The sequence below is a fragment of the Pseudochaenichthys georgianus genome, chromosome 16, assembly GCF_902827115.2.
Source record: "Pseudochaenichthys georgianus chromosome 16, fPseGeo1.2, whole genome shotgun sequence".
In the NCBI taxonomy this organism is placed as follows: domain Eukaryota; kingdom Metazoa; phylum Chordata; class Actinopteri; order Perciformes; family Channichthyidae; genus Pseudochaenichthys; species Pseudochaenichthys georgianus.
The window spans coordinates 9,958,718-10,030,806 of record NC_047518.2 but is presented as its reverse complement, the minus strand read 5'-3'; the positions used below and the strand labels follow the sequence as shown (position 1 = coordinate 10,030,806).

Genomic DNA, 72,089 nt, shown 5'->3' with positions numbered 1-72,089 from the left:
CCTTGTCCTTGACAACACTAATGGTATCCAAAGCATACACAGCGATCACGCAGTTCTTAACGAGAAAACTAGTTGCTAAAACAAAACACGGGAGTGTACCTTGTTAGCTAATGTTAGCTAGCTGACATTAATGTTACACATTACACTCGTTTAACACTCAGCGAAACCTTGTACAGCCGGTCCCGCATGCTGGCTCTTACGGAACCGACTAACTCCCCTTTTGTGTATTTGAAGCTCTCAACATGCCCAGACGTGTAATGATTTTCACCTCGTGTAATACTTTTCGCCTCATTCTGGTGTTGGTGACGTGTATTGTGCGAGACCAGAGATGTAGTTCATGGAGCGGTTTCGCACAAAAATAAGTGTTACTTCACACCTTTTTCTTGAATTATCTTTTAAATTCACAAACATCATATGTGTAATTTGTGCGTATGTGCACATTTCAAACGGGATCGAAAGATAACTTTTCTCTCGCCATTGACTCAATACATAATTTTTACGAAATAAGGTCCCATGGAGTTCCACCGGAAAGGGAGGGACTTCGGCTCTCTATTACAATTAAATCATGGTAAAATATGTTCATTTTGTTGTAGTTGGTATCTACCACACAGGAAATACGTGGCGCTGTCGGGTGCTGACCAATCACGGAGCGTAATTTCTTGACTGGCAGCAAAACAACCAATCACAGCAGTGCTTCTCCGGCTGGCTCTGTCCAATCACAAACAAGAAGTGTTCTCCCTAAAGCAGGGGTCGGCAACAGGCGGACCGCGGTCCGGACCCAGACACCGACCTATACGGACCCGGAGCTATAATCAATACATTAATAGGGGATTTTTCGGCACCTCCCGCTTTTTTAAAGCTGATTTGGGTGACTTGTGTAATTCGTGGAGAACCAAATAATTTTCGTTTTGGGGATGGGGAGTCCGTCCGTCAGTCCGACTGACGGACAACTTCTCATTTAAAAAAAGAAGAAATCTAGACCGTAAAAATAATTAAACAAGCGAGTACCTGTTTTTCCTGGCCAAGGACAGGTTCCTTGAACACAACACGAGCGTAACGTGTCTTCACGTGGTATATGTCTCGTCTGAAAGGAGTGCTGACAGAGAGCACCGGAAGGGGGGCCAGGGGGGGCCAGTGCCCCCTAACACTGACCTCTGACCCCCCTAACAATGAAAAGTTTTTTTTTTTTTTTTTTAAATGTATATTTTCTGGTACTCGGTTTGCCAAAAACCGCAGGATTTTGTTGCTGTAATGTGAGATTGTGCAGACACCCTTATGTACAGTAGAGATGTAACTGTTCATTGCCTTTATTTTTATATAAATATGGTGTTAGTGCAAACATTGCACTATAACTTAAGCTGAAGCTAACAGTAATAACTATGAGATCTATCTGAAATAAATAAGTGTACTGAAACAAATACCAATAACTGTATTGCATTGTTTTCTTATGCACAATTACTTCATACTGTCTAGTTCTCTTTTTCGTCCTGCATTTATTGTGCCCCCCTCAGAAAATAACTGGCCCCCCAGTCGCCCCCCTAGTCAATTGGTCTAGATTGGCATTATTCTCTGTATTTCCTGGTGCCCAAGAAAACAGGCGAATTCAGGCCCATTCTGGATCTCCGTGGTCTGAATCTCCAGATTGTATGCAAAACGTTCCAGATGTTGACTGTGAAACGGTTATTGGAACTGGTGCAGCCAGGCGATTGGTTTACAACCATCGACCTGATGGACGCCTACTTTCATGTCGGAATTGCTCCGAAACACTGAAGTATTTACGTTTTTCCTTCTAGGGGGTGGCCTACGAGTACAACAGGCTGCCGTTCGGCTACTCCCTGTCCCCGCGCACGTTCAGCAAGTGCGTGGAGGTGGCACTCCAGCCGCTGCGCAGCCGGCGCATGATAGTATTCTTTTACCTAGACGACCTCATAGTTATGGCCAGCTCCAGGGAACGGGCAATGTGTCATACGGCTCAATTGATCCTACATCTAACCGAGTTAGGATTTGCGATCAATTGGAAGAAGAGCGGGACAGCAGGCATACCCACTCTGCCTGTGAGAGATATAACGTAGGGTTATGTATGGTAACCCATGTTACATAAGCACAGCGGAGCCCTCTACTTATGGAGCACTGCTGCCTATGCTGCTCAGCTAAAAGAGAAAGTAAAGGGATAGCAGTGAGCGGGCGAGGCCGCCTCTTATGCAGTGGATGCGCGCGCATTCAGGTAGGCCCGCCCAGGGGGCCGGCTACGGGTATGAGTCTCAGTGAAAGAATGCATGCATAGATAGGAACGAGGGGAGTACCCAGAGTCCAGTAGAGGGCTCCGCTGTGCTTATATGACATGGGTTACCATACGTAACCCTACGTTTTGACTTGCACTTCAGGGCTACCGTATTCTCCCTCTCAAAAAACCCTTCCCGCTTTGTCTTCTCTTCACTCGCACACACACTCACAAAACCCCACACAGTCGTCTTCCCTGCACCCTTATTTTCACACACACACACACACACACACACACACACACACACACACACACACACACACACACACACACACACACACACACACACACACACACACACACACACACACACACACGCTCCCTTCTTTATTGCTGTTCTGTCTTGTTGTGTCATGTTAATCCCTTTAAGACACCCATGTGAAGCTCTGTCTAAACACCTACTATGTGTCGCTTCATGAAAAAAAAAAAAACCTTTTAAAGGGTGCAACCGCGGAATGTGCACAGAGTTCACACACTCTTATCCTCTCGACCCAATCAGCAGTGAGCGAGCTACCAGGACCCTGCAGTGTCTCATACACACACACTCACACACCACAGTGTGTGGGGCCTGCACGCTGACGTCAGTCATGGAGTCTGTTGGTTAATGGTTTAATGAGTGGAAAAGATGTCAGGCTGCTAAATATGGATGACGACTACACATGTAAGTATGACAGATACCCCAAGAGCACTAACAAGAGGTGTGGGGGGGGGGCTACACTTAAAGGGAGTGTAGGAGCATCATAGGTCACAGAAGCAGTGTGTGGCAGGATGGAGTGGAGCAAGGTGGAACCAGTGCAGGAGTCAGGAGCATTTAACTGAAAATACAAGTTTGTAACATAACTGCTACACGTTTTATGACATACACTGATATACTGTTAAAAGATCAGACAAAAACGAGAAGAAAACCAGGACAAGCTGAAACCAATAAAGGGCTGAAGCTGTGTTTCCGCCAGACCAGGGCTGAGAGGGCGTCCACTCCGAGAGCTGGGGGGGGATTTTGAATTGAGCCGTCCCTTATAGATAGTTTGAGATGTGCTGCGGCTCGCCTCGAAAGTAGACGAGAATAGCCGATTGCAGCCGGGGGAGGTCTCAAAAGGCTCGCCTGAAGTCGGACAGCTCAGAGTCGGTTTGCATTTATAAAGAATGCACAAATGTGTTTAATCGTTAATGTCAGATATGTACTAAGTACATTTGTTCCTGCTCAAGATTAGATTCAACTTTATTATCATTGCACAGATTACAGGTACTGAGACAACGAAATGCAGTTTAGCTTCTAACCAGGTGCAAAAAGCAGTAAAGTGAAAAGTAATGTACACAATCTACAGAATACCATATAGAATGAATTGAATGATGAATAAACAGTGAGGGGTATGAATACACTAGATATACACAGCAGCCTGAGAGCAGTATGAACAGTGTGTATGAATATGCTAAGACAGTGATTCTCTAATGGGGGTACGCGGACCCCTAGGGGTACTGCAGGGGGTACGTGAGATTTGATTTTTTTTTTTTAAAGTTAATTAAAAAAATACCATGCATGATTACAAAAATAATCTTAGTACAATAAGTTAAATAGAAAACACAATTTGATATCAAATATTCCTAGAACCACCAAGGGGGTCCTCATATAAACATGTCACATTTGTGTATTGTATTTTATAGTTTTGCATATTATATCATTTTGTTCATTGGTTTGTTAAACAGAAATTACTTCAGTTGAAAAACTCCTTGGAAAAAATCAGTTTATTTTTTTTCATGCATAACATGAAAATATCCTTAGTTTGTTGTAATGCATGCATGAAGGAGTTAATCAATCACACACTGAGGGAACATCACTATATTGGAATTATTGTATAGGCTTTTTCGATCAAAAATGTTCAAGGTCAGTCAGGGGGTACTTGGCTGAGAAAATGTTTCAAAGGGGGTACATTACTGAAAAAAGTTTGAGAAGCACCGTGCTAAGATATATAAAGTATGAAAACGGTAAGCAGTGCAAGTATAGTATAAAATATATAGATATTCATTTCATGATGATAAACGTTGTGGAACAATGATGAAAAATGTGAATGGAAGTGGTGAAGTAAAACTGACACAAAACAACACACCTTTGCCGAGCCAATTGGAGAGTTTCATCAGCAGCACTGGGTAAAAACCACCAATGAGCGCTCAGCTCGATATACCAGCGAGTCGTTTCCCCATCAAGCATTTAGCTTCTGCAGCCCGTGGAGAGGAACTTCTCCGCCTCGCTCTCAAGGCTGCCGGCGTCTTTGTCCCGCGAGATTTCAACGTCTCATGCAGTCGAGCCTCCAGAGCAAGTCGGACAAAATTACTAACCATCATGCAACGCACTAGCAAGATGGCGGTCGCAATTGCGCAGGTCTCGCTCATCCTAAACGAGCCTACTATCTCTTTACGTATGCACACACAATTTTGAATTGCGCCGTCCCTTATACTATCTCTTTACGTCTCCCTGCCGACAGGTACACCCCTCCTGGCATGGTCCTTGGAAGATGCTGCAGTGTTTCGTTTTTTTCCGTCACAGGAACGTGCTTTGCTGGCGGCGATAAAATAATCCCACCAGACTCCTTTGCCCCTCCAACAGAGGGATGTCCTTGTCCTTTTTCCTTTTCGTCATTGCAAGCGATAAAAACTTGCGATCTTCTTGCGCAAGTTTTTATGCGGAATTATTTATTTTTTCCGCGCTTGGCTCGAGTTCAGAGCGTTCCAAGCTGAATAAGGGGCCAACGCCATATAAACATTGATTTAAATTTCTTACAGACGCCCCCCTGGCAGAAACGCTGGGCTGAAGTGAACAACAGGTCAGGTGATTTCAGGGAGTAACCTGAGCAATAACAGTTCATGGGGAGTACGGCAAATACAAGTTGACTAGAACGCGACAAAACACACTTTATTAAGTCCGGCAACACTAACCAGGCTTAGTGTGATTCTATTTATTTTTACCCTTACATCCGTTCGCTGTTGTTACGTCCCCAGCTCGCTAGGGTAAAGGGAAGCAGCACGAAACCAGGTGTTCTTGGTAAGAGGTTGATTTTAATAATAAACTCAAAATAAAGATGATATAATCAAAAATGCAGGCTCTTAAAACCAGCTATCTGTTCACAAATAACGCTACACAAAACAAAGGCCACAGATTATCACAGTCATAGCACACTATGGGCACTTAAGGCTAAAATAGTGAGGCGTCTCGCACAAGTTCGATGCCGTCACAAATCACAGAATACACACAAAACACTTAAGCACACACCCTAACTAACCACTGTAGCAGAACTAGCACAGAGCTGACACAGAACGTAAGGAGAGCACCGACCGGGCCCGACCTGCTCCTATCCAAATCTTCGGTCACGCCTACCGGAGGAGGGACAGGAAATTGGCATCCAATGGCGTCCGGGCAACGGCACATGACAGGTTAACGAGCATGACAGCAGCAGCAGCCGTGACACCCCCCCCCCCCCCCTTAAGACACAAACTCACAGTTTTGTTAACCATGCCTACTACTAAACCTACCTAATCATTCTGAAGGACTCTAAAAGACTTGAAGGAAATCACTACACACAATACACATAACGACCAGGGTCATAACACTGTTAATTATAGCAGCTATCGGATGGAATCAATACATGGGCTACACAGGTTTCCAAAAAGCGTAAATTCATACTGAAACACATTCACTTATGGGGATGGGGGATATTTATCAGCTGCTTGTGTGACAGTATGAAAGTGAATACTTTCCAGCGGCCATGGCGTGAGTTAAAAGTAGACCAAACTCCGGTGGACGAGCGGCGGTAAATGCCGCTGAACCACATTAATAAACAATTAACCACGGCACTCTGGAGAACAAGGGTTGAGAAGTAGTTATTTAATTTAATCTGGCTTCGTTTGATTAGAAGCAACACGATCATCGACCCGACGCAGTCCCCTATTGTTGTTGTTGTGAGCGGTGTTGGGCAGACAATCTGCGATGTAAATGGTGATGTCATGCGGCAGAACCAGTCGGGCTCTGAGCGGTGGAAACACAAGTGGGGCTTAAAAGAAGAAACGTTTCAGAACCAGGTGAGCACTCGGTCAGAGCTAGAACTGGAACTGGAACTAGTTTGGTGGAAAAGGGGCATTAGAGATCTCCTGCCCCTCATCACATAACATGTGTTGGAGTACTAGCCAATAGAAGCGTCACTATGTTATGGTAGAGAATCAAGGAGTCCAATGGATCCTAGGGGCGGATGGCGTGCACTTTGGGATTTTAGCCTTTGAAGACTATTTACATGCAAAAAACCTATAAAACACACTCCAGGAAAGGGACAACCCAACAAGTACAATGGGGCCCTACATGCTAATGTGACACCAAATGAAGACAAAAACTGTGTTTGAACTGTTTATTATTTCTCTTGTGTCTCTGTGTCTGGTCATCATGTGAAGTCCTCCCCATGTCGTGTCCTCTGTCTGCTGTGGTACACTACGCTGTTTCAATAAAGGTTAGGGGGTTTTCTTTGAACCAAAACCCTTTCATTTGAGTTCTATTTTGGAGAGCCAGACGGAATAAAGGCCCTGCCACCCCCTCTCTGCTCTCTGGGTCACTGTGGCACTGCGTCACACAGAGGATGGGCATCTGACTGTGCACACACCCTGCTTCCATTTTGGGGTAATAGAGGCAATTCTTTAAACAAACATGGAAAAGAAAATAAGGTCCCATTACAGGAGGCCTTTGGTTTGTGACAAAAGAAAATGACAGGGTGGGTGGAACATGCTGCCTGCTGTCTGGGGCTGACTCCCCCTTTCTGTGGGGGAGTTAAACTGTGTGTCACCACAGAGCGGTGACTGAGCCCCTCTGAGGTCAGACAGTGGGAAGAATGATGCTCTGACACACTAACAGGATCATCACACAACACACACACATCGGGTTGAGGCCTTTATGGAGCCCTCGTCTCCTACAGAGGGTGTGTGTGTGTGTGTGTGTGTGTGTGTGTGTGTGTGTGTGTGTGTGTGTGTGTGTGTGTGTGTGTGTGTGTGTGTGTGTGTGTGTGTGTGTGTGTGTGTGTGTGTGTGTGTGTGTGTGTGTGTTATTGTAATTGTAGAACATGCTGTCGCCCTTAGCTCCCCATTACACATTTTAAATATCTATTTATATAGTATATTGCATGTCAAGCAGTGTTGGAATGTAGTGAAGTACACTTGTTCAAGGACAGAGAAATGTGAGGTTCTTTTACCATATTTCTAGTTTATGCTACTTTATACTTTTTCTTTAATACAAAAGAGGCAAATATTGTACTTCTTTTCTGCACCACCATAACAATGCAACATGTTTGTCCCCACACATGTTCTTTGCTATTTTTAAAAAGGTACTATAATCTTTTAAGAACATTTTCGGTTCTGGAGGGCAAAATTCAACCATTGTAAATGAATAGATGTGAAGGGTATTACATATTTCCATCAGTTTGCAGTGAGCACAGCAGTGTGTAACTGCTTCTAATAGAATCAATCAATCAACAACTGTATTAATCCCGCAAGGGGCAATTGGTTATGAGCAGGAGCTTGTGTCATGTACACAGGCAGGAACATACAATAAGAAAACACACCCGGGAGCACAGATGTGGATAATTCCAATTTACACTATAAATATTTCAAAGCATCACAATAATAAAGAAATAAAGAAATAATCAAGTTAAACGCCTTTCAAGAATTTAAAAGTTTAAGTGCAGAAGGGATGAATGACTTTGAAAAACGATTAGTCCTTTGAGCAGGTAGAGCATATCTTCGCCCTGATGGCAACAGACGATTCATGTGTGAGAACGTGGAGAGTTCAGAATGCTCTCGGCTTTCCGCAGAATCTGTTGTTTCAGAAGGAATTTAAGTCTCTCTGTTTCACGCCGATGATCTTGGAGCAGGTTTTAACAATGCTGTTCAGGCTGTTCCTGTCTTTCAGTGTGAGGCTATGGAACCAGCAGATAAAAGAAAAACAAATAAGGCTCTCAATGAATGCTTGGTAAAAACGACAAAGAATGAAAGGCCTGACAGAGAAAGAGTTCAGTTTGCGAAGAAGGTGCATTCTCTGTTGACCCCGCTTCACAATACACTCAGTATTCACATCAAATTTGAGGTGGTCATCGAAAATGGTGCCCAAGTATTTGTATGATGTGACAATTTCTACCTTGTCATTGTGTATGGTGCACTCCTTAGGAACATCCTTGTGACGTCTAAAGGCCCTGACACACCAAGCAGTCACCAGAGGACTCGCCGCCGCCGGCTGTTGCGTCGCCGTGTTCTCCTGCGTTTTGGCCATGTGTCGCACGGGAACACACCGCAAAGACTTCAGTGCGTGAGTGGCAATAACTCTCCTTACCAGCAGGCGGCGGTAGTGTGTATTCGTCATTCAAAAGAGGCAACAACCGGAAGACAGAGAAGAAGAACAGACCGTGATATAAACAAACAACAAATAGCGTGTGCGTTCCATTTTCACTCTCGTCCATCGAAAACATGTTTCTTGCGGCACTGGAGCTAGATTTGAGTTCTGCCCGCTCTGTATTAATGTCATGTTGACAGGTTATCATCATGTAGGCGTTGATAAAAGCTCATTCTAATGTTGTGTGTGTATAGAGGCTTCTCAATACTCAAATTTCCCCTCCTCGACTCCTCGACTCCTCGGTCCTCCGGTAGTGACCCGGAAATGAATTTCAGCGCGCCATTTTGAAGGACGTCTCATTTCTCTAAATGCACACCGAGGACCGAGGATCGAGCATCGAGGAGGCTCTCTGGAGGAGCTATAACCGAGGATACACTGATGGTTCCTCCACGGCTCCTCCGCGGATGCATTTCCGGGAACGGTGGAGGCGTGACACACGGCCGGACTTATCTCAGCCAATGACAGCTCTGCATGCATCCCCTGGATATTATTTGAGAACCTGCTCTCATCGCAACGCGATGTTTACAGAGAGAACAGGTGTGAGGCCTGTGCAGAAAGCAGAGCAGTGTGTAGAATCACTCAGTATAACAGGCCTACTCTCTTTATTTGCTTTAGTTTAGTAGATATCTACAAACAAAGAGTCGATATTTTTCTAAAACCATTTAGTGCTTCACATAATAAAATACACAACGGCTGTAGCTTGATTATGCTTTAGGAGCTGTAGGTGTGTGTGGTACAGTATGTAGGTGTGTGTTGTACAGTGTGTAGGTATGTGTGGTACAGTGTGTCGGTGTGTGTTGTACAGTGCGCAGATGCCGCGGACAGACGGGTCTCAGTTGGTTTGATGTCCTTACTTTTAATACTTGCAAATACAACTTTTGGCCTGTAATTTCAATTCCCCATTTCAGCGACCAGAGAGAGGGGGGGGGGGGTATATCCAGTCTCTGATTGTGTTACGTTATTATGAGAGTGCTCTCATACTTTAAATTGTATATATTTATATAAATATATTTGTGTGTGTGTGTCCGCATCTGTAGCCCGTTATTGTCTCATTATACCGCACTGTCAATGAGTTCAAAGTAAATATGTGGGGGAACAATGTTCAGCTGATCTAACAGAGATTATAAAATATGACAAAACACTCGACAGCTGATGCAGCTGTTGCCACGTAATAATGAACAGACGTTGCTTTAATATGACCGCTCAGAGGAGAGGAGTTCTCATTTCTTTAAACGTCTGCTGCTTCCCCTCCTCTCTCCTCGGTTCCCCTCCTCGGTCCTCCGCTCGCATCTCCTGTGGGCGGGACTAAGTCTCGAGGAGGGGAGTCGAGGAGGGGAGTCGAGGAGGGGAAATTTGAGTATTGAGAAGCCTCTTATGAAGGTGCGAAATAAAGTTTTGCATTGCCTATCCTGCTATTTGTGTTCTTTTAATCACACAGCGATAAGAAACAATAACAATGTGCCTACATAACGGTCAGTTGCAGCCCTAGCATTAGCATTGTTATAGTAACAGCTACAACATTAAAATACTTCTAGGCAGATTGAGGAGGATAATGGGAGAATGAACAGAGAAACATCCATCTGAATAATAATAACTTTATTTGTATCGCACCTTTCATACAGGGGATTGCAGTTCAAAGTGCTTTACATCAGGAATAAATAAGATATAAAATCAGTGTAAAACAAGCAGCAAGAGCAAAGCATAAAGTGGGATCAAATAATGCAGATATATTATATATATATATATATATATATACAGTTGTGAACCCTTTGGAATTACCTGGATTTCTGCATAAATTGGTCATAAAATGTGTTCTGATCTTCATCTAAGTCACAACAACAGACAAACACAGTCTGCTTAAACTAATACCACACAAACAATGATATGTTTTCATGTTTTTATTGAACACACCATGTAAACATTCACAGTGCAGGGTGGAAAAAAGTATGTGAACCCCTAGGCTAAAGACTTCTTCAAGAGCTAATTGGAGTCAGGAGTCAGCCAACCTGGAGTCCAATCAATGAGACGAGATTGGAGGTGTTGGTTAAAGCTGCCCTGCCCTATAAAAAATACACACCAGTTTTGAATTTGCTATTCTTAAGAAGCATTGCCAGATGTGAACCATGCCTCGCACAGAAGAGCTCTCAGAAGACCTACCATTAAGAATTGTTGACTTGCATAAAGCTGGAAAGGGTTACAAAAGTATCTCTGAAAGCCTTGATGTTCATCAGTCCACGGGAAGACAAGTTGTCTATAATGGAGAAAGTTCAGCACTGTTGCTACTCTCCCTAGGAGTGGCCGTCCTGTAAAGATGACTGCAAGAGCACAGCGCAGAATGCTCAATGAGGTGAAGAAGAATCCTAGAGTGTCAGCTAGAGACTTAAAGAAATCTCTGGCACATGCTAACATCTCTGTTGACGAATCTACGATACGTAAAACACTGAACAAGAATGGAGTTCATGGGAGGACACCACGGAGGAAGCCACTGCTGTCCAGAAAAAACATTGCTGCACGTTTGAAGTTTGCAAAAGAGCACCTGGATGTTCCACAGCACTACTGGCAACATATTCTGTGGACAGATGAAACCAAAGTTGAGTTGTTTGGAAGGAACACACAACGCTATGTGTGGAGAATCCAAAGGGTTCACATACTTTTTCTTGCAACTGTATATATATATTAATCCCAACAGGCCACCTTGTTTATAGTTTGATTCAGTTTTAGTAGAATATAAAATACATGAATGAATGATGAAATGAGCACAAAGTGCAGACATACTATAATTATATTGAGGTACTTGAGACTAATCCTGCAACTGTATAGTTCTGCTCCACAACAGTTCGAGAATGAAGAAACCATCACGTATGAAAGGCTACATGTGAATAGAGGGGCAGAAAAACGGCTTGCACATTTACATTTCAATCTTGAACAATGAACAGCGGTAGACAGTATCTCATTTAGTATCATCATCCTGCGCTTCGCCGGAGGCCTTCGAGTGCTGAGTGTGCTTGGCCTCTCTCCGAGCGGTGCCGGTGTGGTGCAGATGGTGGATTCTGCCAGGCAGGGCTCAGCATCAAAGTGGAAGGACTCCTCGGTGGTGCTGGTCGAGGTTTCACTGCTGGTGCCACCGGGGGTTGATTCTGCAGCCACCGGACTTCCTTACATTTTTTAAAATAAATTCACAGTTAGTTGGATTTAAACCATGGCTTCTTAAAACTGTTTACTAAGCATTCATAACAAAACAATACCCTGAAATGTGTGTGCCATTAGTTTGGGGTGTGGTCAAGTGTGAGAGGTACATTGTAGACACATTGTGATGCTCTATTCAGATGCTAAAGACATACTTCTAGAAGATTCAGAACACTACAAAATATATCACATATTTGATCATGTATTATTATAGGTTAAGATAAAAGCGTTATTGAAACCATGGTGAATTTCATAAGCTACCCAGCAGTATATCAGGTAATTTCAATTAGCTCCTCCTTTACCAGCTGCAACATCAAAGGTGGGGTAGGTAAGTTTCAGAAACCGGCTCGAGATACACTTTTTGTTATATTCCATGGAATACTCTTAACATCCCGATAGCAATGAATATCTTAAGTGCTTTGACAAAAAAATCCATAACAACATTTCATCTGTAGAAACCGTAATACTGTAAAAAGTACAACCAATCCGTTTAGCCGGATGGCCTACCTGCCTGTCAGCCTTCCATCGGGGCACAAACTTATCTCGTGTCCTCATTGGTCATGTGTGCGTTCGTGTGTGTTGGAGGAGGGGCTCTGTGAGGAAGTGGCAGATTTTCTCCGGTTGTGTATTTTCAAATTCTAGCGATCTCGAGCCGGTTTCTCAAACTTACCTACCCCACCATTAAGGTGATGAGCACATCAATAATTATAACAGAATAATATATATATTATTCTGTTATTGTTATATTTAACACTGTAACCACCAAATGAATGAAAATAATGTTTTTGTAAATGAAAGAAGCACGAAACACTTATTTGTACTCAACAAATAAAATAGTTACCGTGATGGTGAGGTTCGAAGTACTCTCCTTCCTTCTTGTGTAGGGCTCTACAAACTGCAGCCTGGTTATGATCCACTGCTGTCTGCCCGTCCTTTGTGCTGCACAACTACCCGAAGGGGCAAGTCTCCTGTACCGGGTGTACTGGGTTCGCATAGAATCCCAATTCTTCCTCAGCTCTTTCTCTGAAGCACACAAATAAACGATTTAAGCATTGTGGCTAGTTAGCATGTCCAATTCATATCTATATGCAGTGCCAAACGGCACAGCTAGCAACAGCTAGCAACAAGATAACAACAAAACACAAGGTTGAAATAACAAACTACATTTCACGTTAACGTCACTGTACGCTGGCAAACAATAAAAAGCCAACGGTATCTGCTGAAGAGCTCAATTGATGAAAAAGATATTCTTACCCGAGAAACCAAGTCGCGTTTCAATCTCTCGCCAGAGTCCGGTTTTCACTACTCGGTTCGAGTACCTTTTCTCAGTGATGTCGTACAGAGCTGGCCTCTCCTGGATCAAGGTGATGAGCAGGTCTTCGTTTCCGTCATTCCAGATCGCCATGATGAGATGAAAATGAATAGCAGTCTGTGTGTGCCTTCTTAAATCGTTTGTTTGCGTCCCTCACTTCCGTTTCACTTCTAATGCACTGATTCGCTAGCTGAACAGCCAATCAGAGTGATTGTTTGGTCCGACTGCCAGACCCGATGCATGGCCGATTCAACATGTTGAATCGGCCATGCATCGGGTCAGGCAGTCCAAATAAGGCGTGTCACGGTCGACGGTGCGGGACACACCAAATTGAGTTTGGGCGACAGGACACGCTTCGTCTTCCGACTTACGAAAACAGCCGAAATCGGCCTGGTGTGTCAGGGCCTTAAAATCAATGATCAATTCCTGGGTTTTAGAGACATTTAAATCCAGAATAAATAAAATTGGTAAGAGCACACTCGTGGCCTGATTCTGACAGGAGGGACAAGAGGGCGGTATCGTCAGAGAATTCAACCAGGTAGCTGTTGTCTTGCATGCATTTATCAGTGTACATTATAACAAGTAGGGGCGAAAGAACGCATCCTTGAGGCGAGCCCGTGGAAGTGATGACAGAGTCAGAGAGGCGTCCATTGACAGACACCTTCTGCTCTCTATTAGTTAGAAAGTTTAAAATCCATAAAACAAGTTGATCAGCAGTTTAAAATGACATGATAGGCTCTCCACCAGGAGATGCGGCTGCATTGTGTTCAATGCTGAAGAAAAGTCAGCAAACAAAAGCCTGCCGTGGGCTTGTGGCTTTTCAAGGTGTTTGTGGAGGGTGTGCAGTATAACAAGCTTTGCATCCTCTCCGCCTCTCCCTGCCTGATACGCACATTGGAGTGGATCAAGTTCACCACATATCACTGACATGACGAGGCCTTTAACCATTTTTTCAAACATTTTCATGACCAATGACGTGAAAGCCACCGCTTTGAAGTCGTTTAGGACTTTAGGATGAGGTTTCTGAGGGATGGGAATTACAGTTGAGGATTTCCACATATCAGGAATTTGGCTATTCTCAAGTGACAATTGGAATATATGCTGGAAAACACCACAGAGTTCGCTAGCACAATACTGGAGTGTACGCCCACAGATATGGTCAGGACCTGGGGCCTTCCTAATATTGACTCGTTTTAAGAGATTCCTAACATCATCCTGTTCAATGACTATGTCTGAGATAGGGGAGAGAGACTCTCTAAGGGTTGAGGTGTTTATGGAGAAATCATTTTTCTCGAATCGAGAATAAAAAATGTTAAAAGCATTGGGGAGGTCTGCCTCATTTGTTCCCTCAATGTTAATGGGATTCCTAGCCCTGTCATTGTTGTTACCCTGGGAGATGGAGGACATTGATTTGATTCCCCTCCAGGCTTCCCGAAGATCTCCACTGCTGTATTTGAGTTCCACCTTATCCCTATAAGCTATTTTAGCTTTTCTTATCTCATTTCTTAATTCTCTGTTAATTTATTTTTCGTCCTGACTGTTTCCAGTATAAAATATACGTTTCTTTCTATTTAGAACACTCTTTAGTTCCTTCGTGACCCACGGCTTATTAGGGAAGACGGTAATGTCTTTACAAGGAATGTTAGACTCCACTCAAAATGATATGTAGGATGAGATTCAGATTGTATATGTGCTACATGGTGACACGATTGAGTTTTAATTAAATATGTGTTTTGTTAAATACCTGAGGTGTTCTGTTACTCGTTTGTGTAAAACTGTAAGATTCAGCTCTGTTTTCAACATTGTGTTAAAGGTCATCTATTATTCAAAATCCACTTTTTCATATATTTTATACATAACTACTGTATGTGTCCCCTCTGAAAGTTTCAGGAAAAAGATCCTCTCTCTTTTCGTCCTGGTCCATTTATATAAAAACCTGTCTGAAAATGAGCGGATAAGATTTCAGCTTTTTGATGTCACAATGTTATCTTGGGTTGTGTAACCATTAGCCAATAACCAACCAAGGTAACACCCCCCCCCCACCTTATAATAATAATTCATTTATTTTATATAGGTGCCTTTCAAGGCTCTCAAGGTCGCCGTACACACACATAAAAAACAAGATACACAATACATAACACCAGCATAAGAGACATAAACAAGACAATGCAGTTTATAAATCAATCAAATAACCAAATCAATAAAAACAGAGGATGTGTGATGGATAAGGATCAGGGTGGATATGCGAGTGTGAAGAGATATGTTTTGAGTTTTATCACCTGAATATCCTCCGAGAGCACCATTGTGTTTTTTTTAACAAATCATCTTGCAGAGGGGCGTGGCCAGCAGCAGCTCATTAGCATTTAAAGCTACAGACACATAATCAGCACTTTTGGAACAGGGCTGAAACAGAGGGGATTATGGGATGCTACAATGATCTGTTTGGTATTTCGAGCAAAACACTTCAGAGACGTGTTTTGTATATATCTGAGAAATATTAAATATTGTTGAAAAATAGTATAATGGGGGACCTTTAAAGCAATTACTGTAATTCCAGTGCTTCAATAAAATGAACTGAAGGTCCTTTGTATCCACTCAAGGTTGTGCTGTCTTAATCAGCCTTGTGCTTTATGTAGCTTATGGTCTGAAATGAGTGTGACACCCAGGCTTTATATGTAATATAAATATAAATATATAAAATAAAAAAAGGTACGTGTATTCTCTTTGTTACATATCAAAAATACGTTATCAGATTACAGGTACATTAAAAAAAAAATGCAGTAGGTGGACACCTGATTAGCTCAACTAAAATACTGTGAATTAGACTAAAGCAGCATTTGTTAAATATACTCTTCTGTTGACTTCCGGTGAAGAGAGTGACCATCATGGCTGCTTAGCCCTTTGCTCTGCTCCGCTGAGCTACTCTGCCCCCATGCCACAGTTATAAAACTGGACCAAACTCTACTAAAATAGTCTCAAATAGTGGTATAAGACAGGATGTGGCAGGGACCGAAGAAAAATCTACCTCGAACAACAAGGAATCCGAAGAAGAACCCGACAGAGATGGAAGCTCAAGGCGGCGGACAGGCAACACGTGCCAACGACACAAAATCTGAACTTGCAAGCATCAACAGCCTCCTGAGAGGAATTGCAGCAGATGTGAGCAGTGTGAAAATGGGCCTGGAAGTACTACAGAGCACGGTGGAGAAGCTTGGAGGAAGGATGTCGGAGGCTGAAGCGAGGATTTCTAACCTAGAGGACGTTAGCAACAGCCGAGGTGCTAGCATAGATGCCACCGCAGCACACGTGAAAAAGCTCCAAGATAAAGTGACATACTTGGAAGATGCAGGGAGGCGGAATAACATTCGTATAACGGGCATACCAGAAAATGCTGAGAAACAGGACCTACATGGTTTTGTGCTTAGCATATTTACTGAAAAGCTGGACCTGGAAGTGGATATGAGATTGGAACTGGAGCGAGTACATCGCGTCGGACCGAAAAAGGATTACGGGCGCAGCCGACACATTTTGGTCCGCTTACTGAGATTCAGCGCCAGAGAAGCCGTTTTACGGGCCGCCCGCGACAAGAGGAGAGTCGAATGGCAGGGCAAGAGAATCTCCTTCTTCCAGGATCTTTCTCAGGAGGTACTTCAGCAGCGTAGGAAGTTTGATATGGTGAAGAAGCAGTTCCAAGAAACGCAAAAATACCGTACGGAAGGAGGTTGTCACTCAAAATCTCAGGATACATGGCCCCATTCATTCTTTCCTTTACACGGATCAGTCGTCCTGGTCCCTTTGCAGAAAAACAGCCCCAAAGCATGATGTTTCCACCCCCATGTTTCACAGTAGGTGTTCTTTGGATGCAACTCAGCATTCTTTCTCCTCCAAACACGTCTCGTTGAGTTTTTACCAAAAAGTTCTATTTTGGTTTCATCTGACCATATGACATCCTCCCAATCCTCTTCTGGATCATCTAAATGCTCTCTAGCAAACTTCAGACGGGCCTGGACATGTACTGGCTTAAGCAGGGGGACACGTCTGGCACTGCAGGATTTGAGTCCCTGGCGGCGTAGTGTGTTACTGATGGTAGCCTTTGTTACTTTGGTCCCAGCTCTCTGCAGGTCATTGACTCGGTCCCCCCGTGTGGTTCTGGGATCTTTGCTCACCGGTCTTGTGATCATTTGACCCCACGGGGTGAGATCTTGCGAGGAGCCCAGATCGAGGGAGATTATCAGTGGTCTTGTATGTCTTCCATTTTCTAATAATTGCTCCCACAGTTGATTTCTTCACACCAAGCTGCTTACCTAGTGCAGATGCAGTCTTCCCAGCCTGGTGCAGGTCTACCATTGTGTTTCTGGTGTCCTTTGACAGCTCTTTGGTCTTGGCCATAGTGGAGTTTGGAGTGTGACTGCTTGAGGTTGTGGACAGGTGTCTTTTATACTGATAACGAGTTCAAACAGGTGCCATTAATACAGTTAACAAGTGGAGGACAGAGGAGGCTCTTGAAGAAGAAGTTGCAGGTCTGTGAGAGCCAGAAATCTTGTTTGTTTGTAGGTGACCAAATACTTATTTTACTGAGGAATTTACCAATTAATTCATTACAAATCCTACAATGTGATTTCCTGGATTCTTTCCCCCCATTCTGTCTCTCATAGTTGAGGTGTACCTAGGATGAACATTACAGGCCTCTCATCTTTTTAAGTGGGAGAACTTGCACAATTGGTGGCTGACTGAATACTTTTTTGCCCCACTGTATAGTATAGCTCTCTCGCTTGATGCTGAGAAAGCATTTGACAGGGTAGAGTGGACGTTTCTTTTCCAGACGCTGGAGAACTTCGGCCTTGGTCCATCTTTTATTAAATGGGTAAAATTATTATATCAAAATCCTAAGGCATCTGTGGTAACAAATGGCAGGAAATCCCCCCCTTTTGAGCTTCATAGAGGAACAAGGCAGGGCTGTCCTTTATCTCCCTTAATCTTTGCGCTGGTACTTGAACCATTAGCAATTGCTATTAGGCAAAATGACAAAATAGTGGGCATAAAGGCTGGTGGAGAGGAACATAAGCTGCTCATGTATGTGGATGACATTTTGATACTGACCAGAAGCCCCGCAACAACGGTGCCTCACATCCTCAATGTGATTGACTCTTTTTCAGACGTGTCAGGATACAAAATAAACTGGTCAAAGTCTGAGGCAATGCCCCTATCGAAACTCTGACCAACCTAGTGTTAGACAGGGATGGCTATTTGCATGGCGGCCATCTGGCCTAACATATCTGGGTATCAAGCTCACTCCACAGCTGGAAGACATAATGACGGACAACCTAATCCCATTAATCGAAAAAAATAGAACCTATTTTACAAAATTGGACTAAATTGTTATCACTCTTGGGGAAAATCAATATTCTAAAGATGGTAATCGTCCCTAAAATGAACTATAAGTTATATGCTACCATTAAGCTTACCACGCAATGCATTATTTAAATATAATAAAGTTGTATACAACTTTCTATGGGATGGCAAAAGACCATATATAAATCGCACAAAACTTTATGCAGCCATAGAGGACGGTGGCCTAGGCCTTCCCCATATAAATTGGTATCATTATGCGTTCTGTTTGAAACAGCTATCAAAAAAATATATAACAGCCGGACAAGCCCCAATGTGGGTTTCTATCGAGAGAGACCTTGTAAACCCTCACCCTATCCACTTTTACTCGTAAAACGTCACTATGGCATAATTCAAATCTGAAAATAGGCAAAAAAACTATTTACTGGTCTGGTTGGTTGAAATTGGGAATTGTTTATATTGGGGATCTATTTGAAGAAGATCAATTTATGTCCTTCGAACAATTAAGGAAAAAGCATAGACTCCCAGGTAGGGACTTTCGGAAGTACTTGCAGCTGCGGAGTTGTATCCTGACACGTCTTAAACAATCACCACTTATTTCAAAAACAGAGATACAGGTCAGGCTAGAAAGAGACTGGCACTTAAAAACTAAGACGTCATGCTTTTATAACCTTATGAGGGAGTCTCATCCACCCAAATGTGCAGGCCTTAAGAGATGCTGGGAGAAGGACATAGGGGAAGAGATAACTGGTGAAACATGGGGGGAAATTATTGGGTCATGGTTTAAAGTTTCAAGGGAAATACAGACACGTCTGATTAACTATAAAGTCATCAATAGAACACATTGGACTCCGAGTAAAATGGCAAGGCTCGGACTCAGAGGCTCTGACTTGTGTTGGAGATGTGATACTACACGTGGCACTCTACTGCACATGTTGTATTCATACCCCATGATAGATATCTTATGGTCGAAGATTATTACCATCATTAATACAGTAATGACCTCCTCTCTGGCACGGGGAGCAATGCGGTATGGTACCAAAGGAAAGTGGTCTGAATGCCCATCAGATCTCATGGTGCAGAATAGCACTTATTACTGGATGTAGGATAGTGTTGCGACATTGGAAAACTAGAAAGGATATATCCTTTAAGGAATGGATGGACGAAATAGCCAAAATCTCCTCCTATAAAGATTATGCTATAAGATGATAAATAGAATGGATATCTACATGAAAATATGGGGCCCTTTTGTGGCAGTGACTTGAAGTGCTGGAGAGCTCCACCCTTTCAAATAATTGAAAACCCAAATAAAGTTATAATGTGATGTACTACGTATTTGATGTATATAATATGTTGTATTGTAGTATGTGCAGGATGGTTTACATACCACGTATCATGTACAGATATCGTGCATGCCATGGATGATGCTCTACCTCTGTGATGTTCCCTTTGTCAGTTGTGTCCGTCTTGTCAGTTATTGTCCTGTCTCTGGTGTAGTTTTCCGTGGTACTTTGATATCTTAATATGTGATCAATTTAGCAGACTGTGTTGTTATGTATGTATGTTTTTCTTTTTCTGGAAAAAAAGAAATAATAAATATACTCTTCTGTTGGCTTATACTTTTATTTAACCTGAATCCTGAGGTATGTATATTTCCTGCATTTACTGTGGTTTTCTTTTGTATACCTACTGTGGATGCTCTTAATCCAGATACTGTTTTAAACTGTCAAAAATACCATATTGTTTTTTGTAAAATGAGGACACCTTTTTGATCCTAAATATATTGGTTTATTCTTTTCTGAGGTCAACATTGTTCTGTTGTCTCACATAATAATAATTCATTAAGAAAGTAAAAAACATCTTACTGTTATTTATTTTTATTTTGTATTTATCTGCATCGCATTTCATATTGAGGTCTTCCAAAAGCAACTCAGATTCGGTTTCTGATTAGATTTCTTTCACAGGTAATTGGAATGGAATTGCAACCCTCCCACGTCACACCCCTGACCTAATGAAAGGAGTTATTTGTTTGAACATGGTTCATAATATGCTCGGTTTGGGACTGTGGGAGCTCTAGAAACTCTTTAAAGCAGCTTTGAAGAATTGAAAACCCAGGCTGGAATAAATCCTCAATCGTCACTCATTTATCCATGTCGGATAAACCCAGCAGCCTGAAGGGGCCGCTGCAGAGCTTCAGACCCCTCCATCCTATGGCTTATGCTTCTAAAATGACCCAACCCCATAAGTAGATAGACAATAAAGTGTATTTGTAGTGTTCCAACTCCACAGGTTCATGTTAGGCAGAAGCAAAGGATGCATCCACACCAACATATCAGATCGGGACATAGCGCAGAGTCAGTTCCCAGCAGAGGCAGTGCATGGGGAGGACTCTGAAAGCACAGAGGAGCCACTGTCTCATGGCAGTAAGAAACTTAGAATAATATATACGTTGGACGACGGCCCACTCTCTAAAATGAGTTTACCCAGGGCAGTTGTATAAACTTCAGAGGGCTCGCAGTGTCTCTTGGTGATGTCAATGTCCCTCTAAGAAGTCTAAATTGAATGGCTGCAATGAACGCAGGGAGATTGGAAACAATAAGCTACGTGAAATTAGATTTCCTCCACTGATCATGTTCCTCGCTTTCACCTTCAAACAGCAGCTGTTTGTGACTTGGACCAGAGGAGGAGGGGGGGAAGTGCTTGCGGTACGACATGATTTAATCAAGCTTTGAAATGTTAATAGTTCAACATTTAAATGTGATCCCTCTTCAACATAAGCAGCGCTGGGGAGGGGCATATTGTGATTGGAGGGGTTAGTGTTTATCCTGCGTCGGGGCTCCGCTCTCCGCTTCAGAGAGCTTTTCTCTGGCAATGATGATCCAAAGCAGCTCAAATAAAGGGCTGCACGGTTCAGAAACACAGAGAGTTTCTGTCACCCTAAGTACTTCAGCAGCCAAGCCCCAAAAACAGCCTAGGAAAACATGGCAGCCCCTGCAGGGCCTGAGTCAACAGGCCCCTTCCTCTGGAGCCAGCAGCTGCTTTTCCAATCACACACACACACACACACACACGCACGCACGCACGCACGCACGCACGCACGCACGCACGCACGCACGCACGCACCCACACACACACACACACACACACACACACACACACACACACACACACACACACACACACACACACACACACACACACACACACACACACACACACACACACACACACACACACACACACTATCAGCATCTGATATATAGGACACTATAAGTCTGTGAATATTATTCCTGACCTGAAACGATGCTGTTCATTTGATGAGCATCTTTAAAAAGTTGATGAAGGACAGGTACACACCACACTCGGGGGAGGCAGCTATATGAAGACAATAATAGTTTATTAGATACAATATATATAAGTTAGTGTAAGAATGGTTAATGTTCTTCATCTAATGCATCACAGTTGAGATGATGGAGAACATCAAGGGACCCTATTAGGCTTTCCTGGAGTGTGCTCTGGTTTTAGTGCATGTCAATGGTCTCCAAAGGCAAATATCCCTGTGATCCAGAGGGAGTTTCTCTCCCCTCCAGCCTGAAAAACGCCTACATTGGACATATATATTTCCTTCCGTAAACATAATGAAGTCACTATGTACTCACACTTCTAATGGCAAGCGCTCCAACACATTGTACGTGATTGGCTGAGGGGCAGGACATCTCTCAGCGATTGAATTGCAGCTGTTGCGTTCACAGGTACGGTTGATTGAAGAGCACAACACAACACAGATAAATAGGTTCATCTCAATGTCCCTCCTCGACTCCTCTCTCCTCCCCTCCTCGGGACTTGACCCGGAAATCAATCAAGGCACGCCATGTTGAAGGACGTCCCAATCTCTTAAATTCACATGGAGGAGTCGAGGAGGGAGGAGGCTTCCAGAGGAGACGAGAGCGAGGATACACGAGAGTAGACTACATGGAAGTGTTTTCACTACTCGCGCATAAGAGCTCCGCCCCCAGCTGCACAGCCTCTGCTGTTCTGACTGTTGAAGGAGGATCAGAGGCATGTTTAAAGTGCTTGATCTGAAACAAGCTCAAATACCATAATGAAATTAATCCATCAATTATTATTATTGTTATGATTATAATTATAACTTAAAGGTGGGGTAGGTAATTTTGGAGAAACCAGCTCGAGATCGCTAGAATTTGAAAATACACAGCCGGAAAAAACCTGCCACTTCCTCACAGAGCCCCTCCTCCAACACACACGAACGCGCACATGACCAATGAGGGCACGAGATCAGTTTGTGCACAGATGGAAGGCTGACAGGCAGGTAGGCCATCCAGTTACTTTAGCCGGGCCGGCTCAGATGATTGGTCGTGCTTTTTACAGCGCGGCTTCCACAGATGACATTTTCTATGGATTTTTTGTCAAAGCACAAGATATTCATTGCTATCGGGATGTTAAGAGCATTCCATGGAATATAACAAAAAGTGTATCTCGAGCCGGTTTCTCAAACTTACCTACCCCACCTTTAAATGAAATGTTATACCTGGAAAAACAAATACAGGACCGAAAATAATACGCAGACTATAATAATAAACTATAATAAAAGAGATGAATGGAAGAGATGGACGAAATCATTTCAATGAGAAACTAAATCCCAGGTTTGAAGGGATTTATGAGGAGGGAAGCCCAGTGACAGGTGATAAAACCGTGCGCACGCCAGAAGTAAAGGGCGTTGTTTATGGTGACGCTGGAGTGAACGAGGACCTCCCAATTAATACCTGAGGACTTCTCTGTCCTCGCGTCTCTTCCTCGCGTCTCTCACTCGCGTCTTACGGTACGTCCACACGGCAGCGTCGCGTTGAAGCTTGCCGGTGGGCGTGTCTGGTGCGCGACCAACAACCAATCACATTAATCTGCCGCCCCGGACACACAAGCACGCGGTTTGATTGGCTAGTGCTTGTACTGGCATTCCGTCGACGCTTGAAAAGTTGAACTTTTCTCAACTTTCGAAGTGAGCAACGGAGGCAAAGCACCGCGACGGAACCACAATGCAGTTCGGCAAAGCTTGACGTCACCCCATTCAAAGTGAATGGGAAGCGTCGGTCGCGTTGCTTTGCTCGACCCTGCCGTGTGGACGTACCGCTACGGAGGCGGAGCTAAGACGTAAGGAAGGGATGCGAATGAGGGAAAGGAGGAGGCGAGATAATCAATTGAGATGAACTTAATGTTCAAAAAGTTCAGTTTGAATTAAAGTCAGGCACAGGCAGAGCCAAAACCAGGATATCCAGCAATTAGGCAACCAAATCCAATAAAGGGGGGCAGGCAGAATAGGGCTCAGAACCAGGCAATCACTCAAACGGGCAAACAAATCCAATCAGGGAGTAGGCCGGAAACTAGAGGTCCAAACCAGGCAGGCAAGGTCAGAACCAGGCAGAACAGAGAACTAGGAAAATACAAACTTAACACTGGAGAGCTTGGCAAAACACACAAGACAATCTGGCAGAGGACAAGTGAGAGTGAGGAGGTATATATACTGTAAAGCTAATGAGGGAATGAGAAGTCGGTGAGGGAGGAAGGCGGGATCTGATAGACAGGAAGGTTATCGATATGCAAAACCAGAAACAACTATGTTTGTGTGGAACTTTGACAGCTGCAGCATAGGCAGTATGAGACAAGTGCTTTTTGAACATTAAAGTGTGAAAACATGTCACAGTAGAAGCACCATGTACACATATGAACCTGAACATGAGCATAATATGTCCCAAACCTTTGAATCCACCTGCCCATACATCACGACCAGGGTGACACAGCCTCAACCCACACCTTTGAAAACGAAGGTGTGTTACATTTTAACAGCAAAGAGACCGTACCTATAAAGACAAAAATAAAACAGTATAAATTAAAGTGGCAAGCACACATTAGGGAAATAAGAAGATAATTAAACATTCAAAGAAGAAAAGTAGCAGCATTATAACAATTCTGAGGAACAAGTAGAAAGTAAAGAAGTAGCCGCCACATAACAGTAAATAGTATAGTACACAGTATATTGCAGTGTTATTTTACAACATTGTTGTTACAATATTGGGTTGTGCTAAAACAAGTAGAAGAGAGTAATAGCATGTTAGTACATATTGCACAACAGTGGTGGTAGTGTGTGTGTGGTGTCTGCCAGAGGCCGTGTTGATTGTACAGCCTGGACGCTGAAGGAAGGAAGAACCTGACTTTATATTAATCGAAAAATTACAATTTTACACATCCATGTTTTCAATGTTTATAAAAATGCACCATTACACCTCAATATAAATCCAAAGTTTTTTTATCGGTCATAACATTGTTCCTTTGAAAACCCTAAGGCAGGTTGCACACCAGATTTGGGAATGCTTGCGCTGTCAGTACGCGTGTCCATGTTTGTGACGCGTTCACATGAAAGGGGTCGGGGTTAGCAACATTTGACCAATCACAAACGCAGCGTCATACTTCCTGAATGAAAAAAAAACTTTAGTATTAGACAAATATGAAGAAGTTAACCTGTTCTACAACAATGCGTCATCTGCAGGAAACAGCGTCTGAGGGCAGACACTCACTCATAACACCCTTATTACTAATCGTAGCTGCACATCCAACCCATCGGTCTGATCGTGAGAAGACACAGAATCGATCGGTACATACATCATCACTCCATGATAAGAACTCGCGAAGATATTAACAAGAACAGACATCAAACATGGCGCTAGGTAGCTAGAAAAGGAAAAATGGCTCACCTTGGTCGTTGTCTGGTCAAAAGTGGTCTTCAATGGCATTAAAACGATAAAAACGCTGCTGAAGTTAATCCATAGGTTAATCCAATGTGTCCGTGTCCCTTTGAAATGATTTCTGATAATCCATAAGCAATAAACCTGCTTTTCCGTTTCCAGATGTCAGAGCGAGAGATAGGTTCGCTCTCATGCAAACCTGCATAGCAAAGCCCCCACCTTTTTTTGTTAACGTGTGTGTCTATGTGGAAATTCCCCTTCGATTCTATTGGGTCTAACGGTCAAAAAGAGATGTCAATCACCAAAATCGACCAATGGGTTCCAGAGAAACGGTAAAAATGGCCATTTCCACCCAAATCACCTCAGAGGTGGAGTTTTTTTGCTAAACCTCTCTAAAAAGATCAAATGTCACTTGTTTTGCATCAATCTTGATACAGGGTACCTATTATATGTTGTACTTTGGATTCCTAAAGCTTTTAGTCTACTAACCCATCATCCAAGGGTAGTTTTCACTATAAGTAAAAAAGAATTTTTGGACGGACACGAACATTTACAGTTTTTTACTATGTTCAATCTGAATTTTCTTTAAAATAAAACACATCTATATTGATTCTGACTTTTCTACATCCAACTCATAGTTTATCATTATTTTGAGAGAAAAGATTATTAATGTTTCTCCTTTTAGAAGGGAAGATATGGTCATTTGTTCTGAATGTCATTTTCGAGCCTGAGACCTGAAAAACAGGCTCAGTGCTTAACAGGTTAAACAAGTGTTTGAATGCGTACATTAACAGGTTCATGATATCACTGCCCCGTCTAAGACACGATCTGACTTTAATTACATTTGACTCGAGTGTTTCCTCAACTTAATGTGTTGCTTAAAATAATACTTCTGCATACAGTATGTGACACTGTGTGTTGCACGGCCAGATACGGCTCAGCTGACTCAGATAAGGAAATCTATGATACATTATGATGTGATATGAATGATAATAGGACACATCGACGTCTGCACTCACAGTGCCGCGGACTGTACTTAATGTACTCTGATCCGGTTACTTATGCTGTGGCAGATATTTAAGTAAGCTTTCTTAACGCTAATGTTATAATAGTCAGATTGCTCTGAAGATGGAGGTGATATTCTATTAATGTTCACGTTCAAACAGTCAATTGATTTTTGCCGGCCGTCTTTCCTGCAACGGCAGTTTTTCTGTATTTCCTTTCTCCTGTAATATGACTTGATCGCTTTAAACTCCACACACTGAGCTCTGATTGGTCAGCAGGCGGTGCTTTCACTGAGTTGATCTCTTATCCTGGAACCAAACCTGCTCCGGATCAGGTTTGCCGTTCAGCACAAGTTACCATTAGGGATGGGTATCTTTAAGGTTTTAACGGTACTACTACTTTTATCGATACCGCTTATCGTCCGGTCTTTTAACGGTACTTTTATCGGTTCTTTTGGAGAAAAAGAAGGAGGTAAACTAACTATATGTTGTATGTCAGGGACTAAGCTAAAATCCGGCACATTTACACTTGAAGCATTATTTGTCTAAAGTGTTCATTAATGTGCATTGTCCCTATTCAAATAAACGATTAAATGAAAATAGAAAATAAACAAATTGTGAACAAAACTAACATTGCTTTTTATTTAAATACATAATATTTCACATCAAAAGAAACAACAACGTTTTAACAAATTGTATTAAATAATCTGATGACAGAACTGTAACAAAGAACTTTAACAAAATAAATAACTCAGTTACCTCTAATCATTAACTCATGTTTGTATAATGTAACTCCTTGTGTTGCTGCTAGAGATCTACCCCGGTAAGAAGAGAACTAGCTTATTAGGACCGGAAACCCAGAGTTTACCCTGAAGTTACCTCCCTAACCGAAGATCTGGCTTCGTAGTACAGGCCTCTGGTCTGACGGGCTAAGCTTAAACATTGCTTAAATAACCTCTGTTTGGCAGAATGCCTGGAGATGGCAGGGTGAACTGGATTTACTTTAGGGAGGGGAGGGGCTGAAGCCCAGCAGCATGGAGGCTACTGCTGCTCTTTGTTTGTGGCCCTCGGTGTTATGCAGCTAAATGTTGCCTCCAGGGGCTGACTGGCCAAACCATTCCAGGCCAAACCAACTCGTGGTCATAGAGTATTTATATTTTCAATTTCTGACGTCACTAGTGACTCTATGGTGCTTGGCCGTGGCAGCCGCAGACAGCGGGGTACGCTGTCATACTGTACCAGTCTAATCCTTTAAATACAGAGGGGGGATTCACGTAGTCCCCCTCCTAAATTGGACTCTTCCTCGTTTTTTGTTGTAATCTGCTTTGCTCTGTCATTTTCGTCATGGATTCGCAGCAGTGTTCAATTAAATATTGACAAACTTTTTTGTATATGAGAGTGCATTATAGCATGTGTAACTAATGGAACACTTTAAGGACTTTCTTTTTGGTACAGTGGTTAGCAGTGACAGAGGTGACGTGCTTACATTACTTTAGGATGTAGTACATCCTGTATTGTCTTGAGCATCACTAGTCCAGTGACATCTGCTTTTATTATAGAATCACATATGAAAGGAGTATTCGAAAACTACTTCACAGGAACTATATGCTGAGCACGACAACACAAGACACAAGTCTTTGTGTGTTTTCTTTCAGAAAATAGTGTGCCTGTCCATGCTTTTACATTATTGTGGGTTTGTGTGTGTTAAACACGTTTGTCCGCACTGTTAAGGTTAATGTGCCCATAAAAAGGTGCGCTGCTCTTTAGATGAAGACTTTTCCATGTGTCCGCCAGTCTGAACTTTTTATTCTTTCAAATAGTTCATTAAACTTGGAGTTCATCAACAACGTTGGTGGGCAGCACGAGAGCAACACAGCTCTCCGTTCACCATTTCTGTCCCACCCTGACCACCCCACTGATGATGTCTGAAGGACGAGGAGTCCAGATACGAGGGTTGAAGGCATTTGTAGGCTACGATTCAGTCGCCTTGCAAACTAGGCTAACATTTGTTATTGTATGCAGGTTGCTAACGTTAGTGCTAGCTAGGTTAGCAATTTTCTTTTGTTGTGATAGTGCTTGTTCTTTTTGACAGCATGTGGTCTGGCTGATCCAATCACATTTTGATTGCAATGCATTCGAGATCACTTTACACCTGAATCAACATGGTTTTTACAAACCGCAATACCGTCAAAAAATAGGGTCGAGGTTCACTATGGCAAATATTTTGCCTCTGATATTACTTGCCATCGCAAATCTTCAAACCAGCTGCATCCGCTTACTGAGAATAAAAAGAGCAAGAACAATTACTGGAAAGATATCTTGGTTAACTTGAAAAAAGTACAACATTAATGTTAATGTTAAGTGGAGCTGAACTCTCCCATGACACCATGTTTATTTAGAATTGGATTCAAAGGCTTATTTTCAATGTGATATTAAATGAAGACCAATGTCATTTTCGTGTTTAAAACAACTACAAAATATTCAAGCTTTGAGATGTGTCACACTCTGCACCACTCAGAGGAATCATGATACGAAATGACTTAAGCTTCACTACAGACCTCGAGGTTCGCACAGTCCTTAGCCAATCAGCTCTTATCATCCACATAATGACTAAAGACCTGATACAGCGATCGTACCGTCAGTCTGTGATCTTTATTGAGGAGGTGTGGTCAGATGAGCAATCTGGAATCCGTCAACACTTCGGCTCCCTCGGCCAGGAATTCCTTCTGCAGCACGGCCACTCTGGAGCCACTCCACATGGAAAGTACCGCGCAGTGGAAACTGGGAGCCAAGACTTTGCAGTCCGCAACTCGTCCAGATTAGCATTCCTTCCCCCTGACACATCGGCAGAAGAGCGCATCATCATCTGACCAATAGGGGACGCACTGCTGGCATTGGGACCCTGGTGCTGGGGTGAGCTGCCCCTGAAGAGTGGGAATCAAGCAGTGAGCAAATAATTAGTGCTGAAACACGTAATAACTAATATCAACAGGGACCTCTTCAAATTAAATTCTAAATGAAAAGCAAAGAGGTATGTTTTCTGTCAACGAGAACTCGTTTCGTTTTCCTGATTTCACATTCGCTCCATCCATTCCCACTATTGCATCATCAAAGGCCCGGACAGCTAAACAGCATAGGTTCCACTCAGTGAGGGGGCGAGGAGGGAGAAGCGGGGGGGCTGAGGGATGAAGAGGAGGTTTCCACTTCTTCAGTGGGGGGTGTAGTGTGGGAGGGTTGCTGCTGGCGGCTCAACAGTAGCATTCTTTCACACGTAGCTGGAAGTAATCAGCTGCGGAGGCTAGAACCGAACTCTGAGCTCCTTCTGTTTGCTTTGGCTCCACCAACGTGTCTCCACCTCCTCATGCAAGGGCCCCATGAGAGCCCACCTCCCCATCCTGCCTCTGTATACCTCCCCATCTATCCGTCCACACCAATACAATCCAAGTGATCTCAACATTGTTGCCCAACCATAGTGCAGCTGATTCTCACGTTTCCTTCCTCTCTGCAGGAGGTCATACCGAGAAAATGGAGAGAAAGAACAGACCAGAGAGTAGGTTAGAAGCCTTTGCAGATGATTTGTCTGGCGATTATCTTTTCTGGGATCGACTTTTTCCACCCCCGTTTGAAGGAAGAAATACATAATTCTCCCCCGCACTATAACACATACATCATCTGTCTCAGAACCTGAACTCATCAGTCATACTACAGGGATAAAACAGAGGCTATAGCTAAACGCTTCCTTTCTTTTAGAACTACTGGAAGCAAGAACACAGGTTATTTGGAGATACATCAGAAAGGCTTGCCTCACTGGGAGGGCCATGTGTGATTGACAGTTGAGTGGCACAGAGACGTGTTAGCTTGCTGTAGCTTACGAGTTAAGGGGCCAATAGTTCTGTATGAAGTAGTAATAAAGCATCATGGCATTCACACACAAACAAAGCAGCAGCTGTCGAACGAAGGGTTTAGGAATGAGACCTATAACCCGGAAATGAGTTACAGCCTTCGGTTCCCTCGTAACAAAGTCGGCGTGTTTTTGAACATTGTATCCGTTAGAATCCTGATATAAGGACGGTGATTAACACTAGCCGAGGAGTTTTTCACGGTTTGTTCTACGACATAAAATACGACACTGAACACAAAGGTGTACAAAACTTCCATGTGTATAAAAATGAACTATAAACGTCGTCTTTCTGACACTAGTCCACCTTTAGCTAAGTGGTGGTGAGGCACAGCTAAGCTACCGTGATGTGGTTTGATAGCCTGACGTTAGCTCTTAAAAAACGTGTGTTTACCACAGAGTTTATTGTCTGGACTAAAATGTGTCGAGGGACCCGTTGCTAGATGCTAACTTCCGTGTCGGATTACAAACATACGTCATAACTGCACCACTCTATTTTGCTTTTTCAGGATCCTGACGATTTTCTTAGAACCTGAACTCATCAGAAAACAGATGCTGTAAATTGATACTTCCTTGCTGATGGGGCGAACAGGAGGTTGCATACATCTAAAAATCCCAATTGCATGAAAATTGCCTCATTGGCACAATAAAAGCTCGAGTTTTGGACCTTCACTTTATGTGTTGGAATGTGGCCAATCGTGGATGTAGTAATACCTGTTTCTTTGCAGCAAGACGCAACGCTTGTGTCCCTGTGCACCGCCTCAAGCATGTTCACTCAGATTGCATATCACTATCTTTGTCAAGCATCATATTAAAGGTGGTTTTCAAATTAGCTTATTACTATCACTAAATCAAAGAACAACGCTTTTTTGGAGGTTACAAAATAATGGCTTCCCTGACATGAGAGAGGGGGGGGGGGGCAGTGTACATGTGTGATTGAAAGGCTGGGGTGAGGTGTAATCTGTAGTTTATAGGTTAAGGACTGCCGTGCTCTGTAAGCAGCAGTAATAAAGCAGAATATTGATGTCTCTTCCAAGTCTGGTGTGCTCATTTAAAATCCTGTATCTTAGCTTTTTAAAGTGGAAGTAGCAAACTGGACTACGACAATCAGCCCTTCAACTAAACACATATCCACCGCCATTACAATGCTAAGTCATTTCCGGGTTTTAGGACTTATTCTTGCACCACTCTATTCATGCTGATAACATATAGACATAACTTATCAAAGCTCTCATGCATTCCTTTTGGTCTATTAAGATAAGCAGTTATTCAAATATTTTAAATTGTTAAAATAAACTTGTCAGTGCTCTCTCGTGGTGTTGTCATATTGTAATTTGAATATATGTTTGGCATTCCTGATATTAATAAGCTGGCCTTTACAATATGCCAATATCATATATGTCAATGTGTGACAATGGGCTAGCTAATATTGAATGGGATCATACATACAGAACATGGCTTCTCCCATCAGTCCCACAGTAGGAGGCTTCATCATTTCATCATGTGCCTCTCTTCACATCGAGTAGCCGGTGCCCAATGACAGGATAGCACTATTTGCCATTCTCAGCCTCACACTTTGAAAACACTCAAATCTATCATGTTCCCTTTTTTGACTTTTCAAGGCACATTCAAATATTAAGGTCTCTACCTGCTCTTTATAAAAAAGGTCTCGAGATAACCTCTATTATATGTGCAGCTATATAACAAAAAAGTTACTTGTTTTGCCTTTCGAAACACTTTCCCATGACTCAATTGATCAGACATGGCCGTCAGATGTTCAATGTGAAACTCACTATTCGGTATATTCTTATATTCGGGAGGGGCCACTGTTAAATCTTACTGCCGGACCACTCCTGTCACAGCTGTCCTGTTTCTGCACTCTGAGACTCAGTACACTCACTGCTCTGTATATATGCACGTATAACCGCTAATTAAGTCGCTCTATATGAGTTACACATTAAATAAAGGACATACACACACGGCAAACTTTAAAAAAAGACACTGTTTTATTTGCAAAATAATACATTCTGTGAGAAAAAAAGAGGTAGGGTGAGTCAGGAGGAGGTGAGGGGGGGGATCTTTGTGAGGATCCAGCCCCTCAGCAGCTCCATCTCGGGCGTGGACAGCTGATGGTGCAGGCCTGGGAAGGAGTGGAAGGTGGTGGCCATGCCAGCCTTCTTCAGCAGCTCCGAGGTGTCCTCCCCCCACTGATGGAGCACCAGATCGTCCTTGGTTCCGTGGCACTGGAGCAACTCGGGGAGGGGGAGGTCTGCTCCGAGGCGCTCCTCCACTGCCTTCACAGGAAGAAGACAAATGCAGCTTTATGAATATTGTTAGATCATTTCATCAATGAATGCCTGCTCAGTCTTAAAGGTGCAGGACCATAATCATTATTACATGATTAATGGTTTGGGCTGGTTTATTTATTGCAAACAAATATTGGGTAGAGCTGAGATACATTTCAAATGCAACGGTCTCAAACCTTTGGTTATATCTCTCACAGGCTCCGCCCTCTACTGGACTCTATGGGTACTCCCCTCGATCCTATCATGCAAGCATTCATCCACTGAGACTTTCTAGACGTAGCCGGCCCCGGGGCGGGACTACCTGAATGCGTGCGCATCTCACCGCATAAAAGGAGGCCTCGCCTCCTTACTGTCATCCCTTTCTCTTCAGCGAGGCAGTGACACAACTGAGTGAAGAGAGACGGATACAAATAAAAAAACAATACAAAGAGAATGACCTCCTACATCACAGTGTTCACCGAACGGGATGGGGAGGGACCTGCCTGGGGAGGGCTATAGGTGGGCGCTGGTCTCTAACAGAGACACGGCACAGCAACCTCCTAGAGCTTCGGGCAGTAGTGTTGGTCCCCCAGCATTTCAAACCCTTAATTCGGGGGAGACATGTAATGGTCAGGAGCGACAACAGCACCACAGTGGCTTATATCAACAGGCAGGGCGGAGTTTTTGTTGCTTTGTTGACCACAGCAGAGAGGCTGTGGTTATGGGCTTCAGAGGTGGTGTTATCTCTGAGAGCCCTCCACATTCCGGGTCTGGAGAACAGGGGGGGCAACATGTCGGCCCCCCCTGCCAGGCGAGTGGGCGCTTCACCCGAAGGTGGTGAAGCGGATCTGGGCCCGGTTCGGGACAGCAGAGGTGGATCTGTTCGCCAGCCAGCGCAACAGCCACTGTGCCCTGTGGTTCTCCATGGCTCTGAGTGACGACCCGCCCTTGGGGGAAAGCTGCTCTACGTCTTTCCACCGCTGCGTCTCCTTCTCCTGGGGAGAGTGAGGCGGGAACGTCTGTCAATCATCCTAGTAGCGCCGGATCGCGTCAGGGCGCCGTGGTACTCAGAGATGACACATATGAAGGTGGGCCAGCCTTGGGCGCGTCCCCAGTTCTGGGGGGTGATGTCTCAGGAGGCAGGTGCAATCGGGGCGTTACCCACTCTGGGCCGTCCTCTCCAGGCTTGGCTGAGAGGGACAGGTTGAGACAGGGTGGATTGTCTGACAGCGTTATTCAGGCTATCCAGGCAGCTAGAGCTGGATCCACCACAGCCTGTTACAGGCCGAAGTGGCTGGGATTCCTGCGACGGTGTGAGGAGCGGAGAATAGAGCCCCTATCTTGTGAATTGGGATCTATTTTTTTCGTACTTACAGTTACTGGTGGACAGAGGGCTTGCTCATTCCACAGTGAAAGTGTATGCAGCAGCCATCTCGTCCTGCCATGAGGGATTTGACGGCAGGTCAGCCTTTTCTCAGCCACTAATGTTGCGGTTTTTGCGGGGGGTCAGGAGGCTGCGCCCAGTGGTGCACGCCTCCGCCCCGCAGTGGGACCTGCCGTTGGTGCTCGAGGCAGCGTTTCCGCCAGGGGGGCGTCTTGTCATTTGTTATTCAGCTCGGGACGCCCTGAACTCAAGCCGAGGGCGTCCAAAAATATTAATAATTCGAGAGAAGATCGAGAGTTTTTATCGCTTGAAATAATGAAAAGGAAAAAGTACAAGGACATCCCTCTGTTGGAGGGGCAAAGGAGTCTGGTGGGATTCTTTTTTTGGAGTATTGAAGATCGTTTCCCCAACATCGGCGGTGCCTGCTACAGGACAACACGGAACGATGAGCGGTGCTAGTGGAGCACGCGCGTGAGCTGCGAGCACCAGAGCCTCGCAGCGGCGAAACTGAGGCTCCGTGGTAAACTGTGGTAACATGAAGAGCCGTTTGGGAGCCGAAACGCTTTAAGAGAGCCGAGCGAAATGATCCGGCTCACTAACTTAAAAGACAGTATCTAAAAGGGACGGCTCGAGTCAAACTTCAAGCCCCCCCCCCCCTGAGAAGGCGTCCACCCACGCCTTCTCAGCCCTGGTCTGGCGGAAACACTGGCTCGAGGCTCTGGTCACAGAACCATAAGCCTCTGGAGCTCTCCTCCCTGAAAGCACTGTCTTGGAAGACAGCTTTGCTACTTGCCTTAACGTCAGCCAAAAGAGTGTCTCTATCGGTGCACCGGAGTTGTTTAATGATCCGGGGTGACCAGAGCGGGGCGACACTCAGACCGAACCCCTGGTCGAGGGCTATTCAGTTGGGGGGCTGTAATCTTCCACCCCATAGTGGGGCGAGGGAGGCTAAATTATACCTCCTCTGCCCGGTGCGTGCGCTGGCATATTATGTGGAGCGCACGGCTGCTCTTAGACGCACTGAACAGCTGTTTGTGTGCTTCGGGGGCGGGGTAACTGGAAAAGCTCTGTCCAAGAAACGCCTGGCAGGCTGGGTCTGCGAGTGCATTGCACATGCCTACGGACTGGCTCCTTTTCATCGTCTGTGCTTGCTGGGGCAACACAGGACTGGTGAGGAGGGAGGGGGGCTGTGGGTCAGTGGGCATCTGACCCCCCTCCCCGGGCATAGAGGCTGGGGGACTCTTTTCCCCCTGCTTTAGGGCAGGGGAGTCCTCCACGTCATAGCACACGGGGGGTAAGCACGTCAGGATGTGCTCTGTCAGCCGCGGTGAGATGCACGCGCATTCAGGTAGGCCCGCCCCGGGTCCGGCTACATCTAGAACAGGGGTGGGGAACCTCCGGCCCCCGGGCCGTATACGGCCCGCGAGACAATTTGGTACGGCCCTCGAGGTAATTTATAAACACACGCAAAAAAGAAAAAAAATCTAGAAAGCAAAAAAAATTAAACAAGCGAGTGCCTGTTTTTCCTGGCCAAGGTCAGGGTCCATGAACACAACACGAGCCTAACGTGTCATCACGTGGTATATGTCTCGTCTGACAGGGGTGCAGTTCTGACGGAGAGCACCAGAACGTGGCTCGGCACTTCAGAAACTGCAGTACCGATAAGGAGCCGTACACATGCCGCAGTTTTTGCATGGCTGTGTCTTTAGTTGAAAGCCCAGTGGCGATCTGTTCATCTGTCATACTGATCATACAGTCAATAACTGTGTTGTTATTAGCATCTGGTTAGCTAGCTATGCTAACGAATATAAGAAGCTTTTTCTACAACCAGTGAGGTAAAGGCACATCTTTATATGATCATTATAGTTAGAAAAAAATAAGAGAATAAAGTAAACAGGTATAAAATACTATATGACAGTAACAAAAAGTTGTTATTAATAAACAAGAATACAGTTTGAAAGGGGAGTGATTTGTAAATATGCTTACAGGTCTGTTTCATATGGGTGTTGAGAGATTATCCATAGATCTCTTAATGTTGCTCTCAAAGTGCACCAGATTGATGCTTTTAACTTCAACATTTAAAAAATCTTCCCCACTTAAATCATGTCCACATGGATAGGAAACTAAATACATTTGCACATTTGTGTCCATATCTTTCTGTTTTGGTGGTCATGCCACAACCGTGCACGTGCATGCATACGTGAGTCATGGTAAGATATCTGGATCAAGAGGTTGCTTTTTCTTTGCACAGCATGAAAGAAAGAAGAAATAAATGGGCTGTGATTTTAGTTTTTTTAAGCAGAGGTCAATAATTTGTACGGCCCTCGGAGGATGTTGAACAAATTTAAATGGCCCTTGAGAGGAAAAAGGTTCCCCACCCCTGATCTAGAAAGTCTCAGTGGATGAATGCTTGCATGATAGGATCGAGGGGAGTACCCATAGAGTCCAGTAGAGGGCTCAGCCTGTGTTTATATAACAAGGGTTACCATACATAACCCCTCGTTATTATTCCAAAGAAAAAAAGCAATTCCAATTTATCAGCTCTTTGGGACATCGGGATTTACTATTCCTAGAATAACTAGAGTCTAGTTAATATTTTCGTTATTAAAGATGTATAATTTTACCTACCAGCACATGCATACACAGTACTGGCCCAGCACAATCAGAGGAGTAAAGTCAATAAGCCTGGGTCCAACAGGAGTCCATAAAAATAAAGTCACAGCTGGCAGAAGTGAAGTTGTTGTAGGTAAGGTTTAACCCACACATTGGCATCAAGCTTAATTATCTATTATTCATGTTTCTATCAGCAAAATCAATAGAGTGGTGCAGTAATGAATCCAAAAACACACAAAAGACAGCAATTGACCAAATCCAGTTCCACTGTCTCTGTTTTAATTGTTCGTGGTACGATGTCTGAAATAAGGTCTGTGGTTAACACAAGCTGAATAGATTTTCATATTTTGTTGTTCGATATATGTCACAATATGGCAGTAAATACCCCACTCGTGATCCAGTTTCTATGCATCATTAAAAACAGCGGTTTCATCAAGTGACTAAATAAACGACTAAACGTCATCACGCCAACACGAGTTTGCTCTTAGCTTAGTGGGGGCAATGTGAAGTAATGTGATGTGATGCGATACAGTTTTTATAGCCTAAGTTTAGCTTTTTATTTCTGCTGATTGCATTTAAGTGGTGCTCAATATTCTGCAATTTTTATGTTGAAGAAAACCAGACGAGTACCATAAACGTTTTTTTGGCACAATGCTTATTTTCTGCAATGTGAAGAAATCCAATGGGGAAATCCTATTGCTTTTTGTCGAGGGAGCCCTATTGGTGCCAACTTCCCAGTCGGCGTACAAAAATACGCACCACTCTATTGTTCTTGAATTCCCGAGTTATACAAGTTACAATTCATTCCTTTGATTTGACAGAAACTGGTGGCTGGTGATGTACCTGATAAGCAGCAGAGTCCTTGTTGAGGAAGCTGGAAAGTGCAAAAACTCCCGCTACATCAGGATGGTACCGACACGCCAGGTGGAGCGCCATGGCTCCGCCCATCGAGAACCCCCCTTTGGTTAGGGACAAAAGAGAAAAGATCATCAGCTGGGAGCAATAAGGTCATTCTGGGAGCAGGTTTTTCTTCGGAACAGTAAGTATAAGTTTGATATAAAAAGTAATAAACATATTCATCTCCAAATAAGCAACTCTACAGTAAGTGAGGGCACTTTAAGCAGTCTATGGTGGAGAATCCTTCACTTTAAAAGAAAAACATTAAGATGGATAGTACTCCTCAGTTCCACATCATCACTTTTATTTTTGCCTTAGTATATGCAGCCAGTTTCATGAGTCTGTCCTTAATCTCACACAGCTGGGTACATCTGGGCACACTGTGCACATCTGGGAAAGTGTGCAAGTACCCATCATCCTGTCAGAGAGTGGAGGAACGAGGGAGAGTGAAAACAGAGCGGGAGGAACAGATGAAGAGGAGAGGTGGAATTCACAGGTCTCGCCCAACAAGTCAAATCAAACTGGCATGCAGCGATCTGAGCTATGGTTTAGGGAACGGACCGGTGTGTGTGTGTGTGTGTGTGTGTGTGTACGTGTGTTTGCTTGTCCACACTTATTCAAATAAAGCAAAATACTATCCGATTAAAATGATGAGTCTGGGATAATTCTGCTGCCAATTAAAAACCGACAGAAGGAAATTCAACAAAACCTAAGGGAGATTGCAGATATACAAATGTACTTAGGGTGACCAGGTGCCGACGAGTCACATGTGGGACAAAGAGTCACACAGGCCACACCCATAAGTAAATAAATATTTAGTTGATTGATTGACATCTGACACAGCTAATGGTAGCCTTCTCTCTCTTTCAAGACCATCATTGGACAAGGGCCACGTTTCGACTTGCTGAGCAACTGTCAATCAAATGCAGGACATCGTCTTAATTTTTGGGACATGGGAAAAATTATAAAAATGCTGTGCTGTCCCGCACAAAGCTGGAAATATACAGCATGATTATATCAGTCAATTTAAATAAATAAATAAATAAATAAGCATCAAGCACAAAAAAATCCAAAAGTTGTTGCCGTCAGTACGGACCATTACTGTCATCCCTAGCCGTGCCGAGCAGTGCGTACTGTCAATCAGGGCCAGCCCTGACCAATTTGCTGCCCTAGGCAAGATTTTAGCTGGCGCCCCCCCCCCCCAAAATGCAGACACTCAGTATGACTCGCGCATGCATGCACGTGCACGGTTGTGGCATGACCACCAAAACAGAAAGATATGGACACAAGATGTGTGCAAATGTATTTAGTATCCTATCCATTTGAACATGATTTAAGTGGGGGGTGGACCTAACCTCCTCTAGGGGGGTCCGGGGGCATGCTCCCCCGGGAAGATTATTATTTTTTAATAATGAAGTTAAAAGCATCAATCTGGTGCACTTGGTGCTGAGGTTAGCCTCTCAGTCTTTCAGGAGAGAGCTCTCTAAAAAGCTCTTCCCCCCTGCGGCCACTCGGCACTTACACAGTAAATTCCAATGTTAATAAAAGCTGTATATGTTTTTTGGCAGTTTGATTTATTTCAAATTAACACAAATACAAAATTAAAACCTATAATTGCACACTAAAACCATTATTTCCAAAAAAGATCTATTTCACATAAACCTCTGGTTTTTACTGGGGCTGGGGCAGTTCAACTCGTCCCAAAGGTGCTCTATAGGATTTCGATCTGGTGACTGTGGAGGCCAATTGAAAACAGTTAACATATGTTCAAGAAACCAGTTTGATATAATTTGAGCTTTGTGACATGGCGTGTTGTCCTGCTGGAAGTAGCCATCAGAAGATGGGAACACTGTGGTCATAAAGGGATGGACATGGTCAGCAACAATACTCAGGTAGTATTAAAACTATGCTCAATTGGTACTAAGGGGCCCAAAGTATGCCAATAAAATATCCCCCACACCATTACATTACATGTCACTTGTTAGACGCTTTTATCCAAAGTGACTTACATACTCAATGCTGTGGGCAATTCCCACAGGAGCCATTTGGGGTGAAGTGTCTCAGGGACACAACGACATGCTGACTACAGTGGGGTTTGAACCTGTGCTCCTCTGATCCAAACACCAACGCACTAATCCACTGCCTCCCATTACACCACCACCTTCAGCCTGAACCGTTAATACAAGGCCGTATGGATCCATGCTTTTATGTTGTTTACGCCAAATTCTGACCCTGATGTCAATAGACTTAAGAAGTAAAGCGTCTTGCCCCCCCACACACTCTCCACGCTAAACACCTCCACACAGCCGACCTCCTCAAAAACCTTTTCCATGGAAACTTGTGGCGATTGTCAGTGCGTGAGCGGGGGTCATGCCAGTGACTCCACTGAGTATTTATAGTTCATGACAAAATGTTATGATTTAGTAAGATAATATTTCAGCAGCTTCCCAGGAGCATGTGTTTTTTCACTCACTTTTCTCTGGAGTCCAGTCTTTCATGCACCCCCCTCACACACACCACAGTGTTCCTGTATAGTTCTATATTTCAGGGCTGCTGGGGGGTTCACCCTTTTCCCAACACTCTCAGCGGTTTCCTCTTTCATGTGCAGCCTTCACTGGGGGACATTAAAACCCTTGATGGCCTCCCATAAGTTTCCTGTGAGAACTCTTACCTTGCCTCAGCCATAATGTTTTTAGTACTTGATACTAGTGCTTTCACTCCATTGTTATTTATACGTGAACTTGATAAGCAGAATATTTGAGGCAAAGAGCTTTTTAGGACCTGAAAACCTTTTTAATCTCGGCTGGCAGCATATGAAAGAACACTGTAACCTGATGAAGTGCATTCTTTATTTTATATCATGACAGAGGGAGTGAGGAACAGCCAGGCTCTGTGTGTGTGTGTGTGTGTGTGTGTGTGTGTGTGTGTGTGTGTGTGTGTGTGTGTGTGTGTGTGTGTGTGTGTGTGTGTGTGTGTGTGTGTGTGTGTGTGTGTGTGTGTGTGTGTGTGTGTGTGTGTGTGTGTGTGTGTGTGTGTGTGTGTGTCGTGATCCAGTGAGAGAGCCAGCAGAGACTGTGAGGATGCTCTCTGTCAGCCTCTCACTCCCTGACTAAAGGAGCTCACTTTTTTCTAAGATAGTAAATTGTTATTGTGTTTCTTTATTTAAGTACAGAGTTGGAGTCAGGACAGGTTAGCTTAGCATAAAGACTGGAATCAGGTGGAATTAGAAAGCCTGACTATGTCAAAGGTTCAAAAATACATCTCCATACACCTGATGCTCAAGCTCATTGATTAACATTGTATCCTGTTTAAGCCATACAGAAACGCGTTACGGAACCTGATTGGTCAGAACTAAAATACCAATTATCTGCATGACAAACGGTGCCACTATCTGCACACAGAGAGATCTTGACTTCTCTAAGGGAAGCCAAGATACCATTTTTTTTACAAAAAAAACTGTTGAACGACGTATTGATTACATCTTTTGGGGTGGGCTAAAAAAAACAGTAAAGCTCCCAAATCGATGTTCTTTTAAATGTGTTTTTATGTCATTCTTTTTCACTTCTGAGTAGCTCAAGGACTATAGGTATACAGTTCTTACAGCAAAAGAACAAATAGCTATTTTGTTTTCACATTTCACATGCAGCAGAAGTGAAGTGAAAACCAGATCCATACCGATGACGATCCTGTGTTTGGGGATCCCAGCGTTGACCTCGCCCTGAATGATTAACCCCAGAGAGTTGCACATGTCGTCTATGGACTCTCGGTCCTCGGGGCAGTCCCTCGAGATCTTGTGACGGTCAAACCAGACAGTAGACAGAGCCCCTCGCATAGGGGTGTACGGCCTGATGGCATCAAGATGCGGGTCAGTGTTCTGCTACGTGGCTGCAGCTTTACTACAGGCACACTTGTATAATTAATGCAGTAAGAATAATTCTAATGACAAATGGGACAATGAAAACTTGTATTTCCTCCATAATGTTCCAACTACAAAGACCTTTTAAAGACATTACGTTTGAACTTACATTATCCAATGTAATTGATGAAGTTGACAAAAAAAAACATTGATATTTGATTTAGTCTAATCTAGACATACCGAGCTGGAGCTGTGGGGTAAATGATCCGGATGTGGTTGAAGGACAGATCCGGCTCAGTCACATCTCGAACCCAGGCTCTCAGCCCCCGTCCAGTGTCGCCTGCACATTGAAATCAAACAAAATTATACTACAAAAAATGCACAGCAGTTAATTTGACCATATGGAATCCATGATGGTTAATTTTAAAGCATTTACTTGTAGAAGAGGGTATATTAAAACACATATGACTGCAGCTTGGATTAGGTACTATATGTGAACATGGCTAACACCTCCAGTATATTAAAATAGTAAAGATAATTGGATATCAGTTATGTATTGCTAATGTTAACAATAATTTAGGTTAGGTATAGTTACATTACATGTCACTTGGTGTTCCTTGCTCGAAAACTTTGAAAAACAGATTTGGATATGGCCTGTTGAGGCATCTGGCTCTTTGACAGTGGACTGTACACTTGACTGTTGTTTTAAGGAGGTTTTTTTTGCTTGTGAGATAATATAAATATATATATTATATATAGATAGATAGATAGATAGATAGATAGATAGATAGATAGATAGATAGATAGATAGATAGATAGATAGATAGATAGATAGATAGATAGAGAGAGCTCTGTTTTCCAGCCTGACTCTATTTAATTTATTGTTTTGGTTGTGTGTGATTTAATTATTAATTTATTATAATTTGTTTTATTTATTATATATAATTGATATATTTTAATATTATTTCACATTTCATTTGCAATGTTGAATGTTCAATAACAAGTTATGTTTGAAAGGATGTACTTGAATTATTATTATATATTATCATTATGTCAGTGGTCTAAAATGGTCTTACAACAGTGCCGACAATATTATCGTTTATCGCAATAATTTCCAGAAAAATGTATCGTCCAACCAAATTAATTATCGTGACAGGCCTAATGGGAGGATAACATAACAATACAAAAAATGACAGTGTTCACTATCAAGACCCTATCAATATTGCAAATGCATGCAAAATGCATACCAAGCCAATGTTTGATCTTCTGAAGAAATGTATCTTAAACAGGGTTTAGATGAGGTAGTCCAGAATAAAAAAAAACTGCTATCATTATTATGGAAAAGTCTTTACACATGGAGTGAAGCGTCCTAAAACCCGGAAGTAAACTCCTTCCGGTTCCTTCGACAAAAAAGCAATGCAATTTCTCCATAGGATTTTGGAAAACAGCTCAAAATAAGGTCTGTGGTTGACACGCATTTAAGAGACGGATCACGTTTTGTTCAGTCGGATAATATCCACCCTACTTTTATAATCGTAAATCTAATCACCAGAAGCAAAATGCTAACGTTATGCTATAAACGAACTACAGCAGGGTCGCTGCTTCAACGTCACGCCAACTTAAGATCCATATTCAAAAATACAGATTCAAAATTGTACAAGCGTTTGTTTTAACAGTTTGCAGGAGGCAGTTACTTGCTGTCAAGCAGAACACGGGGAAAAACAAACTTGGCAGGAGTGTTTACGTGTTCGGTGTAATGACGTACAACGGCCTCGACAATGTCTGTAGTCCTATTCAGCCACTTGGTAACAACCATCGTTTTTCAGACACGTAAACTCTTCAAAAATCACCAGTGGGGTCACTGTTGATGTGTTTAATGTCGTAGAACAACACGTGATCTGTCTCTTCAATTTGTGTCAACCACAGACCTTATTTTCAGCTATTTTCCAAAATCCTATGGAGAAATTGCATTGCTTTTTGGCGAACCGTGGTAAATTTGGTTTTATATTGGACGTTGGATATTCGACACATTCGAAAAAATCTATTTAACACTGGCTTCGATGGACGATTTTTTGTCAAACCAACTTCGATGTGTTAATACAAGGCCCGCCTATATAACACAAAGCTTTTTTTTTCAAAAAACCCACCTTTTGATTTTATACTATTTTTTTGTGTTAAACAATCCTATAAATCTATTATGCGGCTTGACCTTTTCACCTACCCATGTCAAAACACATCTGATGAACTCAGCTAACTGCCCTACACTTAACACAAAGATTTTTTTTTCAAAAAACCCACCTTTTGATTTTATACTATTTTTTTAATGTTAAAAAATGCTATAAATCTATTATGCGGCTTGGCACTTTTCACCTACACATGTCAAAACACATCTGATGAACTCAGCTAACTGCCCTACACTTAACACAAAGCTTTTTTTTTCAAAAAACCCACCTTTTGATTTTATACTATTTTTTTAATGTTAAAAAATGCTATAAATCTATTATGCGGCTTGGCCTTTTCACCTACCCATGTCAAAACACATCTGATGAACTCAGCTAACTGCCCTACACTTAACACAAAGCTTTTTTTTTCAAAAAACCCACCTTTTGATTTTATACTATTTTTTTTGTGTTAAAAAATGCTATAAATCTATTATGCGGCTTGGCCTTTTCATCTTAACATTTTTTAAGGTGATTAGGCTACATGGAATTCTTTAAATGACTTACAATAGCTAAATATACATCTTCACATAAAACAACCAAAGGTTGACACAGGCAATAGTAATGAAAGTTACTTTTTTAATTATTATTTAAGCATTTTCAAGGATATGCCAACAGAAAGGCACCTCAGGACGACAATAATTCGGATATTACTAAATCGCTTCCATATAATATAAGGACTTCAGAAATAGTAGGCAAGAGGATATTTTTAACTGACAGTTGAAAACACTGTATATGTCCTATATTGCAACATGGTCAAAAAGACAAAAACAAAGAACTGTTATCAATTTTGATGATGAGGAACATTTTAACAGAGTGTTTGCTTTTTCTCATGCAGAGGGTACTTTTCTTTGTTCATCGGATGTGTTATGACATGTGTAGGTGAAAAGGCCAAGCCGCATAATAGATTTATAGGATTTTTTAACAAAAAAAAAATAGTATAAAATCAAAAGGTGGGTTTTTTTGAAAAAAAAAGCTTTGTGATATATAGGCGGGCCTTGTATTAACACATCGAAGTTGGTTTGACAAAAAATCGCCCATCGAAGCCAGTGTTAAATAGATTTTTCGAATGTGTCAAATATCCAACGTCCAATATAAAACCAAATTTACCACGGTTTTTGGCGAAGGAACCGGAAGTAGTAAAATGCTAACTTACTTCCGGGGTTTAGGACGCCTCACTGTGGCGCTCTATTGGGCAATAATAAATCACATCCAAAAAAAGACAGCATGATGGAATACCGTTTTCTATGCATAGCTCTGGTTTCTGTGGGTCAGGTTTTACTTTATTCCGGGTTTATATTGATGCTGTATCTTCCCTGTGTATTTGAATGTGTCCTTTTAACTGTTTAGTGCTCTGTTTGCAGTGCATTACTGAAACGTTGGTAACCTGAAGAAGGTACAGATTCCGGAAGTGGATCAGTATATATAAATTGTATTATTGGGATTAGTATGTCGCTATGACTCTAATATAGTTTATCAACCCTAACGTTACAGAAGCCAATTCTTTTTAAACTTCAGGTCATGACCGTGGTTTATTCTCCCTGAGCTCACACCGTGTCCGACACACACCAACAGCTAAACAGAGCAGTAAATAGCGTTTTTTGTAAATGAACAACATCCAGAAAATATCCCAAAGAGTCACTGAGGAGTTAACAGAGAGCTGAGCACCTGAGCCGTGCAGGAAGATAACCGAGGCAGTGTGTTTCCCCGCCGGAGACACGGCACACTTCTGAAGCTTCTGCACCGCAGCCATGACGGTCTGATGAAAATCTCGCGAGAGTGACAGAGCAGCGCTAAAGCATCGCGAGACACCTTACCAAAACCTTGGTTGGAAGTGGTTGCTTGAATGTTAAAACTGAATAATTTTGGAGTATTTCTATAAACTATGAACAACATTTATTCCAAATTAAAATATTGTCATTTAGAGATTTTACTTACAAAAAATGGCATTTATATAATAAATATATAGTGCACTGTTCAGGCATCAAGTAATTAAAAATAAAACAGGTTTAAACACCAACATTCTAGTGTTCAAGTTTAGAAATCAATAAGTTGTTAGTCGTTTACAGAATAAAACAAATGTGTTATTTAATCGAACACAAACCTGTGAACAATAAAACCAGATAAACTGATAATCACAGCCAAGCTAAATATTATTTTGTGAACACGTACTAACTGCTGGTGTTATCTTGATAAATAAAGCCTGTTTTCCAGCAGTGTGTCATACACTATGCAGTGATTGAATGGAATGTCTGGACGTATATCAGTGTAAACCCATGTGAGGGTCTTATCTAGCATAAACTTCTGCTGAGAGGACTGAAATTATGCTGAGAGTGGAGGGGAGAGTGCTGCTTTATATGGCCTGAAACTAATTTAGTTACTGTTTCCAGTCATATGAAATTATATTTATTTTGTTATGTTTAAATATTTTTACCATATTTGAATTGTTGCATATTGTGAAGGTACATCATTTTTTGTAAAAACTGATTATCAAAACAATCTCGCCAGGGCTGTTAGAAACGCACAGATATTATGGGGTTTATGTTAGACCAAGTTTTCAATTGTGTTCCTTTTCTCCAGTTTATGAAATGTAGCACCAAACTGGGTGGGCCTGGGTTTCTGCATTCACACCAAAAAGATCTGGAACTAGAACTTTTTTTTGGGAACCTTTTCACCCCTGCTATGCCCCTTTCACACCAACGCGGTTCCCACACCGCCCAGAGCCCGACTGGTGCTGCCGCTGCTGCGTCATGACGTCACCGTTTACGTTGCTGATTTTCTCCCCAACGGCGCTCACAACAACAACAATGGGGGACTGTATGCGTATGCGGTTCTTGCTTCTAGACCGAAAAATTGTTGGTGCTTGGTAAGCACCAGTTTTCGGTGCTTAGAGCCGGCTCTGCTGCGGTGTGAACAGGAAAGAACTGTGCTTATCAGGCTCTAGCTCCGAACCGGCCCTGGAACCGCGTTGGTGTGAAAGGGGCACTAGAGAGGTGGTACTTTCCTGGGGAGGAAAAGGTTCCAATTTCTGATTGGCTGGGCGAATTGCAAACCACGCCCCGTAAAACTCAGAAAAGTTTTGTGAAGCCGCCATTTCATTTGCTCGCATTAGCATTAGCCCAGCGCACCAACGGAGAGAGACTAACTTATGGCAACACAAAATAAAAAGTGGGAGTGGTGGAGTGATGAGGAGGTGTCGGCGCTTCTGGCGATTTACCCGGGACCCTAGGGGGACTCTGGGACTTCGGGTGGCAGTATACGCTGTGAAGTTGTTTGCGGCGCCACTGTTGCCAACTTGGTGACTTTCTCGCTAAATCGGACGACTTTCCAAACCTACTTTTTTTGTCAAAAGCAAATATAGTGACAAATCCAGCTACTTTTTCTGGTGTTATTGGAGACTTTTCTGGTGTTTGGAGAATCTGACGTGATAGCACATAATCTTTACGCAGTTACTTTCCTCAACAAGCAGCGGGTGCTGAGCCCCTCCGCCTTGAAGCAGATGACACCTTTGCCTTGACGTTCATTATTTAAGAATAGCAAGTAAAATCAGCCAAATGTTTATCTAACAGAGTATACATAATATATCAGGTTCAGTTCCACCTATGCAGTGGCGTTTTTATATGTACAAAAGTGGTGGGGTACGAACAATTTAGATGTGTATATACAGGGCCGATTCTAGGGTCTGTGGGGGCCCTAGGCAAAAATTCACTAGGGGCCCCTCGAACCAGCTTTCATCACCATTGTGTTATAAATAATCTGACACCAACAAAAGAATTGCTAAATGTAAACAGTTTTTTATTTAACAACTTCGCATTTTTGTTATATTCAAAGTTAGTTATTAGTTAGTAATATGAATATAAAAGACATACAAAAACGAATAAATCACCCATATAAATATGAAGAACAATTAAAACCAGAATAGTTTTCCTTTGTAAATCTATGTGAAGTTTTTTCAGTATTCTGCGGAAAGACTATATCTGTTTCTTGTATTGGTCCTCTTGTTACTAGTGCGCACTTTTCACTATCATTTAGGACATTTGGCCATTATGCAGGGTCGTCTGATGTGATCAAACCTTTTGTAGTCGTGGTAGTGCTGCTGGAGGTAGGGGTTGACGTGTCATCTTCATGAAGATGTTGCTGTCCCACTGGAGGCAGATGTTAATGCCCCACTGGAGGAAGATGTTGACTGAACTGCTATGACCAAAAAAGAAACAGGGAATATCATGTTACAAGGAATCTTTGGAGTGCGATGCACAGTATAATCAATTAAAAGTGGAATATTTAACTTACCATCATCAGCATTTGGAGGGGGCACCTTATCCTTTTCGTTGCTGCTGCTGGTGCCAGAAACTTAAGAAAGGATCCTGAGGATGGATAATAAAGTGAAACTTATAACAGTAACATGTTAACAATTCAAAATGCTATCACTTTATATAATTCAAATTCCTCATATTCAGCTTTCGAATGTTGTTCTTGGGGATATCTTCCGCTATTCTTCATTGTTTACTATTTCCATTTCATTTGAAAGGGGCAATGTAAGTGAACATGGTTCCAATACAGAGGATTGTGCTGGAGCCTGCACTATGGCTACTAAGGTTGAAATATACAGTTTTCAGTATCATCATAAAACCACTAGGAGTACACTACACAGAAGGAAAATACAATAAAATACACTCAACACTAACTTAACAATAAGTTATTTAGAGTACACTTGTCCAAATGTCTTGCATCTAAATGTCCTACTTTAACATTCATAGCTTGACAGTTAGCTCAGTCGGACACAGCTTCATCAGTTTATAGTTTATAGTTTATTAGGATCCCCATTAGCTGGTGCATAACAACAGCTAATCTTCCTGGGGTCCACAAATAACATAACACATGACATTCGACAGTACATTACAAGACAATGATACAAATCGTGTAAGGCGTCAATTTTCCTTCAAACAGTGACTTTCATATCAACCATCACATACAGCTTATTTTCTGGTTAACTAGCCTACAGAAAAAGTTAGCTGATTTCCCCCTCCAAATTACTCCATTACTGGTGTCCCATTAAACAACGGGTGAAACGTTAATGTAGAAATGGCAGAGACCATGTTTATTTCAGTAACAATGCCAAAAAGATGAATGAAGACGTGTTAATACTGTAATTACTAGCTTTTACGTTCTTTCAGCCAGCTAGCTAAGCTAAGCTAATAGGTCAACGGCGTTGTACCGACCCGGCTGCGCACACTTGACTCAGTAATGTCACGGCCAGCAGAGCAGATACTGTTCTGTTAGGTTAACTCATGTCGTGTTAAACGTCAAAGTAAACAAAATAAATAATTTGATTCTAGTGGAAGTTACGTAATTCAAGTTTCTCTATCCCACTGGGTTAGGGTTAGACTAGCAACATTTAGTTATTTAGTATTTCATCGTTATATACTCAACTTACATACCACTGTCTTGTTTTTTTCTCTCATCTTCATCTTTTTTCTTCTTCTTTTTCTCGCTTCCAGAAAGATAATTTCTCTTTATTTTTCAGTGCCTTTCCTTGTCATCAGGATTATTTTGTATACAATCATGCACGCGATTTGCGACACTGACCGGAGTGAGCCTGGATAAGGTGTCTGTCATTGCAAACGTTGCGCATTGCTCAAACACTCACTCAAATTCAGTTAATCTATTCTACAATAATGGGGCCCCCACTATTGTAGATTAACTGAATTTGATGAAGGTTTATGGCAATGTATGATGTCTGTTTAATTGTATTTTTTGTATAATTTGCTGTTCTGAATTTTGCATTAAAAACACGACACTGATGTTGTTTTAAAGATATGTCGCCCCTCGGGGGCCCCCTACTGGTCTGGGGCCCCAAGCAGTTGCCTGCCTTGCCCTGTGTATATATAAGCTTCTGGTGCTTTTTTAACCACGTAAACAAATAGCTGTAGGCTATCCATGGTTCCGATAGAGAGAGGACGGGGGGGGGGGGGGGGTAAGGAAAACACAGAGATATATTTTAACATATTTTATTTTTGCATATCTTTGGAATTATTATTTTCATTACTTTCTGCTGACACTAGGTGGGGCTGTGCCTGTCCCTAATGACGAGTCGCCACTGCACCTATGTACTAATTACTCAGGTATTCGGATCAGGGGGTCACAGGTTCAAACCCCACTTCAGTCAGCATGTCGTTGTGTCCCTGGGCAAGACACTTCACCCCAAATTGTTCCTGTGGGGATTGTCCACAGCATTGAGTATGTAAATCGCTTTGGATAAAAGCGTCTAACAAGTGACATGTAATGTAATGTAACTGCACTTATATTAACACAAAACACATTAATCATCTTCAAATTGTATTTAACTCAATTTTAAGCTGTGGACAATATCTCAGACTACTGGTACATGAATTCTGCAGTGAATATACACTGAAAATGTATTCCAAAAGTGATTGTTGATTTGTGTTTGTGTACTATCTGATAGATGAACAAAGGGTCGCTGTGATGCCCCTGTGGGTCCATCAGTAGAGAGGGTGTGGCTGTTCTGTCTGTGCTGCATTGGCTCCAGTGATTGCATTGATTACAGTAACTCAGGGCACCTGGGTCTGGTGTCCTGCAGCTATTTGAAGTCTCTCTGCTCCTCTCTGTTCTCGCTCTGCTTTCCCCTGCAGACACCTGGGTTTTGGTTGAGTATGACGTACGGGTTTTCTCAGTTGCTCCACTTTGTTGCACTCTATAAATTTGGCTAATTTGAATGACTTTCTTTAATAAACATATTTTTCTACCCGTTGACATGTTGTGTCTCCTTTTTGTTGTGGCCTTTTGAGCTAGGTCGCCAGGTCATTTCCCAGGCATTTTTGACCGGGAACAATTCAACATTTGATGAAAGTGGTAATCAGAAATGTGATATGTTCAAATACCTACTGTGGAGAATATCATAAGACCTTGAAGCAATCAAATGTGAAGCAAAATATTTTTGATTGATGAAAGTCAGACTCGATCCAATTTGACCCAGACTACAGGAGGGTCAACTCAAGCAGCAGACTCTGGGGCAGAGCCACAAACTGCAGTTCACCTATTGGCCGATAGGCGATGACTGCAGAGAGGATCAATTTCCATAGACCCCCCTGTTAAAATGCCCAACTTTACAGCAGAAATAAACATGTTTCTACCAATGCAATACAAATGATTCGGGATATAGTTAGATTCCACCTTCATGAATAGGAATTGTTGAGTGAATTGTTTTATAACATGACCCTTTTATTTATATTAGGTCTTCAAGTTTTTGGATAAATTAGGGCGTGGTCACATTGAGTGACGGCTCTGTCAAGTGACTGCTGCTGTTAGCTTCTTGTCTCTCTGCTAGCTGCTCCGTGAAGCTACAGGGACTTTTTTCCATGCAAAAGGTTACATTTAGATGTTAACAAGCAATATGACTGTCAGCTTTCTAATTTAATGTATTGAAGGCAAAGCTATTTAACACATAGTGAGAACTGCTACTATTTATCTCTCAATATTGTCTGTAAAAAACGTGGTAAAAGTTATTCTTTCAGTGAGACAACAGAGCAAGCTTCTACAGTTGCACTACATTTTGATAACAATTAAATATTATTTTGATAATAAAATATATTTCAATGTTGATGAATTTCATACTGTTCATTCATAATCTGATTGTCTTTGTAGCTCACGGTTGAAATAAAAAAAAACATTACAATTACAAAATAATGATATCTACAGCCCCTAAACACACAAACACACCGCTTTCATAAATAACACACTTGTTCTGCAATAATATGTTTTATGTTTCCTGTCATTTTGTCAGGAAAGGACATGCCTGAAAGACACGATTCAACATGTTCTCTTTCTCTGAGGGTCAAGAAGAACATTCAAGAGGAAAATTAAAAGCTGATGTTTTGAGATTTTAAGACCAGTACAGGACATTCACTAAGAAACTACTTTTATTGTGAAAACAAAGTCAGCTGATTGAATGCACCTATTTCCACATCTACACTCCATCAGCTGATTATTTCTATTTGCCTCACTTTATGAGCTTCGCAACACCTGTGCCTTGTATCCATGGGCGCGGGAAGAGGGGTGCTGAGGGCGCTGCAACACCCCCTAGCGGCGGGCAGGGGGTGCGGAGCTCCCCTGTCTGAATTATTATTTGACGGTTATTGCTGCTCCCGCTGTGCATAATCTGTGTAATATGTAGCAATAAATTCCACATTGTTGGCTACAATTCTGTAGCCCCGGACAATTCTACCTCAATAATATAATACATTAACCGTGCTTTATATATCTCTCTCTCTCTCTCTCTCTCTCTCTCTCTCTCTCTCTCTCTCTCTCTCTCTCTCTCTCTCTCTCTCTCTCTCTCTCTCTCTCTCTCTCTCTCTCTCTCTCTCTCTCTCTCTCTCTCTCTCTCTCTCTCTCTCTCATATGTCCGATGAGCCACAACTTTTATTTCAAAACAAAGCTGACGTTTTCTGCCAGACGCTGTCTCCTCTTTCACTTTAGGTCACTTCACTAAAATTGATCCATGTTTCCGCACGCATAAAGTTAGCTGAAGTTAACTAGCTAGATTTCACTGTGTGAGGCGCGCCTCACACTTTGAAAACCGCTGCTTTAGACAATAAGAAATATAAAGTTGACTGTTGAGTTGCTCAGTTTTTTTTGATTGTCAATACTATTACTGTATAACTAATATCCCAGGTTAAGAGGCACCTTCAAATAAAGATTGGTCTTTAAATACATTTTGTCTTTTGAATTGTTTGTCTAAAGTCAAGGATCTAGAACTGGTACTTACAGTATTATGCTATTTGGAGGAGTCATCACAGGTAAGAGCACTAACTAGCTACCATCACATGTACCTTAGCTTGACTTAAATGTATTACATGTATAATTAAGTGATATCAAAATATAAATAACTAATGTCATGCAAACATATTAATATTTGCTTGATTCCAGAGTTGAATTTAGCACAATTGCATACAAACGTCAAGGGATTTTAAGATTCTGAAGTATTATGCTAAAAACTCAATAACTTCGATTATTATTTATTGTTTTGCTGAATAGTTTCATGTCCGCTTACCTTAGAAACGTAAAATGCCACGGCAGTGTGCAAATGGGGAGCATGTTAGCTTAGCTTGGTAGCTTCAGCTAGCTCTGGAACTTCCAGCTCGGTGGCAGCAGGTCCCGCCTCGGCTCCGCCTCTTTGCCCTTATTTGGAGCAGGCGGGAGTTGGACTCTGACGTCACTGTCGTCGAGCCGTTAGTGGCCGACTCCGCCTACTAAGGGCATCTCTGCAACTCTGCAGAATCCTATAGAAAGGTGAAGTCCCTCCCTTTCCGGTGGACCTCCATGGGACCTTATTTCGGAAAAATTATGTATTGAAGTCAATGGCGAGAGAAACGTTATCTTTCGATCCAGGTTGAATTGTGCCACGAATTATACATGATGTTTGTCAATTTAAAAGATAATTTTGCAAGTTAAAAAACAAATATTTTGCTGTAAAACTGTGAAGTAATACTTTTTTTGTGTGAAACCACTCAATGAACTACATCTCTGGTCTCACACAACAACACACGTCACCAACATGGCCGTCACTACTGTCTTGCCAAACAAGACTATCACTATCACCTCAATGAAACACGTCTAGAAGAATGTCATGCAAAGCTGCCTGCCTTCCTTCGATTCTCCCTGAACTGCCTGATCTTTTTAATGTTCAATGTCAACCATTTGTGCAGATAGCATGAAGTAATAAAAGATCGGCGATGCTAATGTAGCGTTAGCATGTCTCCCTCGGGGGCATCCGGGCTTATAGAATGATCACACCGGTGTGACAGTACTCTTCAAAGGGTTCACGAAATATGACTACTACTCTACTGTTCAACACTTTGGTTAACTTAATGTTACTTCATGTTAAGGCTAATAAAAATGACAAGGCTAAGCTGGCTGTAATGCTAACTAATGTGCTTGCTACTAGCTAGGTAGCTAACTTGATCCAGCCAGCCACTCCTGGTCCTCTCATCAGACGTGAAGCGAAAGAACAAGTGAGACCCATTGCTGGTATGATTACAGCCTGGTACAAAGCACACAGGCATATTGTTAAAGTTATCTTAGCTATCTCTTATATTTAGTGGAGGAAAACAATTATGACATCACTTTCGCGACTCTGGGATTTGTAGTCTTTCTAGTTGCGTATTATAGTCTTATATTTCAATAGTTTTACAACAAACTCTGACTTTTTTGACATGGAAATATTTTTTTAAGATTGACAAACATCATTGTGTGTAATTCATGGCACAATTCAAACGGGATTGAAAGATACGTTTTCTCTCCCCATTGACTTCAATACAAACTTTTTCCGAAATAAGGTCCCATGGGGCGGAAGTAGAAGGCCTCTCTATGGGTGACGTCACGGACACTATGTCCATTTATATATACAGTCTATGGGTCAACTACAAGCCCGGTATATAATAAAGCAAGACTAATTAGTTTGACTTTTCTTTCATTTAAAGATACTCAACTTTTCTGTATACTTGTCAGTATAAGCCATACGGATATAGAACTTCATTAAGTATATGATTGATACAGTAAGTAAATAAAAAGTATACTTGAATACACTTCTTTTTAGTAAGGTTATTATGCAGGAACCACACAGTTACTGACTTCACCAGTTCTTCACTCAGTGTGTCTTCTCTGATTCCCACATCGCTAAATGTGGGCTCAGTGGTACCCGTCTTCTCCCCCCCATGCACTGTATCACTGCTGACCTCAGTATCCTGCTTCAACCTACACTGCAGTATGCTGCCTTGGCCGCTCTCTTTCAGCTTTTATGGCTTCACATCAAAGCCCCCCTCCTGCAGCCTTGCCAGAGAAAGACACATAACTCAACCAACATGAAAGTGTGAGTAGTGTACACTTTTTATGGACACAAAGACTAAAGATGATGAATCTTTAACCACTGGTAAATAGGGGGACAATACCATGGCAATTGGCCCAGTTTGCCTTGTGCTCTCAGCTGCTTTAACCTCACTTACAGTACATCGCATCTGTTCTGTATGTGATTCCTCTTACCTACAGCATCGGAGCAGAAGTTTTGGATTTGCAGAAATGCTCACAAGAGGCCAAGGAATTTTCTGGCAATATCGTTTTATTCTCAAGCCTGACTTTGGATGTGGATGGATGTATTCTCCTTTCTTTCTTTCACTGAAACAATTAGAAGCATACATGTCAGAACAAAGGTCAACAGGGACAGCACATGATACAGTACAGTTTTACAAAGTCGGCCCAATGAAACAGCTTGATCTGTCCCAAAAGCAGGAGTGATAAATAACTTGAACTTGTCTTACCTATGAGTAGTCCCTTGTCTGCTCTCAGAACCTCTCATTCTCAGTAACTCACAGGAACACTGCTGCTTCTGTGAACGTTTCCCAACTGCTGCTTCTGCATAAAGGGTTGAGATGGTCAAAACACTGGTCCTGGGAATATTTTACCCGCTACCTCAAAACAGTGGAGGTTGATGTGGTGTAGAGAAAGCTGATCCTAGGCCAGAGCTCAGGGGCACATTTCTCTCCCAAGGGTGTTGAGGAAGCACCTGCTATCCCCCGGCCCCACAACACAGTGCTTCTGTAGCGGGCCCAACTTTACATTGGTTTCCATTACACAGGAAAGAAAAAAGGCAGTGTTTTTTAAGCTGCAAGACACTCATGCCAACTCAACTTCCAAGAATATTTTTGGAAAATAAAGAGTGAGTGCTCTGGTCATCATTATGCACGGCACAGTCTCTGCTAGCTCTGGTTTTGGAAGGTGGGACAGCCTCTGGAATGGATCTGTGTCCTTTGTTATGATGGATTTGTAATGTCAGCAACTAGAGAGAAAGAATTTTGAAAAATAGAGAAGCAAGAACTTTAAGGCACAGTTAAACAATTTGGTAAAATATGCCTTTTTTAGCTTGATGAGAACATGGCTGTCATTGAAAGGGGCCCTATGATGCAAATGTTCAGGTTCTTATTTGCATTTAGTGTCTCTACTGGGACATGCCTCCATGCTTTAATGTTCAAAAAGCTCTTTATTTTTCTCATACTGGCTGTGCTGCAGCCAGGGCCGCCCCTCCCTACACGCAGATCACGCAGACTGCGTGGGTCCTCATCTTACGGCACCTTTATGCGTTAATGCGGCACACTTAGTGTAAGCGCGGCACAGTCACTAGCAAATCATTGTTGAGGTCGGACCTATCTTCTTTCATCAATTGCAATTGAAACATTTGTTTAGGTTGACTGTTGAATGTACACTTTTAATCCTTTATCTCTTAATATTACTTCAATCAATTATTTTAGGTCAAGAGACAATTAACATTTATCATGGTGTTCATGGAGGTCACTAGTTGATGATGGCTTGAAGTTTGGCATTATATTTAAACTGTAATACCCATTATCCTCAGAAAAGGAGACCCCAGGCATTATAATGAAGCTGTATCAAGTGTAAAGTATTCAGGTCTCTCTGACTCACTTTGATCAGCACAGCAGCTGCTGGAGGTTTCAACAATTACAGTCTCCTTTCTATTCCTGTCACTGCTGGGCAGCATGCTAACTGAAGGAGGGGAATCCTCCAGAGCAGACTGGGACTGAGCCCCGCTCAACAGGAGGGGCTGGATTTCAGGGGGAGAGACAAGGCCATGTTCAGCATGGCCTTGTCTTTATTATTGTTCACCATGTAAAGCGACCTTGGGTCCCTTGAAAGGCGCTATACAAATGTCATCTATTATTATTATTAAAGACACAGATCGTGATCAAAGTTAATGTTAGAGTAGATGCAATGCTGAAAAGCTCTTGCTGAGGTAATTATTTGAAAATGTATATATGATTTGTCTAAAATTCATATTTAAACAAGACAAGTAACAGAGCATGCATAAAGAGCTGCATACAGAATATACAGTTTAATTTATAATAAGACAAGTCAAGTCCGTTTTATTTCCAAACACCATATTTCACAACCGTTAGGTTGGTAACTGTGGATTAACAGTGCTGACTAATGTCTTTTAGGCAACTGATTGTGTCTGTACTGTCAACAGAAGGTGTATCTGCTCTCAGCATACTGCTGTGTGATCAGAACCAGGTGGAAGAAGTACTCAGATCTACTGTACTTAAATAAAAGTAGAAGTAACAGAGTGTAGGAATACTCTGTTAGTGTAGAGAGTGTAGGAATACTCTGTTACAGGTAAAAGCATTCCAAATGTTACTCAAGTAAAAGTACAACATTATAAGCATCAAAATATAAAGTACCAAAAGTAAAAGTAGTCATTCTGCAGATTGGTCCATTTAAGAATAATATATATGATATGTTTTATAATGATTGATCATGAAAGTGTTCTCAAAGCTGGTAAAGGTGCAGCTAGTTTGAATGACTTACTTTGTATACTGCAGGGTAGCTGGTGGATTTACTCCAGGTGGAACTAAAGTCTGATTTAAGAGTTGATTATATTTCACATCATTCATCCAAATCTGTAAAGTAACTAAAGGTATTAAATAAATGTAGTTGAGTTAAAAGACGATATTAACCTCTGAATTGTAGTGGAGTAGAAGTACAAAGTAGCAAGTAAAGTACTAGTATCTCACATTGTACAGTACATTGTACAGTACTTGAGTAAATGTACTTACTTCACACCACTGATCAGAACCATCCAATGGCAGTTGTGGCTGTCTAACAATCTGAAGGTTGGCGGTCCGTTCCTAGTCCATACAGTCAACATGTCGATGTATCCTTGGGCAAGACACTCAACCCCTAGTTGCTTCTGATGGCATTACATTACATTACATTTAGCTGACGCTTTTATCCAAAGCGACTTACAAGAAGTGCATTCGACCAGGAAGACACAACCTTGAAGAAAACAGAATCATATAAGTACATCAGGTTTCATAGAGCCAAGCATTTCAAGTGCTACTCAACTGGCTTTAGATAAGCCAGTCCTTTATTAGTATATAAGTGCTCTGTTAGCAGTTCTTTGTTAGTCATTCTATCGCTCGAGGTGGAGTCGAAAGAGATGAGTTTTCAGGCATGAGTGAATGTGTGTGAATATCAGTTTCCTTGAGCAGGTGGCACCTTGTACTGCACACCTCTTCTTCTTTATGAATGAACCTCTTCTTCTTTATGAATGAATACTTTTATCTTAAAGCACTTTGAGGAATAGAAAAGTGCTATATAAATGCAAAACAAACAAACAAAACACCTCGTTGTGTATAGTTAGATTCAGTCATATATATATATATATTTTTTAATCTAGTTAGACATACTGTATCGGGCTCTGTATCTCATTAGCATCCATTCGTTCAAGTTTTCTGTCTCCTTTGTAAGACATCCAGCAATCTATTCCTATATTTATCTTTGGGGAATAGTTTCACACCTAGGGATAAAAGATGATATCAGGTTGCCGTGAGTGACGGAGGGGTTTGACAGCATTCTAGGACAGGTCCCATGAGTCCTCCTCAATTTGGACATACTGTCTGAACCTAATAATCAGAACAACCCAAGAATAACAGTCATGATGTGTCAAAACAAAAATACTGATGAAGAATCATGATTATGGTATGTTTACCCTTTTTTCCCAGTTTTTTGTCAAAGTCATGGTGGACCAAAACATTAGTTGTTTAATGTTGTCAAGGTGATATGCAGAGAAAAGGAAATAGTTATGTATGATAACAATGGAATGTCTAAATAGTGTTTGTACTAATGATTGCATTGACAAGATGCTAAAAAAGAAATATCAGAATGTACTTGTTAAGTTGGACAATGTCTGAGTCCAATCAGAACTTAAAGCTCACCTATTATGCTATATTTGAACAATATATTATAGGGCCATATCTATACAAAACATGTCTCTGAAGTGTTTTGCTCAAAATACCAAACAGATCACCCATTTTAGAATGCCTCATACTCCTCTATTTTAGCCCTGTTACAAAAGTGCTGATTCCGGGTCTGGTCCTTTAAATGTAACCGAGCTGCTGCTGGCCACGCCCCTTTGGAGCGTCTGCATGCAAGCAGTGAGCTCTGTGAAGAGAATGGTGCATCAAAATACACTGTTCCAGCATATTGATCTGTCTCCATGCAAAAACAATAAATGCAAACAAAATTGCGATACGTGGTGATTTAGAGGTGGAACGGCACATCATTTTTTACGGCAAAAGGGGGTAACCCCAATGGGTAACCAACCTTGATAAAGCGGTTCATTTTTTATGTCGTTCTCTAGTGCCATCACTTTGGGCTTTGGTTTCAAGAAGATGAAACAGCTGCTACACCAGCGAAGAACACACCCACACGCAAGCGTAAGAAGACTGGCACCAGCCTTCATTCCAGCAGACATCCTCAGCCGGCCAAGTCTTGTGTCACTGGCTACACGGTTGAAGGTGGCAATAGGGCAAAGGTCTCCACGTCCAACGCAACAGCAGACCGAGCGCGCTGCCACACGAGCAGTGGAAACTACCTCCCATGTGCACCCTGCACTGGGACAGTAAGTTGACGCCGATGCTCACCAATGTGCGCCAGTTGGAGGAGCGTCTGACAGTGGTGGTCGGAGATGCGGAGCGGCTCAAACTGCTTGGTGTGCCAGCCTATATGAAGGGAACTGACGAGCCATGTGGAATGATCAGGTGGTGCTACACCGATCAGGTTGTCAACATGGCATTTGACACCACCGCGTCAAACACTGGCCATCTCATGGCAGCCTGCATTGCCATCCAGCTCTCACTGGGTCGACCACTGCTCTGGTCCGGGTGCCGGCACCACATCGGCGAGGTGCTCCTCAGCCACATTTTCACTGACCTCAAGGTGGAGACGTCACGCTCGCCAGAGGTTACATTGTTTACACGGCTCCGGGACAACTGGGACCTGGTGCCACATAAGGACAGCGGCCAATTGTCCCGATACATTCCTGATGAGGCCTAACCACCGTTCCTGGGCAAGTTGCGTGCTGAATTCATTGCGCGCTGCAGGAGTAGTCGACTACAAGCGAGGTGACTACCGTGAGTTCATGCAGCCGTGTCTTGTGTATCTGGGTGCAGACAGTGCAGCACAAACTCCAGTTACCTTCCAACGGCCGGGAGCACTGCACAAGGCGCGGTGGATGGCCAACCTGTTCTACACTCTCAAGATGGCCTTGATGGAGCAGCACATTGCGTTGCTTCCTCAGGGGACCATCACTACGTGGCAGCAGGTGCTGCGTTTGCCAACTTCATTTCGCGGGTCTACGCAACGTGGTGGCTGACCTGCGACACGGCCGTAGATGCCGCATGGAATGACCTGACACTCTACCACCACCTGTACGCGTACAAGTCTGTTGACGAGGGCATCGCAGCATAAGCGATCAAGCCACTGGAGTGGTACCTATGGTACCTGACAGGCGAGATGCTGCCCCTGGCACTCTTCAGCACCAAGGTGCCAGTTGGCGATCGGCGCACACTTGCAGATGCCATCTTGGAGCACAAGCCGGCTGACATCCCCATGCGAGCCGAAGTTTCCAACCCTCTCCCCAACCAGCAGCTTGGCTGACCTCGCCAACCCAGACTGCTGGTTCGGCATGCACCAGCTGCACATCAATCCAGCGTTTCTCTCACTGTATGTAGAGGATTGGGCTGCCAGTGAAGCATTCCAGATCGGTGCGGTGAATGTACGTGCCATCAATGTTGTGAATGACTGTGCCGAGCGTGGCGTCAAACTCACCTTTGTGGCAGCAGCCAGGAGCGAGGAGCACCTGCAGAATGTGTTGCAGGCAGTTGAACATGACCGCTCTAAACAGCCAAATCTGCGCCACTGCAAGTGCAAGCTGGACCAGGACTCAATTTCAATGTTGTTCTTTTTGTTCTTAAATAAATCAATGTTGTTCTATTAAAAATAAATTTTCTCAACAACAATTTCTTGCATTTTTAGAAATTGCCTAGGAAAACACCCAAACGGCCAATTTTCATATTCTTCACATGCTGTGTTCCACCTCTAAATCTCAATCAATGTTCCTGAAACTTTGCAAAAGTTATTTTTATGTGTGTCTGAACAAAATGCAACCACAGATGGTTTGATATGTTGAGATTTAATTTTTGCAATATAATTTGATGCACCCTGTCCAGGGTCGGCGTCATGGGAAGTCATTCACGGGCCATGCCCCCCCAAATGAGTCACTGTGCCCCCCCAACGCAGGGTGGGCAAGCCTTGCCACTTTGGCGTTTTTTTTTTTAATCATATAAGTGAAAACGTTTCCACTAAAGGTTTGTTGTGTGAAATACATCAGAAATAAAGAATACAAATATAAAACACAGCCTGAGGTGTGCTCACTGCTGCTCTCTGATTGGTGTGTTCCTTGACCAATGACCCCCGACTTTTGTTTTGTTATCATTACGTGGCTGTGTGTTTAGATGAAAGCCCGGTGGCAATCTGTTCATCTGTTACACTGATTATACAGTAAAGCCATCGGAAATAATATGATATACAGTACAGTACAAGTAGCCTACTTCTGGGTCTCTGTGTTTCATTCAAGCTCGGCTCTGTGTGTGTGGCACGAGCGCATTTTGTGAGTGCGCGAGTGGTAACGCGGAATGTTGTTGTTAGCATCTGGTTAGCTAGCTATGCTAACGGATATAAAGAGCTGTTTCTACACCAAGGTGGAGGAGAGTCCTCTCCTGTCAGACTGAGAGGATCTTATAACGTCAGCTCAGTGAGGTAAGGACTCTCTCAGTGTTTAGATAGTTCACTTTAGTGTAGGTTATCTCAGTGGGTCTCAAACGGTTTGGTCACCATTTATGTAAACAAGTATTTGCGAGGAACACCTTTATATGATCATTATAGTTATTAAAGAATAAGAGAATACATGAAAAACGGGTATGAAATACTATAGAACAGTAACACAAGAATACAGTTTAAAAGGGGAGTGATTAGTAAAATATCAATAAAGAAAAAGTAAATCTGTGTACAGTTATGTTTCATATGGATGTTGAGAGATAGGCTATCCATAGATCTCTTCATTTTGCTCTCAAAGTGCACCAGATTGATGATTGATTGATTCAATATTTTAAAAATAATCTTCCCGGGGGAGCATGCCCCACCTAAAACATGTTCACGTGGATAGGATACTAAATACATTTGCACACTTTTTATATGGTGGCCTATGTCCATATATTTCTGTTTTGGTGGTCGTGCCACAACCGTGCATGTATGCAGAAGTCATAGGTGCGCTATACAATAGCACTACACCCTGCAATGTGTGTGAAAGACAATAAACTTTACTGCATGTTTTTTTAAATTGAAGTTGCGTTGGTGTTTGTGTGTTGGTTGTTGACGGCAGTGTGTGCCCCCCCGTGGTAAATTATTGCCCCCCCATTCGATTTGTTCTAGAGCCGACCCTGACCCTGTCTAGTGTCTACCAGCAGAAACTCAGCTACAAACACTGCCGTGATTAAACGCCATATTATGTTCCAAACCACATCAAGGATTATTTCTGAAACAGTATAGAGCTCAAACGCTTTCTCTCTCGCGGGTTTACCACAAGGTGAGTATCTTTTTATATCCGGCTTCTTTACACATATTCTTTCCAGTACAACATTAGCGATGCTTGCTAACCTCTTAAAGAGCCTGTGACACGGGTTTCACCCATCATCCAAACCCATCAATTTTAGTAAATATTGTCCTCTTGAAACCCGTTACTGAACTGATTTGGGATATTTGTACTTTGATAACCATTAATCTGCCCTTCAATGTTGACCATATTTTGGATCTTCTTGGGGATTCTTCAAATCTCGCCAAATTATGTGTGATGTAATTGCGGGCCAAGAGCTCCAGCTGCACCGTTCTGGATCCCAGCATCTGCATGCAAACGCACGATGGCGCACACAGCAGCAAGCTCAGGCAGCGATGACAGTTTAATTTTGAACGTGTCTGAGAGCTCATGAGGCTGAAGGATTGGTTTATGTTTTATCTGTTAGAAGTTTTGGAATTAGGTGCGTCAATATGGGCGATCATGTAGCCAGTGGTGGACTGGGACTAAAAATCAGCCCGGGACTCTCGACCGGCCCACTTCGGTACCGCTAGTAAATTGTCAACGGGGGGAGTGGGGGAAGTGCTCGTGACTTATCCGACCGGCCCAATTCGGTACCGGCCCATCGGGACTGATCCCGATGGCCATCCCGATGGCCACTGCACCCAGCCCACGTAAACTGTCAACGGGGGGAGCCTCGCTGCGGGGAAATGGTGGACCTAGTGTCCAGATCGGAGTGGGAATAATAATAATAATCATAATCCGTGCATTTTATCCATTAATTTCCCCAACATTGTGGTAAAAAAACCACACGTTTAATCCATGTTGGTTCATGGGAGGGATGAAACCCTCTAGGTTGGTTTTACATGTTTATTCCCCTCTACTATAAAACAACAATGTTATTTACCCAGGATATTCAAAATTCTAAATAATTACTCTGATTTTAGCACAAGTAGGCTAAATAGCTGTGTCCCAAATCGTGTTTGCTCAACTTCTGTAACAGATATAAACAAAGAAATAAAACAAATTCTACATTTTTGTCACTGTTGTATAACCCTTTTATTAATAATACTCCTCACCAACATTTTAATTTATGTTTTTATTGATAAAAAAAGTGTGTGTCCCCTGTTTGAACGTCCCCCCAGTTACTCTGATTTGAATCCCTCTGGACACGCCCCTTTACTATTCTATTATTTGTATGACTCAGAAGAAGGATACATTTTGAGCGGGAAAATCATCTTCAAGAAGCAGAGTTTTGTTATTGTTTTTAAAGAACTTAACTGTCCATGTCCATGTCCACCCTGTTATGCTTGATTTGAGTGGAAACTGATCGAAATGTTTACATTTAGAAAATCTGTTGAATATATCTATCAAATATCTTTCTCTGTTGTCACCAAGTGCTAGCTTGATTATCATCACACATGTAGCAATAGCCAAGTTTAGCATAACATTTCCACCCTGTTACTATTTTTCACAGTAACAGGGTGGACACACAGTAACAGGGGATGTTAAAAGGCTAGATGATTAACTATTTCCAGCATGTGTTGTTATGTATTGTTTGTTTAATATGCATATATTTTATAAGGGCAAACTGGATTGTCCGTGCTATGGGCTGAAGGAAGTGAACTTGGTAGAAGAGCCGATTCAAGAATGCACCAGAGAACCAACCCGGCCTGAGGTCCTCACTAAAGAAGAAATTGGGCAGTGGTGCATCATTAAGTATGATGGTGAAACCTTCCCAGGAATCATCCTGGAGGTGGAAGAAGACCTGAAGATAAAGTGTATGCATAGGAATGGCATTAACACATTTGACTGGCCCAGTCCACGAGAAGACGTCAGTTGGTACAGATATGACCAGATTATATGCCGGCTGTTATTGTTGATTATAATAATTCTTGTTAGTAATCTTGGCAAAATGAAATGTAATTAAATAATATATAATATAAAACAACACCTCCGCTTCTCCGTCCCGTGGGCCCACCACCTACGGGAAACAGCGATGGGGTCGGGTGCGCTGCCAGAAGGGTGGCAGTGAAAGCGGAGGGTCTCGATGGACCAGACCCGGGCGACAGAAGCTGGCTTTGGGGACGTGGAACGTCACCTCTCTGGGGGGGAAGGAGCCGGAGCTTGTGCGGGAGGTGGAGCGTTACCAGTTGGATCTGGTTGGGCTCACCTCTACGCACAGCGTCGGCTCTGGAACCTTACTTCTGGATAGGGGTTGGACTCTTTTCTTCTCCGGAGTTGCTCAAGGTGTGAGGCGCCGGGCGGGTGTGGGGATACTCATATGTCCCCGGTTAGGTGCTTCGTTGTTGGAGTTTACCCCAGTGGACGAGAGGGTCGCCTCCCTCCGCCTGCGGGTTATGGGGGGGAAAACTCTGACTGTTGTGTGTGCTTATGCACCCAACAGCAGTTCAGAGTATACGGCCTTCTTGGAGACCCTGGAAAGAGTCCTGTATGGGGCTCCTGAAGGGGACTCTTTAATCTTGCTGGGAGACTTCAACGCACATGTGGGCAATGATGGAGACACTTGGAGGGTCGTGATTGGGAGGAACGGCCCCCCTGATCTGAACCGGAGTGGTGGTTTGTTACTGGACTTCTGTGCTAGTCACACTCGGGTAAAGAGAGGGGCGGAGTTGTCAACTGATCACCATCTGGTGGTGAGTTGGGTCGAGTGGCGGGGGAAGCCTCTGGATAGACCTGCTAAGCCCAAACGTGTAGTTCGGGTGAACTGGGAACATCTGGAGGAGGCCCAAGTTCAGGAGGCCTTCAACTCACACCTCCGGCGGAGCTTTTCGGGCATTCCTGTGGAGGTTGGGGACATTGAACCAGAGTGGTCGGTGTTCAAAGCCTCTATTGCCGAAGCCGCGGCGGGGAGCTGTGGTCTCAAGGTCCTAGGTGCCTCAAGGGGCGGTAACCCTCGAACCTCCTGGTGGACACTGGTGGTCAGGGAAGCCGTCCGACTGAAGAAGGAGGCCTTCAGGGATTTGTTATCCCGGGGGACTCCCGAGGCAGTTGCAAGGTACCGACAGGCCCGAAGGGCAGCAGCCTCATCTCTGGCCGAGGCAAAGCAGCGGGTGTGGGAGAAGTTTGGAGAAGACATGGAGAAGGACTTTCGGGCGGCACCAAAGTTGTTCTGGAAAACTGTCCGACACCTCAGGAGGGGGAAGCAGGGAACCATCCAAGCTGTGTACAGTAAGGATGGGACGTTGTTGACCTCAACTGATGGAGTGTTGGGGCGTTGGAAGGAACACTTTGAGGAACTCCTGAACCTGACAACTCCGCCCTCTATGTTAGAGGCAGAGCTGGAGTATGACGGGGATCAACACCAATCTCCCGGGGGGAGGTCACTGAGGTCGTCAAACAACTCCACAGTGGCAAAGCCCCGGGGGTGGATGAGATCCGCCCAGAAAAGCTGAAGGCTCTGGGTGTTGAAGGAAATGTGGTGGTTGACACGTCTCATCAATGTTGCGTGGAAGTCAGAAACGGTACCGAAGGAGTGGCAGACCGGGGTGGTGGTTCCCCTTTTTAAAAAGGGGGATCAGAGGGTGTGTGCCAATTACAGAGGCATCACACTACTCAGCCTCCCCGGGAAAGTTTACTCTAAGGTACTCGAAAGGAGGGTCCGGCCGATTGTCGAACCTCAGATTGAGGAGGAACAATGCGGATTCCGTCCTGGTCGTGGAACGACGGATCAGCTTTTTACTCTCGCAAGGATCCTGGAGGGGGCCTGGGAGTACGCTTATCCGGTCTACATGTGTTTTGTATTAGACTTGGAGAAGTTATATGACCGAGTTCCCAGGGAGTTACTGTGGGAGGTGCTGCGGGAGTATGGGGTGAGGGGGTCTCTACTCAGGGCCATCCAATCTCTGTACTCCCAAAGCGAGAGCTGTGTCCGGGTCCTCGGCAGTAAGTCGGACCCATTTCCGGTGAGGGTTGGCCTCCGCCAGGGCTGCGCTTTGTCACCAATCCTGTTTGTAATATACATGGATCGGATTTCGAGGGGTAGTCGTGGGGGAGGGGGCCTGCAGTTCGGTGGACTAAGGATTGCACCACTGCTTTTTGCAGATGATGTGGTTCTGATGGCTTCATCGGTCTGCGACCTTCAGCACTCACTGGATCGGTTCGCAACAGAGTGTGAAGCGGCTGGGATGAGGATCAGCACCTCCAAATCTGAGGCCATGGTTCTCAGCAGGAAACCGATGGACTGTCCACTCCAAGTAGGGAATGAGTCCTTACCCCAAGTGAAGGAGAACAAGTATCACTTCTCGAGTGAGGGAACAATGGAGCGTGAGATGGGCCGGAGAATCGGAGCAGCGGGAACGGTACTGCAGTCGCTTTACCGCACCGTTGTGACGAAAAGGGAGCTGAGCCAGAAGGCAAAGCTCTCTGTCTACCGGGCCATTTTCGTTCCTACCCTCACCTATGGTCATGAAGGATGGGTCATGACTGAAACAACGAGATCGCGGATACAAGCGGCCGAGATGGGTTTTCTCCGCAGGGTGGCTGGTGTCTCCCTTAGGGATAAGGTGAGAAGTTCGGTCATCAGGGAGGGACTCGGAGTTGAGCCGCTCCTCCTTCGCGTCGAAAGGAGCCAGTTGAGGTGGTTCGGGCACCTAGTTAGGATGCCACCTGGGCGCCTCCCTAGGGAGGTGTTCCAGGCACGTCCAGCTGGGAAGAGACCAAGGGGTAGGCATAGGACCAGGTGGAGGGATTATCGCTAGCCTGGGAGCGCCTTGGGATCCCCCAGTCAGAGCTGGTTGATGTCGAAAAGAAAGTTTGGGGCTCTCTGCTGGAACTGCTACCCCCGCGACCCGACCACGGATAAGCGGGAGAAGATGGATGGATGGATAATATAAAATGTTAACACCATTAATTAAATGTAATGTTTAAGGGTTTATGTTCTTAATTAAATATTTTATTTTATTCACTGATGTGAAGTCCCCCCTGTTACGTCCTGTTTCTCTTGTGTGTTTACCTGTGTGTCTTTTATAATAATTAAATGATATGAACAAATATTACCCATGTCTTTGTAGTCCTTTGAACAAAATAAATGTACTAAAACATGCGGCCACATTCCATTTAAATTCTTTTTTATTCTAAAACAGATGGGTTAAACTTACTTGTTCTCAAAATAAAAAAAGTATTTTTCTAAATAATGAAATGATAATAATAATAATAATTATGACTTTATCTCATTATTATGACTTTTTATCTCATAATGACTTTTTATCTCATTATTATGACTTTTTATCTCATGACTTTTTATCTCATAATTTCGACTTTCTTATCTCATAATTATGACTTTTTATCTCATTATTTCGACTTTTTTATCTCATTATGACTTTTCATGGGGATTTAATTTTTTTCAAGTGGTGGAAATGGGCTTCCATAAGTAAGGAACATTTCAGCTGTTAGATAATTAACTTTTATAATGATTGTGTAGTCAAACTCTTTTTTAATAGACATGAGAATGTCTGTAACAGGGTGGACGTTTTGCCTCGTTTGCATGCGAAAAATTAGGTCACAATTATTTAAACATAATGTCCTGAGCTTGGCCAAAATATTTTTCTTATACTTTAACAAGCCATCATTCAGATTAAATAAAAATAAACATGGAAAATTATGTTTTTTTATTTTGATTAACGTAGCTGAAATGGCACTGAATGCTAGGAATGACTCTGTAGCGATATTTTATACTTCATGCTATCTGCACAAACTAGATATCATATGAAAGCTGAGATTCCACAGATTCCATTGGTATAACGCAGTGGTACTCAACCTTGTCCTAATCAGGAGCCACATTGACGAAAAAATATTTGAAAAAAAATAGCCACAATCCAAAAACGCTCCTTTCCTCCCTGAAACCATTATGCATTTGAGAATATGGATAATAGTAATATGTTACTAAGGAATGAAAAGCATAATGTACAGTGCAATAACTGTGATTTATTATTTTCACTGCAACCACAAAACACACATTGCTGATCATCACTGCCCATAACAACAGATAACAGACAGCATGTTTACTGATCATCACTCCCCATAACAACAGATAACAGACAGCATGTTTACTGATCATCACTCCCCATAACAACAGATAACAGACAGCATGTTTACTGATAATCACAGTCCATATAACAGCAGATTATAGACAGCAGGGGTTGTCAGAAGAGTAATGTTGTACTTACTTCACACTCAATGTGATTTCTGACACTCCTTCTGCCGCACAAGTGATTTGAAGTCGGGCTCTGCGCTGGAAACGGCGATCCGAAGGGCCTCTGTTGTGTGCTGCAGACTCAATCTGTTTCGGTTGCGACATTTTATTTTTGAGAGCGCAGAGAATGCTGCTTCACACCGGTATGTGGACGGAAACATTGAGATGATGCGTCTTGCCAGTCTGGAGATATTTGGTAGATGCCCCACCAGTTTCCAAAAGTCCACGACATCTGTAATCCGAAACTGACGCTGAAGTTCATCTGAGCTCTTTAACTCCACGAACTCCATTTGAAGCTGCACAAGTCCGAGCTTATTTGCTTCATTTCATTGACCTCAATCAGGAATGGGTTTTTCACAGGTAGAAAAATATTGCTATGGTCCTTGAAGTCGTGGAATCTTGATGTGTAGTTTTGCTTGAGCTCAGTTAGCAGGTCACAGAATTGTGATTGACAGGGCAGGAGAGCATCTGCATGCATCGCCATCACTTTCTGCACGGCGGGGAAGAAACGGTAATCAGAACCACGGACACTTTGTTCAAGTACATCCAGTTTGTCAGAAAATAGTCTGACAGCCGTGTAGAGCTCATACACAGTATTGTTTCTTCCCTGCATCTTGAGATTAAGTTTGTTCAAGTGCTGCGTAATGTCACACAGGAACGCAACAGACAGCACCCACTCTTTATCATCCAAAAAGGAAAATCGGGAAGTCTCCCCTTTGCCGACAATGAAGGATTTCAGGGGTTCAAGCAGGTCCATGAAATGTGCAAGCATACGTCCTTTAGACAGCCATAAGATAAGATAAGATAAGATAAGACTTTATTCATCCCGAAGGAAATTGTTGTGCCAGAGTAACAGTAACAAAAAACAACAAACACAATAAACACAGCAGAAAAAGAGCAATCAAACGTCCACCGACAACATGAAACATAGAAACATAGATGGTCACACAATCAATGCAATCATTATTAGCAGTATTCAGTAGTTTTCAGTAGTTAGTAGTGCAAAAATTAAAACGTAGTGGCAGTTACGTAATTGCACATTATCATAGCATTATTAATAATAATACTAATACTAATAATAATAATAATATAATATAATATAATATTGCACATAGTTATGTATAGCAGCGAGTGTAATTGCAATGATGGTAATTATATTGATATATTGCACATAGTGTTGGTGTGGAAGTTCTCAGTGCCCTTTACTTAGGGGTGAAGAGTTAAAAAGTTTGATGGCCACTGGGAGGAAAGACCTCCTGTGGCGCTGTGTGGTGGTTATCGGTGATCTCAGTCTGTGGCTGAAAGTGCTCCGGTAGGAAACCAGTGTGGCATGCAGGGGGTGAGACCCATTGTCCAGAATGCCGAGGAGTTTCCTCAGCATTCTCCCCTCCGACACCACTGCCAACGACTCCTGGTCCACTCCCAGGACAGAGCCTGCTCTCCTGATGAGCTTGTTGAGTCTGTTGGCATCAGCTGTCTTCACCCCGCTGCCCCAACACACCACAGCAAAGAAGATCACACTGGAGACCACCGAGTCATAAAACATCTGCAACATAGTGCTGCAGACGTTGAAGGACCTGAGTCTCCTGAGGAAATACAGGCGACTCTGGCCCTTCTTATATAGGGCGTCAGTGTTTTTACTCCAGTCCAGTTTATTGTCTATGTGGACACCCAGGAACTTGTAGCTGTCCACAATGTCCACATCCATGCCCACGATGGTAATTGGGCTTGGGGCGGTACTCCGCTTCCTGAAGTCAACCACTAGCTCCTTGGTTTTTGTGACGTTGAGCTGCAGATGGTTCTGACCGCACCACTCCACAAAACTGTCCACCACACTCCTGTACTCAGCTTCCTGGTCTCCGATGATACAGCCCACAATGGCAGAGTCATCTGAGAACTTCTGCAGATGGCAGGACTGTGAGCAGTGTCTGAAGTCTGATGTATAGACTGTGAACAGGAAGGGAGAGAGGACCGTGCCCTGAGGAGCGCCCGTGCTGCTCAATATAATGTCAGAGGTGTTGTTCTGCAGCTTCACGTACTGTGGCCGAGCTGTGAGATAGTTGGTTATCCAGCTCACCAGTGGAGCATCCACCTGCATGTCCAGTAGCTTCCTGCTGAGCAGGGCAGGTCTGATGGTATTGAAAGCACTGGAAAAGTCAAAGAACATGACTCTCACAGTGCTGCCTGCCTTCTCAAGGTGTGTGTGTATTCTGTGCAGCAGAAAGATGATGGCGTCCTCCACTCCAATACGAGGCTGATATGCAAACTGCAGGGGGTCTAGTGATGGTGCGACCACTGTACGGAGGTGTTTAAGGACCAGCCTCTCCAGCGACTTCATGGCATGTGATGTCAAAGCCACCGGTCTGTAGTCACTGTGTGTGCGTGGATGAATCTTCTTCGGCACAGGAACCAGGCATGTTGTCTTCCACAGGGCAGGGACGGCCATCATGTCCAGGCTCAGGTTGAAAATGTGCCGAAAAACTGCACACAGCTGAGTAGCACATCCTTTCAGCAGACTGGGGCTGAGGCCGTCAGGCCCCGCAGCCTTCCTTGAGTGTAGACGGCTGAACTCTCCCCTCACGTCCTCTGCAGTGATGGTGAGTGGGGGCACAGTGGGGCTGAGAGAGAGAGCCCTGGTCGGGGGGGGGGGGGCAAGAGGGATGAGATGGATGAGATGGGAGGAAAGGCTCCATGGGGATCACAGGGGGTGAGTCACAGGTGGAGGAGGAGGAGGAGGAGGAGGAGGAGGAGGAGGAGGAGGAGGAGGAGGAGGAGGAGGAGGAGGAGGAGGAGGAGCTGGAGGAGGGAGGGGTGGTAACCTCATCATCAAACCTGTTGAAAAACAGGTTTAAGTCATTGGCCTCCTGTCGGTCTCCTCCCATCACCTGGTCGGTCTTGTTTCCATACCCAGTGATGGTTCTCATCCCACGCCAGACTTCCCTGGTGTTGTTTAGGGCCAGTTTACTCTCCAGCTTCCTCCTGTAGCACTCCTTGCCCGTTTGTATTTCCTTCTTCAGTTGTAACTGTGCCTTCTTCATCTCTTCCTTGTCACCACTCCTGAAAGCAGCTTTTTTCCTGTTAAGTGACGCCTTGATGTCCTTGGTCACCCAGGGTTTATTATTGGAAAAACACTTAATTGTTCTGGCGGGGATTATATTGTCCGTGCAAAAATGAATATAGTCGGTGATGCAGTCTGTGAGTCCGTCTATATCCTCCCCATGTGCATCACAGAGGACATCCCAGTCAGTCACCTCAAAACATCCCTGTAAAGTCACCACAGCCTCCGGTGACCACGTCCGTACAGTAGTGGCAGTCACAGGTTGCCGCTGGACTGCTGGTTTATAAAGGGGTTTTAAGTGCACCAGGTTATGATCTGATCTGCCTAATGGGGGAAGTGCTATTGAGCTGTATGCCTCCTTGACATTAGCATACAGTAAGTCTAATGTTTTATTTTCCCTCGTTTTGCAATCAACATACTGTTTAAAGGTGGGAAGAGATTTCTTAAGATTGACATGGTTGAAATCCCCAGATATTGCTATGAAGGCATTGGGATGCAGAGTCTGAAGTCTTGCAGTCGCGGAGTTGATGACGTCAGCAGCCCGCGCCACATCCGCCGTGGGAGGAATGTAAACACCGATCATAATGACATGGGAATACTCTCTTGGCAGGTAATAGGGACGAATACTTACAGCCAGCAGTTCAATGTCCGGGCTGCACATACGGTCCTTCACTGTAATGTGTCCAGGATTGCACCATCTGTTGTTTACATAGATCGCGACTCCCCCTCCGGTCTTCTTGCCGCTCTCTCTGCAATTCCTGTCCGCTCGTACACACTGAAAGCCGGGTAGACTCACAATCGAATCCGGGATGTTGTCATGCAGCCATGTCTCTGTGTAAACCATAACTGAGGCCTCACGAAACACGC

The 72,089-nt window shown here is 43.2% G+C and overlaps 1 protein-coding gene across 1 annotated transcript; it reads right to left on the bottom strand.

Moving 5' to 3' along the window:
* Positions 1-32,187: 32,187 nt before the first annotated feature.
* On the bottom strand, positions 32,188-45,238 carry lyplal1 (lysophospholipase like 1). Its single transcript, XM_034102631.2, has 5 exons — positions 45,126-45,238; positions 41,479-41,578; positions 41,058-41,227; positions 37,329-37,444; positions 32,188-32,497 (listed from the first exon to the last, which is right to left on the bottom strand). Exons 1-5 carry the CDS (start codon positions 45,208-45,210, stop codon positions 32,258-32,260), a joined length of 711 nt encoding a protein of 236 aa, XP_033958522.1. The 5' UTR covers positions 45,211-45,238; the 3' UTR covers positions 32,188-32,257.
* Between the last annotated feature and the right edge of the window lie 26,851 nt (positions 45,239-72,089).

Excerpts from the sequence above, each read along its gene's own strand:
- lyplal1 (XM_034102631.2), bottom strand. The coding sequence starts at position 45,210 with ATGGCTGCGGTGCAGAAGCTTCAGAAGTGTGCCGTGTCTCCGGCGGGG. Across the intron at positions 41,228-41,478 it reads TACCCCACAGCTCCAGCTCG|GCCGTACACCCCTATGCGAG; the intron begins GTATGTCTAGAT and ends TGATGCCATCAG. Across the intron at positions 37,445-41,057 it reads CAAACACAGGATCGTCATCG|GGGGGTTCTCGATGGGCGGA; the intron begins GTATGGATCTGG and ends CCCTAACCAAAG.